Source organism: Hydra vulgaris, chromosome 04 (genome assembly GCF_038396675.1).
Source record: "Hydra vulgaris chromosome 04, alternate assembly HydraT2T_AEP".
NCBI classification, from domain to species: Eukaryota; Metazoa; Cnidaria; class Hydrozoa; order Anthoathecata; family Hydridae; genus Hydra; species Hydra vulgaris.
Window position 1 is genome coordinate 41,405,715 of NC_088923.1, and position 72,089 is coordinate 41,477,803.

The following is a 72,089-nucleotide window of genomic DNA, read 5'->3' on the forward strand; positions in this document are numbered from 1 at the left end:
AATCTTTAAGTTAATTGAATAAAACACATCTGGAATTGATATTTGATTTTTTTTTTAGTTTTTAAATAAATGTCTTATAATTAAATAATTTTACATAATCATAAGTATATGAGTTATAAATACTTTTACATCATATATATATATATATATATATATATATATATACATATATATATATATATATGTGTGTGTGTGTGTTACTAATAATTTCACATCATATATATATATATATATATATATATATATATATATATATATATATATATATATATATATATATATATATATATATATATATATATGTATACATATATTAGGGTGGTCCTTATTTATAAGGAAAAAAAAATTTTTCGAATTGTTCTGAAATTATTTGCCAGAATGTACCTTTATATAAGACATGAAAATATACCAAATTTCAGCTCAATCGGTTAATATTAACACGTGCCCCATCGACGCTGAAGTTGTGAGATTCAATGTAAGGCAGTTACCTATAAGAACGACAATGTACGCTCGACTGTAAACATAAAATTATGCATTTTTTTTTAAATTTTAGTATAAAAACATACTAATTAAAATGAAAACGTAAAATAAAGATATAGTTTATCCTAATACTATATTTTTTATTTGGTGAAATGATACATCCACTTCAGATACATATTTTGGATTAAAGTAAGCCTCCTTTTGTGGCGACTGGGAACTCTCTCCGGTACTCCTGAACAACCTGAATAAAATAAAAATAATATTGAATGTGTTTTCTAAACCTAGCCTATAGAATGTGTTCAAGAAAAAAATAACAAAAAAATAAATTTGTTTATACATACCTGTATCAAAAATTGTTTTTGATGCTCATTTTTCGTCATTTTTTCATTGTAATCCTCAATCAACTTCACTCCTCTTTCTGCAATATCATTTGTAAATTTTAAGGTTGAAATGATATTTTGTCCTGTGCAATTTCAGGGCCAGATGCTACAATTGCTTTTATCCTCGTGAATACACCAGCCAAAACGACCTCAAATATATGGTGTCGGCATGGAAGCCACAAAATATCCCTTTGTTGAAGCAGAACTGCAGCTCCTTTTATACGTCCAGTGTTTGATGCTGTAGTATCAAAACAAAAGGCTTGAATTTTTTTGGTTAAATTCCATTCATCAGTGATATGGAACACAGCAGAGCAAACTTCCGATTCTCCTGATGGTTCAATTCTAGGTACTCCTAATAATTGTTCAAAATCTAAACCAACCGCGATCACAAGAAGCCGATCAATTTTCTCATTTTTTGTGATATCAGGCAATAATTTGGAATCCCAATGCACTTCAATAAAATTTGCATCATTTCCTACCGATTTTATTGATGAATATTTTATTTTCCGCAAAATCTCTATTTCTTTTGATAGACGATCTATTGAGAACAAACTCGGTGATATCTATATTAGGAGCTTCTAGGACGGCAGAAATAATATGCATTGCATCCCTGTCACTCACTTTACATTTGTCCATGGCAGCGGCCAGGCGAGGTGTCATTAACGTCTTTCATCCTCACTTGTTTGAAGATGGACCCTGTTCAGATTCCGATATTAAATATGTGTCATCTTCACTGTTGTCTTGATTTATCACTTTTTTCTGTGAATCTTCGTTTTCTTTATCTTCCATTTCAAAATATGCAATCGAACAACTAGAATTTTCCAACAAATCTTCTTTTCTTTTCAACTCTGCAGCTGTGCGTTCTTCTTTTTGCTTTTCCTTACGTAATAATTTGATATCTACTCCCAACATACAACCTACTCTACCTTTCTCCCTTTGCTTAATTAAAAATTCTCCATCTTTGGCGATTTTAATCTCATTTAACGCATTTAAGGTGGCAATATCAAAAAGGTTGTCTAAATCTTCTTTAAAATCATTTTCTTTTTCTCTCTGCCGTTCAGTATCTCTATTTTTAGATTTTTCTAAATTTCTGACATTATTGTACAAAGATTTTAATTTCGAAATACAGTTTGAACGGTTTTGAACTGGGATTCTTGCTTTTTTCCAAAAAACGACCACTTCATCAATAACTAAAGCACTGCTGTCATTAAGATTTAAATTTACCACTCTTATGTTATAAAAAAGTACACTCAAACCATCTCGTTTACATGGTAATTTACTACCGCAGATTTGATTTTTCATCACTCCAACTAGATAAATATTTTTCCAAAAAGTGGACATTTTAGCACTTTTATCAATTACTTATGTAGCACGTCTTTTGTTATGCACTTCATGTACGAAACTAAAACGAATGTAGCATTGAACAAATAATATGTAAAAACAAAATTGACTTGTAGAGACTTGTAGTTGCGCTTGTAGCGAATTCAGAATGCACTTGGTGGTTAGTTGCGCATAGCATCGTCATAGCATGTTAGACAGTCAGATGCATAAAACTTTAAGGCCAATGCGGCACATGTTAATATTATCGGATTGAGCTGAAATTTTGTATTTTTAATGTTTTGGTGTAACTGAACAAAATTACAAATAATTTTGAAAAAATATGAACTTTCGAAAATAAGGACCACCCTAATATATATATATATATATATATATATATATATATATATATATATATATATATATATATATATATATATATATATATATATATATATATATATATATATATATATATATATATATATTTATGCAATGCAAAATTAATTAAAATAGTTGCATATAAATGTTTTATATATACATTATATATAATACATAAACTGTAACAATTCTAAAAATTCAACAAGTATTACTAAATATTTCTATTTCTTATATATTTTTTCAGGTCTTGGTTACAATGAAGAACAGTATTCTCTTCCACGTTGGGTAGATTTAAGTATCAGTCGCCAAAGTTTGTTTGACAGAATATACAATTATATTCCAACTGCAGGGTGGATGTTTCTCCCACTTGTTGATTACCATGGCGGAGGAGCTGAAGCTGCTTTTGAGCCTTTGAACCAGAATATAGTAGCTTATCAGTTTGGATTAGCTCAGTATCTAGGCGCTGGTGTAGCGGCATGCTATCGTGGTTACAGAATATATGATACAGATGAAACAAAAGCTATGGTTACAAAATGGGTTTCGTTTTACAAGAAATATCGTGATATTATTACAAGCGACATCGTCCGCGTTAGGCGACCTGATATGCAATCAATTGACTCCTATATGCATGTGAATTATCGACTTAAAGACAAAGGTTTAGTGATGGTTTTTAATCCAACTACAGAGACTCAGTCAATGCTTCTTACTTTACCATTATATTATACTGGGATAAACGAGGTAATTCAAAATTATTTACTAAATTTTTGTTACTTTTTTTGTTCAAAATTTTTCAAATCCACCTCTTTACCGTTATCAATGTTTCAAGTTGAAAGGTGAAATCCCACTTGTCCTTCTTTTTTTTTAGAGGAAAGGGAAAGATAAGGAAAAATAATCACGTGAGCTTTCGTAGTTTTGCTTTAGAAAATTTAAAATTTAAACTGCGCATATTCACGTGATTGTTTTATTCTTCTTTCTACCTTTCCTGTAGAAAAACTTTCTCGAACGGATTCAACTTTTTTTTTAATGTAATAAAAAATAAAACTTTTCTACAGAACGTTTTCCGTTCTGTAGAAAACTACTTTTAACTAAACATATTCATATTGTTTAAAGTACATTGTCTAAAATGTGATTTATAGATGGCCATTATTTCGGAGAAAGATGAAAATCCTCAATCATATATACTGGATAAAGGGTGGGAAGTTGAAATCATGGTTGAAATTCCACCTTTAGAAATTACGTGGTACGTTATTCGAGACTCTACAGACAATAATTAATTTTCGCAACAAAACGTTTTTTTCTCTGTTAGTAATAATTAATTAAAAGTAATAAAAAACGTTTTATAGAAAGCAGTAAAAACATAATTTTTTAAAGTATATGCAGTTTTGTATAATATGCATAATTTTTTATAATATATTCATAATTTTGTATAATATATGCATAGCTTTTTTTTTATAATGTATACATAATTTTGTATAATATATGCAGTTTTGCAATTGATTTAAAATGTTTGATCCATTTTTTACTAAGATAATAAACTCTGAGTTTTGTGCCCGTCTAAAATTAAAAGAATCTTATTTCAGTAGCTCTTGTGTGCAAAATGTTTTATAAACTCTTCGAAAAGATCAGGATATGTACATTATTATTATACAATAAATTTTTGTTTATAGTTTACTTCAATAACCTATAATTTGATATTATAACTTAAAATGAAAAAAAAAACAACATTTTACAGGAATAAACACAACAAATTCCTTTTTTCATAGATAGATATTCAATGCCTATAGATATTTCAATGCCTATATAGATATATACAAATCTACTAATTGTATATAATATTTCCGTTACTAGACTGTTTAAAAAATTTGTCTCATTATGCCCCGCGTTACCCTAAACTGCTATAAACATTTTTTCTTCACACCTACATCTGCTGTGGAGAATAGATCTAATTGTTTTAGATCCAGTCTTATTTAACGGAGATATTTAGTTTGAGTACATGAGAAGCCACAAAGTTTAAAATTAATTGAAATTTATCAGGTTTAAGGATAAATCCTTTCTTTTTAATTCCAGAAAGACTTTTTTGACCGGTGACTACAAATTAAAAGGCGTTTTTCTAAAGGGGCTATGTCCATTCTTCCAAAATTTAGTTTTTTTTCATCATTTAGATTCTTTATTTAGAGTTACAAATCTAACTATTTTAGATTTATACCATTTATAAAACATGTGTAATGTTCTTACAAAAGTTTAAACAAGGTGATTAATTTAGATACAAAATGGTATAAATAAAATTTCCTAAAAAACAAATATCAAAGATGAGAGGTTCTTTGTGAAAGTTAAAAAAAACAAAAACTTTTAGACATCAAAACAAAACTTTTTAGAAGTAATACCTTTAAAGATGCTCGTTAATGGCGAGACAACATCCGTCACGTTAATGGTGAGAGACCACATCTGGAGTATGGCGCTTCCATATTGAATCCAAATAGAATAAAAACATCAAAGCGATTGAGGCAGTACAGAGAAGAGCAGTTATACTAGTACAAGAAGTTAGCGGTAAAACATAAGAGGTAAGGATCCGCTGCCTTGGTCTGACAACACTGAAAGAAAGATGAATAAGAGGAGACCAAATACTACAATTAAAAATCGACTAAATAAACTTTTGTTCAAATTTAACCCAAGAAAAACACAACAATGGTTTAAGACAACGAAACTTTCTAACTAGAGAACAAAACAAGTCTGATGTATAGTACAGTACAACTTCTTCTTAAACATCGTGCGGCCGTGGCGCAGTAGTTAGAGCGCTTGCTTAATAAGCAGGAGATCCAGGTTCGAAACGAGCTCTGGACAAATTTTCGCGTCACGGTAAGGAAGGAGGCGTGAACTTCCTGGTTAAATGCACTTCCGCGGTGTTCTGTGACAAGACCGTAAGGACTTCTTGGGGCACCTAAAAATAAAAAAATAAACAGGATCGTAAAACATTAGAATCAACTGTCAGTAAACTGTCAAAGCTCAAAAACATTAAACAAAAGAATTAAAAATTTAAAGACTGAAAACTAGCGTTTTTACGACTTTGAAATTATTCGACTGTCGACTAAATCGATTTTTGTATTTTTTAAAGTCGACCAAAATCGACTAATACATTTTTAAAATCGACTAAGTCGATTTAGTCGAAATATTTGAATAAAAAATTTTATTATAATCAAATACTTTAATGTTGCTTGACAATTTACTTTTTAGATGGTATGAAACAAATAGAACTTTAAGAGAGTAAACAAAAAAACTAGGTAATATGTAATACTGTTATAATAACACATGGTGTTATAACAAGAGCATTTTTTTGTTCGATTTTAATTCTTTTTATCTTCTAGATGAATTGAAATCGAGTTAACAAACAAAATAAAACAGAAATTACAATTATAAAATAAAGAAAAAAGAAAAAAAAAAGTTGGCATTTTATATGTCTTGGCTCAACAAGACATGTTTTTCAGCTAAACCTGGTTTAAGACTATTTCGCCGTTCTGTGATGATTTCGGCAGCGCTTGAAATTATTTCTCCTAAAGACGTTGATTAAGCAGTTATGCAAAAAAGCATCTTCGCTACCTTTGACAAAACGTAAATTATTTTTATAAAATGCAACGGAACATGAATTTTCTGATTTTTATATTCATATTTAGATAATTGATGATTTCGTCATCCACTGAAAACAAATCTTTTGACGACACTGTTTCATCGCATAACAGTATTTTTCTTTTTTTTTGATGGAACTCTTTGACTAGATGACGACACTTGGATAGATAACTGAAGATTTGCCGGTGTGAACTGCAATTCATGGCTCAATTGAACAACTAAAGAATGAGCTTTTTTAATACAAGCGATTTTTGCTGTTTTGTTCGATATAAATTTAAAAGTACGAAATCGAGGATTTAAATATATAGCTACGTATAACTTTGCAATTTTGAGAAAATCTTCACATCTTCGATTAAAACTGTCTTTGAGTTTAATGTCAAGATTCATAATTGCACGATTATTTGATTCACTTTTAAAGTTAACAAAATAATCAGTTAATTTATAAACGGCTGGTAATATAATTTAACAAGTGGTATATTGTGATCCGCTCAAAATTTTTGTAAAATGTATTGGTTCTAATAAATCAATTAGCTCGCCAATGATTACCAGTTCCCAGCTTTTTAACAACAATTCTTTATTATGTTTGTTCTCTGGTTTGATTAAAAAGTCTTTAATTGAGTCACTTAGTTTAAAAACTGATTGAAGCATTAAAAAGGTCGAATTCCACCGAGTAGGTACGTCTTGTTTTAATTTGTTAATTGAACATTTATCTTCCGGATTGTCAATTTTCATATTATTTAATACAACACAACTAACTGGCTAAGTAGAAAGTTAATTACTATGTTTAAATAAGCCAACCAGTTTCCTACATTTCTTTAAAATTATGAAAACGCAATCATTTTCTTCAGTTGATTGCTCATTCTCTTTTACGAGAACATCTTTAACAATTAAATTTGATATGTGTTAAAAACAAGGTATGTACAATTTATTCATTAGATCTTCTAGACAATGTTTGATATTCGCAGCAGTGTCACTAAATTTTGAAAGTATTTTATCGTTTATTTTCCATTTATTTAGAATTAATTCAATTTGCTCCTTTAAATAAAGACTAGTATGAGCATTTGGGCTTTGCTTTAATGAAATGCGAATCGATTTCAAACAAAAATTTTGATCAACAAAATGTATAGTGGCGCCGATGTATGAAAGCGAGGCTTGTGACGTCCACCCATCTGTTGTTAGATGGCGAAATTCAGTTTCGTTTAAAAGATGCATAACCTTTATTTTAAATGATTCAAATTTAAGCGGCACTATTTCACACGAAAATCTTTGTCTAGTCGACAATTTGTACTTGCTATCAAACAAACCTAGCATTTTGAAAAAATGCTTGTTGTCAACAATTGACAGGAGTTGGCCTGTTTGAAGAATAAAGTTACACATAGGGTCTTCTAAATCTCTATATTTCTGCGAGCTTGGACAATATGAGTAAGAGTTTGCAAATGCAGCTTTGATAGATAGATGGCCAGTTGTTATACTTGGAAGTTTAGACTCTTTAATATTACTACGATGGTTACTATACAAATGATTTGCCATTAAGCTGGTATTTTTATTGTACTTTAGGTCATTGTTGCAAGTTTCGTTTGTTAATGCATCTTTATATTTACACGTGGTTATTGTAGAGTCATTGTTTTTTACAAAATAATTCCAGACTTTACTTTCAGGAAAATTATTAATCAACATTTTGTTTCTACTATAAAAAGAGAATAAAAGTAAATAAAATTTATATTAAAATTAAGTCAAAGGAATAGCATAAAATCTCTTCATCGTTCTCTGTCGTTTCGTTTGACCCAATCATTACATTAATTTGAATTTAAACAAAGAGACTTTTAAAAATGTTAATTTTTTAAATTCTCTCTGTTTAAATTCAAATGAAATTATGTAAGCAGTATTCTTACATTGTTTTATCTTATATATTATCTTATATAAAAATGATACAGAGATAAGAAATGTTAATTTTTTTAAATTCTCTCTGTACCATCTTTCACAACAGTTAAAAAAAATTAATAAACAGTTTAATTAAAAAAAAAAAACAGTGGCGTAGCGAGGTGGAGACAGATTGGGCTGGCTAAACTTTTTTTGGGGTGACAAATTTATTCAACTTCTTATTGTTTTTCTCATCCCTAATTGAGTACTATAACACATTACTTAACATTTTGTTTTAAAACGCATCAACTCGTTTCTATAATGAGAAAAAGGAAATATATTAATGAAGTTGTGCTACATACAGTAAGCATAGAGTTAAGTTTATGTGGTACAGCAAATTAGGTTCAATGTTCAGATATCTTGGCTGACTTAAAAAAGCGGTTCTAAATATTAAACATTCTTTCGCATGGCTCTATTTTTATAAATAATTTATCTTTTTAAGTTAAACTACTAATAAAGATATCTCTTTACTAATTGGTCAGCATCATAACAAAATTAAAGATTAATAAAGTTATATCAAGTGAAAAATAGAAATAAGGATGTTAGGATGATTACCCGACTAAATCGACCTTTAGTCGATTAGTCGGAAATCCATAGTCGATTAAATCGACTATTCAATTTTTCAAAGTCGACTAATTTCGACTTTTGACTAGTCGACTTAGTCGATTTAGTCGATTTAGTCGAAGTCTACTGAAAACAAATGTTAAAAACGAAAATTCTAAGTTAAAAATTTTCATAGAAGAATTTCTTTATAAACTATATTAATAGCACCAAGCCTTTCTTTAGAAGCGACATGTTAGGCGCATTTAAGTTATTTATTAACTGAATTACTTAACTATTTATTAATAGCCGTGTCTTTTATCCATCCAGTCGGCGTGACGTCACTCCGTATTAAAAAGTATTGTTTTAAAATTAATCATCTTGAATTAATAAAATTAACTATCTTGGGGGAATTGGGGAAAACAAACTAAAAAAATCAGTTGCGGTTTGCTGAGTTATTTTTTTAAAAAAAACCTAAAAAGTTGTTGTGCAGTAGGTTGCACTAAAAAAATAAAAAAATTCAAGAACTTAAGTTTTCCTAAAGATGAATTACTTAAAAGAAAATGGTTGAATACGATAATTATAACGATATACACGTGCTGTAGATAGTGGTGCATGTAGCAAGCAATGGTTTCCTAAAATCTTGTAATGTTTATGTTTGTTCGGCATACTTTATAAACGGTGGGTTACTTTTAATTTGCATCTTAATTTAGTATTGGTAAATAAATATTGAAATATCAGTACTTTTTATACCCTATAATAACCAAAATAATATGTAGACAGCAATGTAAGACATCATTTTGTTTAAACAGAGATCTAAAAGTATGTAAAACTAAAGCAAAATTATCTATAAGACTAATATTTTGCCGATTTCTTTCCGCTGTTTCTTTTGATTGCACTTGCGGTCATGTGCAACGTAAAGAAACAGCGCACATATGGTCATGGATAATTCTCTGTGCAACAAGAGTATCAGTTAGGATATTATTATCCAGAAGTTGGTCGTTTATACTAAATTTACGCTCTATTTGTGCTTGGCCATGGGACAATATTAGTAACAATTGGTAAATTTTTATCAAATCCTTGAATCTTGAAGCATCTGTATATTGAACCAAATAAAAGTCAAATCTATCACTTTCTTTTTTGAACCCATGAAATTTCTCCACAACAGTGGTTAAAAATTGTGAATACTGCAATTTGGCTTGATCAGCAGCTGAAGGTGAAACCTTTTTATAAGCAACTAATTTCAGCAACAACTTGTCAAAATAATGTTTAGACATCTCACAAGGTTCCATCATGTACAAAGGTGATAAACATTATAAGTATCTAGCAAAATATGAGTTTAGCGCACTTTTTTCGACCATATGTTTGCACATTGTAACTAAAAACTGTTGAACTTCTGTTTTAAAATTATATATTTGTGCATCAGTAATTTTTTTTTCTAGATTTTAGTTACTGCAACTCATATTTTATTCCAAACCCAAGATCAATATTTGTGACCAACACTTGATTTTTGACATCACTGATATCAACGTTTAATAATTTAAAAGTTGTGGATGCTTCAGACAAAACTTCTTTTCTGATAAACTTTGATAAAAATAGCCTCCATAAATTATCAAGTGTTTCCACAAAAAATGGTGACATAGGATTGTTGGTTTGTAAAACTAACAGGAAAGAATTTAACAACCATGCAGTTTCCTAAAAAAAAGCAAATTTATAGGGACTAACATATCTCTATAACGCGAAGAAAGGTATTGATAACAGATATTTTGCTCGCACTTACATTGACCAGGATGCTTGCTTTTTGTTAAATACTTCCAAAATTCAATAATCACAGTAATCTTGGGCTATATTTCCATATCTCTCTTTGATACTTTCTCATTTTCAATGCAACGATGGCTACAGAACTGTAAAACATAGTCTGATGACTGAGCTTGAGTAAGATTTTTGAAATCAGCACGACGAGAAGGGTTCTCATAGAATATCTTATACAACAAAGACAGTAATTTGTTCAATTTCCATCCTGAAGCATTTGTACTATTCTTGAATGAAGAGTGCATTGTGTGAAGACCGCATGCTCCAATTAATACTAACTGATTAAGTTCACATTTACTTCTCTAATTATTTAAATTAGAGAGGAAAGACATATTAACATTTGGACCATCCATGGAATCCTGGAGCATTTTATCTTCTTATAAACCACTCATACATTTACGGAAATTTATTATAATATCGACACCAGCAGCTTTTCCCAAGAATTCAGAGTTGTAATATCTTGTTTTTACCATCTCTAATGACGAGCCCCAACATCTAAAATGCAAATCCATCTGACTCTTCTTGAAAACTTGGTTGTAAGATTCATCATATTGGTAAACAAACTGATCAAGCCCTAATAATGTCTCACACAAAATTTCCTTAAAATATGGTGCAACTCCGAAGCACACAAGATAAGTAAACTTTGTTTTCCCACAAGAAAATTGTTTAGCTATTTGACTATCACTAAACATTGCTGTAAATAATTTAGATTTGTTTGCGCTTTATCGAAAAGAATGTTTTGAAAGCACAACACCAACTTTTCACATTATCTCTGCTTTCTTTGCTAACTGCAACTCTGCAACAAACACGATAGAAGTTTGCTGTGGACATATGTGCCGCTTTTGGACTAGCTGGTGGTTCTACAACAGTTTTCAATGCATATTTGCCACAGAAAGGCATACGTTGTTTATGTTTGTTACCATTAGCGTGTTTTTCCAATGCCTTTGTGCCCAGACCTGCAACAGATATAACTTCAAACATACCTTAGATTTTACAGAATACAAATCGTTGGGACATTTTTGTACCCATTGTTTATAACTATTGTCATTTAACCAATGATCTTGAAATTTAGTTTTATATTTAACTGACATTTTCTATTCTAAAAATAAAAATATTTAGGTTAACTTAAAATAAAAATGTGAATAAAAAATTTTAATTCCCAGATAATTCCCACTAACAGAAATAAGAAAAAAGTAGAACTAGAATAACAAATTATTATTTGAAAATATAAAAACTTATGTACCTAGTAAACGTACATTTTTTGCACATTATGACAGTGTAAAGTTAGAAAAAATAATAGAACACAAAATTTTTTATAATAAGCAGATTTTGTCATAATATATTTAATATATTGCTATAATTTTTATAATAAGCAGATTTTGTCATAATATATTTAATATATTGCTATAATTTTTATAATAAGCAGATTTTGTCATAATATATTTAATATATTGCTATAATTTTTATAATAAGCAGATTTTGTCATAATATATTTAATATATTGCTATATAGATAAATAAATAAAATTAATGTGTGAAAAAACTAAATTTTGTGAATATGCAAAAGTATGTTATAAAAAATTTTCAAAAAATATGCTGTTAAATATTTATCTATAGATAAGAATCTCGTGTTTGAAGTGTATATAGTGTACACCTTTGGCGCAACTGGTGGCTCAATGACTGTTTGTATGCCGTTCATCACTGACAAGCATATATTGTTTATATTTTCATTCATTAACATGTATTTTCAATGTGTTTGTATCCAGATCTGCAACAGACATAACCTTCAAACATGCATTACATACAACATTTAAAAATACATGTTTCTTTCATTAATATGTACTTTTAATGTGTTTGTATCCAGATCTGCAACAGATATAACCTTTAAACATACAGCAATCATCTAGGTCATATTTAAAAAATTCAAAATATATTTTGCAATAAATATTGTTAAACAACGCAGATTAATTTTTTTTATAAATTTAGCATTTAGCTGGTGGCTTTCATACCTGTCTATCAAACTATCAAACATACCTAACATATTGTTTTTTCGTTATCCCAATCTTCTAGGATTAACCTAATAACATATTACTTAACCAAATAAAATATATTATAATTGTCTTTAAACCGCTCTTAAAATTTAGCTTTATATTTGACTGTCATTTTCTATTCTGAAAATACAAAATTATTTTAGGTCAACTTAATGAAAATAAAATTTTAATAAAAATAATTTTATGTTCAGAACTTAGACCAAAATAAGAAAAAAAAGCTTAAATTTTATTAGAATAAAATTTTTAAATTATTAAAATATTACAAAAATATGAAATTAAAAAAATATTAAACAATGAAGTTAATGATTTGGAGTTAGTACTGTTGTAACCTGAGAGAAAACAAGTTACTTATATTCTCTCAGTATACAACAGTACTAACTCCTGAACCATATCATTAACTTCATTGTTTATTGGCTGATAATAGTTTATGCATTATACTAAGGACAAATAAATTAGGAGAATTTACGAGTCCTTGAGAAAATCACCTATACTTTAGGAGAAATTAGGTCTTTTTAGGATGTTTTTCAAATATTAGGATATTTTAGGAGGCGTGGCCACCCTGTATTAATATTTATTATTATCAATATACAAGCAACAATTAGTTTATTAATAAAAAATATTTAAAAAAAAAAGATGAAAAAGGACCCCTAAGGTTTGGATTAACCATTGCAACGCACAATATCGTAACTCAATAAGTTAACAAATATTTTATAAAATGAATTTGTTTTGACGCATATTTTATAAAGTAATAAACGCATTTTAAAATAACTTCCGCAGGATTATTACGTAAGCGTTACACTATCAGGGACTGTGGCCTAGGTAAATATATATTTGATAATCTTACATAATTGTTGATTTTCAACTAACATATTTGACCAACATAGTAAGAAATTGAGAAAATTGCATATAAATATTTGCTTAAAACAGAAAAAAATGAAATCATCATTGCTTGAAAAAAAATGAATTAAACAACCAAATACTGCATTTCTTAAGGTTTATTTTGAAACAGATAAGCATTAAAATTGCACTTGATAAAAATTGAGTGTTTTTTGTTATTTGCCACAGCACTATAGCTTAAAATTTGCGAAAATTGTTATTGTTTTCTGTTACGGTTAAACTTGAATTTTTTGTGTTTTTAGTTATTTTGAAAAAAATTTAATTGAAGAAATCAAAGTTTTGAAATGCCAAACAAAGCAAAATCTCACACTGAGTGCCGAAACTATGTTAGCATTTTTTGCATGTCAAAAAGTGACCGATCACTGACACCCTTTCTGATAAGCAGACTGACAAAACATTCACCAGAACCTTTGGACTTAAATGATGATAGACTTCCACATGGGATGTGCACAAACTGCCGTTTCCATCTTCAGAAAATTGATGAAGGAAAGGCTACAAAGCCTTTTCTTAACCTATATGACTTTTCTTCCATCCTTGTGAAACAACCCACACGAAATTTACCTGATTGCAACTGCATCATTTGCAAAGTTGCTAAAACCAATGGAGAAACACCATTCCCAATGACCAGCAATGTTGTCCCAGAGAGAAGCCCTCCCACAGTTCATAAGATATGTTCACATGATCTGACAATAGTTGGACCAGGATTACCACATCATTGTACCCCTGCAACAAAACGGGTCAACCTACTAAAGCTAGCAAAAGAAGACACCAAAGGTGCAGAGATTGTGGCTTCTTCTGTGTTAAAAACACATGATTCATCACCCAATGGTACTGTGTGACTTAGCCAAGCAAGTGGAGGTCCTAATTTACCACTCAAACTTGGTATGTCCATTTGATTAATTTAGAAACTATTATTTTCTATAATAATTTCTAAATTAATCAAATGGACATACCAATATTTGGTATGTCCATTTGATTAATTTAGAAATTATTATTTTCTTGTTCATGCCTTAGAAAACCAATATTCATAAATCCATCATTCAATTTTTAAAAAATATTTAATTTTGTTTTAGAAAAAGCAGCACCAACTCAACTTTTCAAGGAAACACTTCCTGCTGAAAGCTTGGTGAAAGTTCAGCTTAATACAGGGTTATCCAACAATCGCAGCCCTTAAAGAATTGTTGAGCCTTACTTTGCTAAAAAATTTTCAGAACAAGGAAAGTTGCTCAATGACTACTTCACTGTTTCAAAAGTGAAATTTTCCAATTGTGATACAATCAGAGAAGTTGTACATTGCAAGGATGTTGCTAGCCTACTGCAGTTTGTGTTATCTGCACGAAATGTTTCTGATCAGTCTCTTGTTAAGATTGGAATTGATGGGGTTGGAGGTTTTATTAAGGTGAGTCTGGGTGTTCTAGAGACAACTTTAGAACTAACAAGTCTAGTCTTAAAATCACCAAAGCTTTGTAGCTCTTCCTTCAAAGACTCTGGAGTAAAAAAAGAGCTTTTAATTGCCATCTCTGAAGGAATGCCAAAAACATATGAAAACATACAAAACCTTTTGAAACTGACACAGTAAAACTCAATTCACTTTGTTTTTTCTTGTGACATGAAAGTTGCAATTATCATCTGTGGAATTCAATCCCATGCCAGTAAACATCCATGTTGTTGGTGTGATGCTGATTCTTTAAAACTTGGACTATGTGGTTCTTTGAGAACATTTGGAGGCATTAAAAAAGCACACCAAGAATTCATTGCTCATGGAAATGATGTAAAAAAAGCTGAACAATTTGGAAATGTCATCCACTCACCTTTGTTGAACTTCCCAGATGAGTCCCTTATTCTGGATGCAATCCCACCCATGGAACTTCACTTGCTTCTTGGTGTTGTCAACCATCTCTACAAAAACTTGGCCAACATTTGGCCAGAATGCGAGACTTGGCCTAAGGCATTAAACATCTCTCTGCAGCCGTTCCATGGTGGATATTTCCAAGGAAACCACTGCCAAAAGCTGTTGAAAAATGTAGACATTCTTCATGAAAAGGCTGAAGCTGCAGCTGCATTTGCAGCATTTCCATTCATTGATACATTCAGAAAGTTTGAAAAAGTGGTCGTGTCTTGTTTTGGAATGCAGCTTGATAAAAATTACGAAGAACACATTGAAAACTTCAGAAGTTCATACCATGATCTTCCTGCAACCATCACACCAAAGGTATATGCTGTATTCTTCCATGTGTCTCAGAATCATAAAGATCTTGGCCATTATAGTGAGCAAGCCATATTATAGTGAGCAAGCCATTCAAATTTTAAGCCTCACTGGCAACGGTTCAAGAGGCAGAAAACTCACCCAGAATATGGAAAGCATTTGCTTAACTGTGTTGTTGACTTTAACAGTAAGCATATTTAGTTAGTGTAATGGCATTCCAAACAGAAGAAAAAATTTGGTAGATTAGAATAGAAGCTTATTTTTAATTTATTTTCTGAAACTAGTCTTTAGAAGCCTCTTTTATTCATGTGTTGCTTTGCTATTTTTGCAAAAATGTATAATTTTTGAACGAAATACAGAAAAAAACAATGTTCTATAAAGGTTTTCAATCAAGAATACGGGTTTTAATTGTGACTATTATAGGAAAACATTGAAATGCAAATTTCACTCACGGACGCCAATCCTGGATTTTAAAAATACTTGGAATGATATCACATTGGTACGTACTATCACCCCTAAAAAGGATTTTTTCGGGTGTTTTCATCAATGTTACACCCTAAAATTTTCTAACAGTGGCTAATACAACAACAGAAAAATGTTGCTAAGGTCTGTCGCCTCTATAAAGTTAATATTGACAAAAGTAAAAACAAAATCAAAAAATTATATTACGTGATATTTAAGTTTTACATAAGAATATCTCATTTTCAAAAACTCATTTTTTGAAAAATTTAGCTTTCCCTTATACGTAACACATTTAGGAAATTATTTCTCTCGGGTCAACTTAAAATGAAAAAACAAATTTAGTTTGCAAAATAAATTTACTTAATAAACAGTTTACAATACATAAAATCTCTATTTTTATTCGTAGCTATATATAAATAGGAAATAATTCGTTGTAAAAGGAGAAACATAGCGTCTAAAGTAAAACTTAAAAGTAAAAATTAATGAAAATAATGAAAAAAAAAATTATTTTTTATACACCAAGATAAATTTGTTTCTCCTTTTCAAGTAAATACAGTTTTTTTTTTATAAAAAAGACACGATAAATTACAAAAATAAACATATTAACATTCATTTTACAAATTCACATTTACATATCACATAGAATGGAATTATTACTTAAAAGCTTAACTAAATAATGACTAGGTCGTAATTGAAAAAAAAAAAAAAAATTATTAAAATGACATTAAAAAAATAAAAAAAAAAAAAAAAAAAAAAAAAAAAAAAGAATTGGCGAATTAAATGTTAAAATGTCTCATACAATAATTTTTATGATCAAAAAAATATACTATTATGCAAAACAAATTACGTTGGCTTTAAAACCTACAGATTAAAATAATAAAAAAATAACTTAAAATCTTAGGCAAATAAAAAAAGTCGCGCAATTATTGATTCTATAATCCTTCAGCTAAATTCTGTTGCCAGCAAACAAGAAAATTTTTTAAAACGGCTGATAGTTTTATGTGTTTTTTAATGTCTTCGAAATTTATAAAATATTTGCAATAAACAACAATATCAACATTATGTTCTAACGCCAGGTTAATTTAGTTTCAAAGTAAATATCAACTCTGCTTCGATGGCGTTTCGACTGACCGAGTGGTTAAACAAGCGTTTATGCAAGACGTTTGTTTGGCTTTCTGTTGTTGTTCATGTTGATACGATAATACTTCGCTGTATATTAGAGCTAAAAGAAATTGCAGTCAAAACAAATAAAACCTATAACTTACATTTAAATTATCATTATTAATAATATTATCCAAAAACATACCTTTCCACTCTTCAACAGTATGATCTATTTCGTCTATTTTATGATCGTACTGCATTGGGGCTGGCTAATGTAGAGAATAAGATATACATAATAAATTAATGAGTATATATCATAAATAGTATCTATATATTACACATAGTAAAGCTAATGATAAACACATTTAAAAATTTACTGCTTCTACTTCTTCAGCATCATACCAAACATGTACATAGGGATGATTCAGTGCCTGGGTAATAGTTATACGCTTCATAGGATCAACAACTAACATTTTTAGAAGTAGATCACGTGCTTGGTTTACTAAATGAAATTTATTAAACATGATCAGAAATTATTATTAAATATTAATTTATTAATCAAAAAATTTGCAACAAAATTGCAAAAAAAAAATCAAAAAAAATTAAGCATTATTAAAAGTACTTAGTTTACAAATGACGATTATTTGTTTCACAAAGTTAAAGTTTTTTTCAATTAATTACATGGCTTCTCAAAAATAATCAGGATTTGACCTCTTTATGTTTAACAATCTATATAGTAATTAGCAAAAAAATATTAGTAAAATATTAAAGAGTAGTCTTAGATAGGTATGAATTTAAGAAACATTTTAAAGTTGCATTCTGTATTAAAAAAATTTTCTTCTGCCCTTCCAGGGCCTAAAAAAGTTCGCCAACTTACCCCACCCCAGGAGTAAGTTAGCGCGAAATATAAAAATGATTATTTATTATTTAGTGCAAAATTTATCAAAAAATTTTTACTATTGATTTTGGCAACAATTTCAAGCTAAAGATTTAATATTACTTTGAACTGGTAGCAAATAATACTTCGTATAATAAGCTAAAACAGTTTTTTTTGAATATAAAAAAATATCCTAAAAGGTTTTTACGTTTTATTTTTTTGTAAAAAATAATTTTGTTAAGAACTTTCTCAACATTGCTACAAATTTAGAAAAAAATAAAAAATTTCCATAGTATACTGTGAGCCAATATGGTTCGTGAAAAATTTGCCAACTTACACCACACAACTTTTTTTCAATTTACAGCCTGAATACCTAAACTATAAGAGAAAAACTGACCAAAAATAATAAATCAATTGTGACTAAAATCTTTAGAATAATTTTTTTTAATACAACCAACTATTTTCTTCATAAAGTAAAATGGTAGCGATGTTCTAAAAGTTGCTTTTTTAATCTAAAAACACCTAAATCCCAATATCTCCTATGTTGAAGACTAACCAAAAGTCTCTAGAACCAAACATCTGATATAAGATACAAGATTTAGTAAATTGAGAATAACAGAGCTTAGACGGGACCTTTTAACATTAACTTCTTGGAATAACAAAAGGACATTTGTTCTTAAGAGATATGTTCTTGTAAAAAAGATGAAATAAATGATTGATAAAGCAACTGCTCAAGATGGTGAAAAATATGGAGTAGAATGAGATTTGACTTAAAACTGAAAAGTAGGAATAAAAGCTTCCAAACTTTCAGTCCAGAAGGAATAAAAACTTCTGAGATGCACTTTATGCATATATATTATGGACATAAACATATATGTTTGCTATTTATTTAGATGCTGGCATACAATATCCTTTCATATTTATATAAACTTTACTATTTATATGGTGTAGTATTTGCTGAAAGAGAAGTGATGATTATGGTAATGATGATTATGATGATCATGTTGATCATGATGTTTATATATACATATATATATATATATATATATATATATATATATATATATATATATATATATATATATATATATATATATATATATATATATATATATATATATATATATATATATACAAAATATAACATGACTTTTGAATAAAAAAAATATACTTTTGGATGTATAAATGTTTATGCAGCCACGGCCCTGGCTTTATTTTATAAAACCCAGCATAAGTCAAATATCAACACCGGTCATTTACTAGGTGAAGCAGCCTTCTGTTAATGCTTAAGCAATTTTACAAACTATAAACTGTATACAAAACTCATTAATTGATATTTACCCAGTCCAAGATAATTATATAACTCTGTCACATGATGAAGTGACAATATTATCAGAGATTACAAATTTAGTTCACATTAAAGCAACAGTTAAAGCTCTTTGTTGCTGAGATTCTAACTTATTTACAGCTGATATTGCTATTAATTTTATGCTTACAAAAATAAAAGATGCTGAAAATAACACAAGCAAAGAAATGCGTACTGCTTTATGGTTCACATGCATTAACGTCAAAGTGATATGAGTGAAATTCTGCAATACCTACCTCACGGTTGAAGCTCTATTGAAGTTGATGAAGAAATAATTATAAATGAAAAAGGCACTTTATCATTTGAATGATAGTGCCTTCTTCATTTAAATCCTGAAAACTTTTGATAGAAATGCTGGAAAGATCAAATGCTTCCAACCCTACTCTAGTAAGAGCATCTGTTGAGTCTGGTATGCTGGATTTGATTGAGAAACCTGAAATAATACTTGAAAGAGCAACTTGATCATGTTATTAAAGTAGGACAATCACCAATGCAACAAGTTAGACATAAGACATTATCAAAAATTTTAAAAGAAATGAACCTAATTTAAAATGGTGGTCAATGTGGCAATTATTTAGAAAGAGTTTATTCATATCTAATGACTGTGAAACCAACAAGTGTCAAGGCTGAGCGAACATTTTCTTCTGCTGGACTGTTTAATACAAAAATTTGTAACTGTTTGGGCGATTAAACTTTAGACGTATTGTGCTTCTTTCAGTCACATTTCAGAACACATAAAACGTAATATATTTCCTAATTTTAAATTTCTTTTTAACATTAGTTAACATGTTTTTCTCTCATTCATGTAACAATGTAATGTAAACTGCCTTCATTTAATAAATATATTTTGGGCTAAAAGTATACTATTTTTATTCTATTAAATATTATGTAGATGTTATATCTTTTTTTCAATACTGTGATCAATCCCAGGATCCCTGGAGTGATGTTTTTCTATCCCAGAATCCTGGGAAAAACCTCCGCAATTGCAATCCCTAAATGTTATTTAAATTTTTATTGGTAACATGTTAATGTAGTGTCATAGACATCACTATCATTTTTATCACAACTTCATAACATCTAATAAAACTTTAAACGCAACAGAGTCTATATTAATCTGCTAAAATTTGAGTCAATTTAAAAAGTCAATTTTGATTAAAAGTCATATTGGGATAGCCAAAGTCGAGTGTACATACATCAACTGAGGGTTTATTTTTGGCTAGGTACTCTATTAATCAAAAGAAGGGTTTTTCCAAATTAAAAACTAAAAAAAAAAAGATTTGCACCACAAAATTGATGTAATTTGGGAACAAACCCTATATGTAAGTCAAAGTTATGGATAGAGCACCTCAGTAAGTATTTTTAAAAATTAATTATTAAAAGATTTTGGAAGCATGTCAAATTGATATTTAAACATGAATAACAAGTTTTGGAACAGATTTAACTCATAGACATTAAGAGCTTCAATTTCTTGGAGTAGCGGCTTAGAGTCGATGTATTTATGCTCATTACATATAGCCCTACTGGCTTGTTTTTGTTATATATATATGAAGAGCTTATTGTGAAACAACGACAAGCCACCCTTTTTTTAAAAATGAGTTATTATCATTTTTATAATCATAAATAGTATACACAATAGCCAAAAAGATATTAAGGCATAATTCTTAAAATTGGAGCTATAACTATAAAATCATCTTACTGTAAGCACTGATTTTATAGATTTAAATAAAACTTAAAAGTCATTTTTGTCAAATATTTGTTTTTGCTGAAGGGCAAGTACTTCCCCAAGCAATATTACAATAGCTTATGTAGCTATGGATAAAAGAGTAATGTAAATCTTATAAACATTTTTTACTTAGTAGTTTTTTTGTTTTATGCACAAATTTTTAGAAATTTTGTTTTCAATCAGTGTAGAATGATTTTTCAGATCAAGATATTTATCATATAATATTCTTAGGATTTTAAATGATGAAACTTTGTTTACTATGTTATTTATAGCTTTTTATTTATAACTTCACTTAAAACATTAGTGAAAACTATTAAAAAATTAACTTATAAAAAAGAAGCTATTTTTTATCAAGTAAAAGAATTAAATAATGCTTATTGTGATATTAAACAAAACTCATAGGTGATAAGTTTTCTTACTCAATAACGTATATGATTTAAAATGTAGCAAAGTGCAATACTTTTAAAAAAAAAATAAGTAAAAGTACACATTAAAAAAAAAAAATACTTAAAAAGTACAAAATTTACAAAAAACTACTTTACAGTAATGTTAGTAAATATAATTTATTACTTTCCACCTTTGTGAAAAAGATTTATAATTAAGAAACTGCCTTTTGATAGCACAACTTTGCTTCCAAAAAGGCTGCAAGCAACCAATAATTAGAGTTGGAAGTTACTGGAAGAGAAAAGATGAAGACTGTAGAGCAAGATAACAATTAACAGACAACTTAAAGGATTGCAAATTATATGAATCAGGAAAGCAAGATAAAGGAAGCGAATTCCAAAGAATTGATGTTCGAGGAAAAAAACTAGACGAATAAGAGTTTTTGGAGCACTTAGGAACAGTCAAAGAAAAAGGATGATACTTAATTGAATGATAAGTAACACGAGAATGAATTTTAGTTGATGGCACAAGAGATGCTAGCTATTTAGAGCAGTGCTCATTATAGTATTTGTAGAAAAGAGAAAGAGAAGCAACATTATGACGATGTGATAATGGTTGGAGGTTGGCTGCATCAGCAGGTTCAACTATGTTTACAATGCGTTTATGCACCTTGTCTAAAAAAGAAACGGCATCACTAGATGATCCGCCACAGATATGGCAACAGTAGAGATAGAGAATAAAATCTGAAGTAAGAAAGTGTCAAGCTAATTTTGCAACAGATTTGATATATGGTTTCCAAGAAAGATCGGAAGTAAGAGTTAATCCTAGAAGATGAAAAGTGGATGACTTATAGAGTACATTACAGTTCATAAATATAGGAAGATCTAAATTATTGCGAAAACGATTGGCAGAAAAAAATTGAGTTTTATCTGAGTTAAAGTATACCAGCCACTGTGAGCCCCATACTGTAGCAGAAGTGAGATCCTTTTTAAGCTCAAATGCCTCCTCCAAGCAATTAGAGAGTGTTGGCTTCTCATCACAACAAGAATAAATGGTAGTATCACAAGAATAAATGGTCGTAGTTTTCTCATTTATTTGATGCTTGATAATGCTATGAAAAGTTTAAAGTGTCAGGAGAAACAAAAACAGGAGAAACAAAGAAAGCCAAAGAACTGATCATTGCTATTATTAATTAACTTACAATTTAAATTTTGATTAACTAATACATTTAACAATTTAAAAAACGCCATACCACAATTAATATGTTTTTGCTAACAAAAAAGGTAAAAGGCATAATAATAAAAGTTAACAAAGGTATAATAATAAAGGTAAAATAGTTATCAAAAAGAATAGTGTTTATCAAACACTTTGTTCTGTTATTGACACAACATTAAATAATATTATTTATTATTAAATAATATATAAAACTTAATATTATTTATAACAGGATTAGCCAATATTATTTTTGCTTTCTAAGATACCTTAACTAATAAAATTTATTTGCATTTACAAAAACAAATAAAATTAAAAAAAATTATTTATAAAACAAAAGTAAATGAAACTTAGAACTATAATTTAAAAAAAAGTAATAGTTAAAAATTAAAACCAAAATTATAGTTTTGTTTTTGCTTTTTAACTATTACTGAACTTGTTTGATAAATTATCATTTATTATTTTTTTATTAATTGATCATTAAATTTTAAATTGAAATTGTTTGATAAACAAGGAAAGATCCTATAAAGCAATACTGATAAAATGGTATGCTAAATAAAAAACTGAAATCAAATCTTTTAATACTAAGTATTATCTAAAAATTAATTTTAAAATTATTTACTTATTTTATGAAGAAATAATAAATAAGTAAAGTCCTTGGTTTTATTCACAAAAAACAAGAACCTAAAAAACAACTTATCTCAAGAAGTGGAAGAAAAAATATTTCACACATGTTATAATGTAGATAAAATCTACCAGAAAAGTTACAAGAATAGAAGAACTATATTTTAACTCAAATTGTATCCAATGTTTTAGCATTATGAAGTGGCAACCAAACAAACAACCCCCTTAATTAAGTGTGTGTGTGTGTGTTTACGCCAACACATACGTCACTTTTAACTACTTTTGACTTTCGTCCAACAGTTGCGTGTTGGACGAAAGTAAAAACCATTAATTTAATTACAAATAAATTGTTTTTTAAAAAAACCACAAAAACGCAAATTTAATTGACCAGAATGTTTTTAAAAACATTCTGAATGTTTTTAACAATATAAACAATGTTTTTTTTATTATTTTTTTTTAAAAAAAATATGTTTAAAACATTTTTTTTTTTTTAAAAAATGTTTTTATTTTTAATTTTTTTAATAAAATGTTTTTATTTTTATTTTTTTTACTGTAAATCATGCGCGGAGTGTTGCTACATCGACTATCTTATAGCCTGACTCGCAAGGGAGTGCTGCTACATCGACTGACAAATAGCCTAACTCTCAAGGGAGTGCTGCTACATCAACTGACAAATAGCCTGACCTGCAAGGGAGTGCTGCTACATCTACTATCTTTTAGCCTGACCCGCAAGGGAGTGCTGCTACATCGTTGAGGGTTTGGTTGGGGCAGGCAGTCAATCAATTATTAAAAAAAAAAAATTCTGGTCTTGCATTTTAATTTTTACTTTTTGTCAACAAACTATGGAAAAAACTTTCGGACAACATATAAGGGTTCTCTCTCTCTCTCTCTCTCTCTCTCTCTCTCTCTCTCTCTCTCTCTCTCTCTCTCTCTCTCTCTCTCTCTCTCTCTCTCTCTCTCTCTCTATATATATATATATATATATAGAATTTGATTTGTAATTAAATTAATGGTTTTGACTTTCGTCCAACACGAAAATGTTGGACAAAAGTCAAAAGTAATTAAAAGTGACGTATGTGTTGGCGTAAGAATCACTTTTTTCCTTCCGCTCTTCCCAAAGACAACAAACTATAGATATATATATATATATATATATATATATATATATATATATATATATATATATATATATATATGTATATATATATATATATATCAAAGCACTTTTTACAACAATACCTTTCTGTTTATTTCCAACTGGAAACAAATCTTCTGGAAATAGTTCGTCTATAGTGTAACCTTTTTGCTTTGGCCGATTTGCGCAATACATACGTACCTATTAATGATATAAAATGAGCCAAAACAAAATATTATTATTTTAAAATATTCATATAATAATAATGAATAATTCAATATTTATTATTCATAATTATTATTTTTTATATTTGCGATTTATAAAGAATTGTGTTTTACTAAAGCAATCTTTTTACATTTTTGATTTTAAATTTCACTTTTATTATGATAATTCTAATTAAAGAATAAATCATTAGAAGATTAAAATCATAATCCATCATAAAAATAAATAAACCATACTGATGGTTGAAGACGATCAAAAAAAGACTGTGGTGGAGTCGAGAGAAGTTCTGTTACTTTGTTCCATTGATCAATGTCTATTTAGAGTTACAAGTTAAAGAAAATTTCATCTCTAAAATTATTGCTTTAATTACTGGCAGCTAAAACCACTAAACCGATTTTAATGCAATATTAATTAAAAAAGTAACACCTAGAAGCAGATACATGTGTGTATATACATACATACATATACATATATATATATATATATATATATATATATATATATATATATATATATATATATATATATATATATATATATATATATATATATATATATATATATAAACATATATCCCCCAAGACCCTTGAACATATTAAATTAACATATAACTTGAACATATATAAGTTCTATAAAGTGTATCATGTTGGGTCTCAAATGAAACGAAATCATGTGAAAATTTCAAAAATGATAATTAAATTATTAAAAATTTATTTAGAAAAAAAAAATAGTCAAAAAAATTAGTAAAAATACACTTTTCTTTTGTAGTTAATAAATTTCATTTTATATGTGGTTTAATTTACCATATTTATTCTTAATTAAAATAGTTATTATTTGTAAAATTTTTTTATAATTTTGCTTCATTGGAGACCCAACATGATACACTTTTGAAGAACTTGTTTTTGATAATATTAGAAACTTGTTATATGTTTAAGGTTCTTGGGGGAACCCTAAAAATATTTTCTATTCAAATATTGTTCAAAACCAATATTTTTTGATTATGGAGGACACATTGTATCTACATTTTTTATTGTATTTTTCTAAAACATTGTTTTTTGGGACACCCTAATATATATATATATATATATATATATATATATATATATATATATATATATATATATATATATATATATATATATATATATATAAATACATATATATATATATATATATATATATATATATATATAAATACACATATATATATATATATATATATATATATATATATATATATATATATATATATATATATATATATATATATATAAAATATATATATATATATACGTACATACACATATATCTGTGAGCATACATACATCTTTTGGCATATATAGAATAGTTTAAGGTTGGCTATAATTTTATTTTATTTTTTGCTGATGGTAAACTATTTTTTTTGGCATATGGTTGCCACAAAATTTTTAACTCAAAGGTTTCACCATAACAACATAGCAACAAGCTTAACAAAAAATCCATGACACTTAAGTATTTAGGTAAGATTGCTGAATGCTGAACCTAATCCTTAGGGCTCTATATAGATACATATAGAGGAAATATATAAAAGTATAACTTATATCGCATGCTTAGATAAGCAGTCTGACATAGCAAGCTGCCAAGTGCTTTAGTACATACATTGACTGACTAAATAAGGATCACATGCAAAAAGTGGCACTACATGGCAGTTTTTTTTTTAGCAAAGATTCCTTTTTGATTGTCAAACCATAACATTTAATTCTCAAGCCACTCTACTGGAACTCTCATCTAATGATGCATTTAGATCACATGGTGTAAACAATGTCAGTCCTCTTCTGCTCTTGTTTTACTTCAATGACTATTCCACTCACTTATCTTTCAAAAGTCATTTGCTATGGTGAAATTCTGAACTTATGTTGTAAAGAAAATGTAACACAATTATTTAAAAAGGTTCCAAGATTGACCCAGAAAACTACAGACCTCAATCCCATGTAAAATAATGAAGGAACCTATCAATTTTAAAGCATTTTTTAAACCTATTTTTTTATAAAGCATTGTGAACCTGCTCAAAACGATAGATTTTTGACTGCAAACATGGTTATAAAATTACCATTGAAGTTTTTTTTCCTAGATTTTATCAAAATACTTAGGAAAATCCCACAGCAGCAAACGCTTTACAAACTTAGAATATAGAAAATCAAAGGTAATTTTCTCAATAAGATAAAAGCTATCCTATTCAATAGACCTCAATAAGTTCTTCTTGATGACACTTAGTTGAAATGGCTATGTGACAAGTAGAAAAATCAGTCTTGAGTCCACCCTTATTGATTATCTTCAAAACCCTGCCAGATGTGATAAGCCAAGAAAACATTTGTGAGATTATTCACACTAAAATCTTTAGCATTTTTTGCACACAGTTTGTTGGTCAATCAATGCCTGAAAAATTAATTAGATTTCAGAATAAGGTTTACATTTAAACAAACATACAGGTTTAAACAACATAAATAGTTTTTGTTTTTTTTAATATTTTAATGAAAATGTAAAAATGTTAAAAGTTTTTATGTTTATTTATATTAATTTTCATTATAAGAACTGACAATATTCTTTCAACTTTGTTAACCAAATTTAAACTAATATCGAATATTGGGTAAACTGTAATTACGAAGTTGACTGAATATTTGGTCTGTATAAAAATTTACGGGTAATTCCACGTCAAATGACCCAGGTCATGTCACCATACATCTCAGATTTTGCTGATTTTTATACAGTTGAGAGTGCTTAGTAAAAAAAAAATTCTTTGAAATGTTTAGCCTCTGGCTCCTAGAAAATCTTGAAATATGACCATTTTACTTTTAACAGATCTGGCCAGGCCCCTCTTGTCCCCTTAGAATTGCAACATTGATTTAGAGGTTTTAAGTCACAACTTTAATATTTGATTTTTTTTTACTTAAAAACTTGTAACTGTCTATTTTTGGGGATGACAAATCCAATTGATCCAAATTATCAGAAGTGTAAAAAATTATTATTAAGTACCTGTACTTATCAATTTCAATAAGTTGAGGCAATTTTTTATATACATGTTTTTAATGCTCAAGAAATCCATTTGGCCTTGATGATATATATTTAAAAAATTATTACACATTATTCTATATTCATTGAACTTTCAAAAAATATAAAGATTTTAATCTGCAAATATATGGATTTCCATATATGGATAACGGAGCACGGTTCCCATTTTTTGGTAGCAGAATATTGCAATTGGCTTTTCACTAACTTCCAGACTAGCTGGAGCTCTGAAAATTCTGGAATTTCTGTAGTGCCCATGAATATACATGTTAAGATTGTTTTCATGGCTCTAAGGCATTAGGGGTGGGGGAGGGGGTACTGGGGCAAGTGCTACACTTTTTTGTAGCGGGATTTTGTGATATGTTTTTTACAACCTTTCAGACAAACTGTAGCTCTGAAACTTTCAGCATTTGTGTAGTCCTGATGAACGCATGTTAAAAATGTTTCCAGGGCAGACGACCAGAGGGTGCATGGGCTGGGGCACTGGGGCCATGCCCCACTTATTTTCTCAAAAGAAAAAAATTTTTCTTCCACTTTTAATAAAGTAAAGATATAATTGTTTTCAAAAACTTTTTGGTTTGTACTCGCTCTGTTTTGATTAATTATTTATAAAATAAAATACAAAAATATAAAGTCTCAAGATTGTGTTAAGCTTTGCTTAGATGCGTCAACGGTCAAAGTTGTTGTTACAGGTGCATCAATGGTACAAACTATGTTGGTAATTGGAACTCAATACTCATCTGCTATAGATGGTCAGAAAAGTTTGTTAAAAGGACTGTGATAGATTCTAAGTTAAATTGATGATCCTAATTTCAGGAATTGTTGCACTTAGCTAAAAACGATTTTTCAAAGTGTCGCACAATTCTGTCAGTCTTTCTTTTCAATTTTGAAAAAGTAAACCCTTAAATATTTTTTGCCCAGCAGTCAAGCATTTTGTTACATTAAGTATCTGGTCATTTATGGGGCTTTGTAAACTTGCATTTGCAGTTAATCGTTTTAAAGTGCCACCAATACCATCACATAGTGACTTACCATGACTTGTAGCAAAAATGTCCACTATGCATCATTACCGAAATCATCTTTATGGAGACAGATATTGTAAAAGTTTTTGTAGTTTTTATACTATGCAGCACAACCATAAATAAAGAATCTATGAAATATTAGAATGATTTTCTTTTAAATAATTATTTATTTGTCTTACACAAAACCAATGTCATGCTCATTATCTTCTGACACAAAACAATTTTCCTTTAAGCTGGTCAATTTCGTTTAATAAATAGAGGGCAACGGGGTTTAACATGAATGACTTTAGCACCAATGGTAACTTTAGATTTCATCTTGAAGCACAAATGTGTAGTTTTCTGCAAAATCGTCTAAGACAATAAGCAGTCTTGCCAAATTTTCCTTTTGTTGCCTTAGGTATCTTGCTTGACTGTCTCTGATAACATCAATTTGTATTCTTCAATTGTTGTTGTCTGACAGATCAATGCTGTTATATCTGTTTTCTTTTTAATTCAAAAAGTTTTAAATTATACAATATAATATTCTGTTAAAATCATTATTTTAGATGGATGACTGTTTTTAATCCATATACTTGCAAATCAATAATCTTATAAACATATGTACTTTCTTAAAACATTTTAAGAAAGATCATTGAATACAGAAAAATTGGAACCATGAGTCCCTGATGTCTTGGGCTCTGAAAACAACTTTAACATGCATGTTCATCGGCACTACAGAAATGCGAAAAGTTTCAGAGCTCTAGCTAGTCTGGAAGTTAGTGAAAAGTCAATTGCAATATTCTGCTACAAAAAACTGGGAACCGTGCCCCGTTATCCATATATGGTAATCCATATACTTGCAGATCAAAAGTCTTTATATTTTTTAAAAGATCAAAGAATATAGAATGTGAAATATATATATTTTTGATATCATTGAGGCCACATGGATTTCTTGAACATCAAAATCTGGTATATAAAAAATTGCCTAAATTTATTTAAATTGATAAATACAGGTACTTAAAAATAATTTTTTACATTTCTGATCATTTCATTGTATTCGCCACCCCTGAAAATGGCCTGGTACAAACTTTTAAGTAAAAATATCAAATATTTTTAAAATTATGTGACTTGAAATCTCTAAATAAATGTTACAACTCTAAGGGGACAAGAGGGGCCTGGTCATTATCTGCTAAATGTAAAATTTCAGGATCTTCTTGGAGCCAGAGGCTAAAATTTTCAAGGAATTCTTATTTTAATAAGTACTCTTCAACTGTATAAAAATCAGTAAAATCTGAGATATAGGGTGACATTTTTAAAAAATTCTGGGTCATTTGACATGGAATTACCCTTGAGTCATTAAATATATTATTTGCTATTTTTTTTAAAAATTTAGGTCTTTATTATATATCAATTACCATTTATTATATATTATTTGTCATACCATATAAATTAATTCAAACTTGTTTGGAATTTATTATTTTCAGATTTAATTGAATTTAATTGACAAAGTTCATTTAAATTCAATAATTTTATTAAATTTAAATGAAAAGAATATAATGTATAAATCTAGGGAGATATTTTGTTAAACTTAGGGAGAAGACAAATATTAGGTTAGGGAGAATAAAAATATTTGTTCAACTTTAATATTGAATTTTATATATAGTTTTTCTTTGAGACCCAGGTTGCTAAAACATTAAAAAATAAAAACATTTTACTGATATGTAGAATTTAACAAAGAATTAAAAAAATTGAAAAGTAACATTTTGCAATTAAAAAAAAATCCTTACAAATTTTTTTTTAACATTTAAAAACTCAGTTTAAATAGAAAAAAGATACGATCTGTTCCAGGGAACATTACTGATCCACGAATCATTTCACCGAATATACAACCAATAGACCAGACATCTACGTTTTCAGAGTATCCCATTCCTAATATAATTTCTGGTGCTCTATAATATCTTGTAACTACATAAGGGGTCATTGTAAATGCGGAACCAGCCGTTCTAGCAAGACCAAAATCTAAAATCTAAAAGGAACAATACCAAAAGGTTCTGAAATAAATCTTTTTTCTCTTTCTGTCAGTAAATCCATTATTTAGTAATACAAAAATATTTTTTTATTTAAACAAACATAAAAATTTCTTTCTGTCAGTAAATTCATTATTTAGTAATACAAAAATATTTTTTTATTTAAACAAACATAAAAATAAAGGTTTTACATACAATTTTCTGAAATAATAGGTCATTCCATGCCAAATGGACCAAAATTTTAGGATTTCAACATGGACCACCTCAGATTTTAATGCAGCTTGGTGGGTTGGTTTATATTAATGAAAAAAGCAATTCCTAAAAATTTCAGCATAAAATCTTTTGTGGTTCATGATATGGTCATTTGAAATTTCTAATTTTTCCAAAAATAAAAACTTTTGTAGCAAAAACATGTTTTGTTCATACTTTGAAACTCTAAAACAATTATTTTAAAAACAAAATTTCAGAAAACCTTTTAGTTTTTTTTTATTGTATAAAACTCTAGGCTTATTTTACTAAAACTTTGAAATTGAATTTTCGAATGTCACATTTTATCCATTATGAAAATCTAAAAATCCTAAAAAATTATTTGCAAATATAGAAAGTTGATTTTTGATGGGTCAATATACAAAATCTACAATTTAAGAAGTGAAAAGACATATTTTTATAGTTTCTTTTAATGACAGGCTCCCAAACTTTTTTAAATTTACTGAGAAGAGACGATTCAGTAAAAAACTATGGACTCCTAAAATGGATCTGGCTAAAACTTAAGAAAATTGTGCCTTCACTTCATACCATTGGTAACCTAGGATCAACACTGATTTTAACAAGATTTTTTTTTTCTATTGATTTAATAGACTTTATTGCAGTGATTTCAGAAAAAAAAAAGTTGGTACTCATGGGGAAGTTACAAAATCAGAACTATGAAATTTGCACAAATTAAGCCATGTGCTAGTACCCTCTCCCCCTCTGTCCATTAACTTTTTGCCATGCACATTTTTGCCCAGAACTTAAAAGAAATGTAATAAGCATTTCTTCTTACAGTCCGGTGCATGAAATGCCTTTATGCACAAACACACTACTAAACATACACATTTAAATGCTGTGGCATAAAAGACAAGCAAGTCATTGTTCTTTTTACATCTATATTTTACATATAAAATTTATCATTTCTTATTTATTTGTTGTGCCAAAACTCACGGAAAACTTGTATTTAAATATATCTGTTTAGATAATAATAATAAAAAAATGGCAATTGCATCATTATATATAACTCAATGTTGATTTAGATCTAATGATGTACTTTACACACTTTGTACTTTGTTTTATTAATACAGCATAAAATAGATCAGCTTTAATCAGTGGCAAAAAGGCAACAATAAACATGATATAGTTCCAGAAATTTTATAGTGAACGATTTTATTACAAAAGCTTGTCAACAAATAGACCAATTAAAAGACCATCACTACATAGTCAAAAATCAAGCAGCATACTTGCAGCATTTGAAAATAACTATACCAAGTAATTGTATTTTAGTATTACTAGACTTTACTTAAAATTACAGTTTTTTAATTCAAGATAGAGTGCAAGGTCTCCTTTGGAATAACAGTCAAGCAAGATTGCATCCTATTGTTATTTGCTATATGGAAGAAAATATGGAAATTTGCTTTATGGAAGAAAATTTGCTATATGGAAGAAAATTTGCTATATGGAAGATAAAATGTAAAAGTGTTTGTATCATCTCAGACAGTTTGCTGCACAATACAAACTCAGTTCATTGTTTTATTTATGAAGTAATAAAAAATATAAAAGAGTTGATGCCTTACTTTAACCATTTCATTTATTATAGTGAAGGTTTAGGTTCACAATACAAAAATTATAAAAACATATCTAACTTATGTCACCATGAACAAGATCATGAGGTATCTGCAGAATGACATTTTTTTGCTACATCACAGGAAAAGAGTGCTTGTGATGGCGTTGGGGGCTCTTTCAAAAGACTTGTAGCACGGGCCAATTTATAATTATTAACAGATCTTATCAATTTACTTGAGAAATTTACTTGATAAAGACAAAATATCAAAGAATAACACATCGCTCAATAAGTCCGTAGGATGACATATAGATGGCAACACAAATACCGAATCCGTATTGTTTTTAGAAAGTACCAACCTTCAAACGATATCTGTCAAAGTTTCATGACAATCGGACCATTATTTACCAAGTTAGTGTGTGAACGATTGAATCAACTTTTGTGAATTGAAAAAAATGGAAAAATCAGAATTTCGTGTGCTCATTAAGCATTGCTTTTTGATGGGAAAAAACACGGTGCAGACCAAACAATGGCTTGATAAGTGTTATTCGGACTCCTCTCCATCGAGGCAAATGGTTGAAAAGTGGTTTGCTGACTTTAAACGTGGTCGTACAAACACCGATGATGCTGAACGCTCCGGTCACCCAAATTCAGCAGTTACTGAGGAAAACATCAAAAAAATCCATAAAATCGTCTTATCCGACCGCAAATTGAAATTGAAGGAGATTGCCGAGGCCATAAAGATATCAGAAGGCAGTGTGTTTACAATATTACACGAACATTTGGGCATGAGAAAGCTTTGTTCGAAATGGGTGCCGCGTTTGCTAACACCGGACCAAAAACAACAACGAATCGATGATTCTGAAGCATGTCTGGCACTATTTCACCGAGATAAAAAGGATTTTTTGCGTCGCTACGTCACAATGGATGAAACATGGATCCACCATTTCACTCCTGAGTCAAATCGACAGCCAGCTGAGTGGACACCAGCGGGTGAAAGCCGCCCAAAGCGCCCAAAGGCTCAAACTTCTGCTGGCAAGGTTATGGCCTCCATATTTTGGGATAGCCATGGTATATTGTTCATTGATTATCTTGAGAAAGGTAAAACGATTAACAGCGAATATTACATGGCATTATTGGAACGATTGAAGGCTGTAATTGACGAAAAGCGACCTCACATGAAGAAGAAAGAAATTCTCTTTCATCAAGACAATGCACCGTGTCACAAGTCAATGAAAACAATGGTAAAAATGAATGAATTACACTTTGAATTGTTGCCCCATCCACCATACTCGCCTGATTTGGCCCCCAGCGATTATTGGCTGTTCTCAGATCTCAAAAGGATGCTCCAGGGAAAGAGATTTGGATCGAATGAGGAGGTCATCGCCGAAACTGAAGCATATTTTGAAGAAAAAGATAAATCGTTCTACAAACATGGTATCGAAAAGTTAGAGAAGCGCTGGAATGACTGTATCGCCTTAAAAGGAGACTATGTTGATGAATAAAATCAAATTATGTCAAAATGTTGTTGTTTTATTAGCTATCCTACGGACTTATTGAGCGATGTGTTACATTTTCAATAGATTTCAAATAATACAATTGTATTACGTTGGATAAAGTTTAAATTAGAAAAACATTATGCTGCTTGTGCACTTATTTCAGAAACAAGGAACCACCATTGTTTTATACTACAATCATTGACTACTTTACAGATGAATGTCAATTGACAATATGTATACTCGTGTAAATGTTTCTATAATGCAGCTTATGCTTCTTATTCACCAGGAATTAATATAGCATGTGTTAACGATGCAAAATATATTCTTATATAGTTCATGAAGCAGTCTATTTCCTTAAACACTTTTCTTTGGCCACTTAAAGAAGATATTTGCTGGGTTCCAAAAGCACATTTTATGCAAAATTTCATTTAAAAAAGTTTAATCAGCAACTGGTAGATGCTATGAACTAGCAGCTCAAAAAAAAAAACTGAAATATTACATTTGTACATTAGAATAAATAACATAATTGAATAACAACAGCAAAATTATTTAAAAATTGCTTTATTTGTTTTAAACTTTTATAGTAATTTTGCAAAAATTGATTTTAATACATATTTATTTAAAAGATACAATGTTTATATTGATTGTTAATTACATAATAATATTTTTTTATTACATAATCAACTTGTACATTGTGTTAACTTGTCAAATAACTCTTATAAATTAGTATGAGTTGTAATCTAAATTTAATAGATAATAGCTAGAGCTATTTAAAAACTGGGTTTAATTCAGGCTTAACTTAAGATTTATTTCTAGTACTGAATATGAAATACTTTTACATATATACATACTTTGTATTACAATATATATCACAAACTAAAGCACATGGCTTAATTTGTGCAAATTTCAAAGTTCTGATTTTGTAACTTCCTCATGAGTACCAACTTTTTTTTTTTTGAAATCACTGCAATAAAGTCTATTAAATCAATAGAAAAAAAAAATCTTATTAAAATCAGTGTTGATCCTAGGTTACCAATGGTATGAAGTGAAGGCACAATTTTCTTAAGTTTTAGCCAGATCCATTTTAGGAGTCCATAGTTTTTTACTGAATCGTCTCTTATCAGTAAATTTAAAAAAATTTGTAAGCCTGCCATTAAAAGAAACTATAAAAATATGTCTTTTCACTTCTTAAATTGTAGATTTTGTATATTGACCCATCAAAAATCAACTTTCTATATTTGCAAATAATTTTTTAGGATTTTTAGATTTTCATAATGGATAAAATGTGACATTCGAAAATTCAATGTCAAAGTTTTAGTAAAATAAGTCTAGAGTTATATACAATAAAATAAACTGAAAGGTTTTCTGAAATTTTGTTTTTAAAATAATTGTTTTAGAGTTTCAAAGTATGAACAAAACATGTTTTTGCTACTAAAGTTTTTATTTTTGGAAAAATTAGAAATTTTAAATGACCATATCATGAACCACAAAAGATTTTATGCTGAAATTTTTAGGAACTGCTTTTTTCATTAACATAAACCAACCCACCAAGCTGCATTAAAATTTGAGGTGGTTCATGTTTGACCTTGGTCCACTTGGTATGGAATGACCCAATTAAAGTGTAAAAAAAAAAAGAAAGACAAGAGTTTCTAAGTTGTTAAGTAAAAAGTAAAAAATTTTGTTTTAAACAGTTTAGTTAAAGAAAATCTCTAATAAAAATCTTAATCAACTTCTAATAAAATGTCTATTCAATCTTCAAGCAATTCAAACAAGGAAAACAATACCAGCACATCTTAGAAAAATTGACTGTACCATAGTTTTAAAGATCTTTTATTAAAGATCAACAACAACAACAAAAAAAAAAACAATGTCATTTTCAAGAACTATTAAAAATGCAAACCATTCAAATTCATAACCAACTGCAAGAAAATTTGACAGCTTGAAAACAATAAATTACATTTTTTAATTAACAGCTTACCAGGTTTTATTCACAACTTGACAACTTGATTGCAATCTTTATTTGAGCAAAACAATAATTTAAAGATTGCAAAGTTGCAACTTAAACCAGGTAAGGTGTGGTTATTACTTTAAAAATTTACTTTCAATACGTCAAAATTTGTTTTCAATATGTCAAATTTTATTGTTTTTTAAAGTACAGTTTTAAATACAATCTTTAAAAATTAATACTTTGTAGCAATTTCACTCTAAATAAAAGCAAAAATTTTATTTAGAATGATGCAGCTGGTGCCACCCTTGGAATTTGAAAAAATAGGGTAGGCAATAAAGTGAAGACTATTTAAGATTGACACAAAATTTTCAACACAAAGGTTGCACAATAAAAATATAGAAACGAATGTGATAAAGATTGTGATTTTTTGGAATCATTGGAAGGTACTTGTAAAAGAAATATATGAAATACTAGATGTATTCTAGTATACAAGAAAATAAGATATATTTTATCAGTTTTTTTAAAAAAAGATTGTTTGGGTAGGGTGTTAATTCTTAGTTAAGCACACTTATCCGAAAATGAGAATAATTACTCCGAAAAGCACCGGTAAAACCTCTTGGTGGGAACAATATACACACCTTCCTGATAAGAAAAATCCAAAAATTGAAATCTTTTATGACCGTCCAAGAAAAAAAATTCAATTTGAAGTTTTCGGCATTGTTCAAAAAGTTTGCAAAATGGTACAATATCTATCTTTGAAATAAAATACATAAAAATATGTCAGAAATTGTATTAAAAACATTTTGTTATTATTACAAAGCCCTAGTGAGTAATATTTAATTCTAAACAAGTTTTTGTAATTCCAGGAAAAAGCAGTTCTTGTCAAGTGTTAAATTCTGCATGACAACTTTTTTTTAACTTTAAAGCAAAAATGCCAAATTCTGTTAAAAAACATGATGACCGTAGGAAAACAGTTTGTTTCCTATGTTTGAACAAATGTACTCGAGAATTGACAAGTTTTTTGATTGAACAAATCAAGAAATCAGTTTCATTCACACTTGACTTTTCTGACTTACAAGTTCCAAGTGGAATATGCAATACCTGCAGGGTTCTTTTAGGGAAAAAGTGCAAAGGTGAAAATGTGGCTCTCCCAAAACTTGATGATTTCACAGAAGTCCTGGTTAGACCAGAGACACGTGGTCAGCATTGTGATTGCATTATTTGTCGAATTGGTCATTTGAAAGCACTTCAAAAGCACGCTTTGAACAAATTAGAATCTTCACAAAATCAAAGAAGATGTTCAAACAACACTCACACTTGTTGCAAGAGGAGTGTCACATCAGTGCAATCAATACACCTTCAGAGAAAATCCTAGAGAACTTGCTTCAAAGGATCCAAAAGCCAGTGAACAGATTGCATCGACTGTTATCTCAGCAAAACAGTCCTCACCTCATGGAACTGTCAGAATTGCGCAAAGTGGTGGAGGCCGTCCCATGCCAATTACTCCAGGTAAAGGGAATCTTGCTTAATACTTTAACAGTAAAAGTACTACATAAAATGTTTTGCATTTTAATAAGGCCACTGCTTTTTAAGTGTCTCAAATTGGTGTTTTTAAAATTTCTTTCCTAAAGATCCTTCAAACCCCAAGAGACTGTTTGGTGATGTGCCACTTCTACGAGCTCAAGATCTTGTCTGCATACAAAACAACACTGGACTGTCAAACAACAACATCAAAAAACTTGCATCTACATTAAACCAAGTCACAAATACAAGTTGTCGAGCCAAGATTTAAAGAAAAGTTTCTCGACATTGGAAAGCAATTGGCAGACCACTTCACACACACATACATATCTATTTAAAATGATAAGCAGCAGTCCAGAAAACAACTTGTGGTTCACTGCAAAAATCTGTCTGAGCTACTGAATGATGTCTTGTTGCAACATCATGTTCAAGGTGACTACTTGGTGAAGTTAGGCATCGATGCTATAGGTGGTTTCCTTAAAGTCAGTATTGGCATTCAAGAAGAAGAAATAAGACTTCCATCCATTTCACCACCAGGCAAAAAGGCTGCGTTATTTTAAACACCCAGAGAGAGTGGAGTCAAGCGCCAACTTCTTGTTGCAGTTGCTGAGGATGTTCCTGAAAATTATGATAACCTCAAAAGCATCTTGTCTTTAATTTGTCCAAGTGGACTAGATTTTTCTTTGTCCTGTGACATGAAGTTAGCAAACTTTGTTTGCGGGCTTCAATCCCATGCTCTCATCCATGTACTTGGTGTGATGCGGATCACCGTAACTTGTCACAATGTGGAAAACTCCGCACATTTGGCTCAAAAAGAAAGTGCTTTGCTTCATTTCAAGATTCAGGTCTGGACCACAAGAAGGCCAAGCAGTTTCAAAATGTTGTTCATGATCCACTCTTAGATGTGCATGACTCTACTTTTGTTCTTGACAAGATCCCACCCATGGAACTTCATCTTTTACTTGGTATGGTGAGCCATTTGTTTAAAACACTGATGAATGGCCAAAAGAACTTCACATCAAGCGCCAGCCATTTCATGGAGGCCAGTTTGCTGGCAATGAGTGCCAAAAACTTTTGAAACATGTTGATCTTCTTCAAAGACTTGCTGAAGAAGACTAAGCATTCCAAGTTTTTCCATGGATTGATACACTCAGAAAGTTTGATGCAGTTGTGTCCTCTTGTTTTGGAAATGAGAATCAAAAATTCCTTTCTTTATTTGCCAAAGCCAAGTATGACCCCTAAAGTCCACGCCGCTTTCTTTCATGTCAAGGAATTCATTGATCACAGGAAGGAATCTCTTAGCAAGTACAGTGAGCAGGCTGCAGAGGCATTGCATCACAACTTCAGGACACATTGGGAAAGATAAAAGAGGCCAATAGACCATCCAGAATATTTGCAAAACCTACAAAATTGTCTTGTTGATTTCAACAGCAAGAACTTGTGAAACCATTGGCTCCTTTTGAAAACCTGTTGAAATTTTATAAGAAAATCATCATTTTGAATTTAAAATTCTGATTAAAATTAAAGGAATGCACTGTTTGTTTTTTAATTTAATATGAGTTTAATATGTGATTTATTAAGTGCTGTAAAGGAAAAAAATGTATTTATTGAGAATAAAATGTTCAGAAAAGCAAAAATTGTTTTATTAAGATTCTCAAAGCAGTCAACATACAATTTCTGACAATGCCGAAAACTTCAAAGTGAATTTTTTCTCTCGGACGGTCATAAAAGATTTCAATTTTTGGATTTTTCATATCAGGAAGGTGTGTATATTGTTCCCACCAAAGGGTTTTTTTGGTGCTTTTCGGAGTAATTATTATCATTTTCGGACAAGTGTGTAGGGGTTGTTGCTATGTTTGGAAAAGAAATCTTTGATTGGAGAAGTACTAATTGATTGAATTGGAGGAGATTTTGACCCAAAATTTCCCCTCTGTTATATATATATTGTTTAGGAAAAAATTTTCTAAATAACAATAGTAAAAACTCTCATCTTTAATTAATTTGATTCACAAAAAAAACAGCTAGGTGAGAATAATTGCAACTTAATATTATAATTTTATGAACTTTTGGGTATGAGACATTTTTTCCTAATAAATTGATTTTTGACCCAAATTTCATTATTGCACACCATTTTTTTAAAGTTCTTTACAAATGGATTAATATGTTTATATTACTTAAAAAACTCCTTTAAGGTTCTGAATAAATTTTATAGTCTTTTTATTTTTCAATTAAAATTTAATATATATATATATATATATATATATATATATATATATATATATATATATATATATATATATATATATATATATATATATATATATATATATATATTCATAAATATTATAGAATATATACTAAATTCCTTATCTCATTCTTTCAGCGTAATTGTTAACTAAAATCAAAGATTGAAATACAAAGTATTTATTCAAAATTTTATTTGCACATGGTTTTGTTTATATAAGGTTTAGAGATAAATAATATTTGTCAGCAAAACTAATACAATTTTGAAATGGCTTAGTCTGCATTAAATTTGGTGACACATGATATTTGTCAGCAAATCTAACCTCATTTCTCTTACACAAAACTAATTTTTGTGCATTAAAGATAATTGTTGAGTAATGAAGTCAAAAAAAAAGAGTTTAAACACATGATCTGACCAATGTAAGAGTGATAAAATATCAGAGTTGCTTTTGTTAGTAATATTATTAAAGATATTCCAAAAATAATTAAAAATTTTCCAAAATCTTAATAATTTTTTTCTACAAATAATCAGCTTTGGAAGCATCCATCTCTACATCTTATAGGTGTAGAGATGGAAGATATCAACCAAAGGAAAATCAAAAGTAAAATCATGAAAGAAATAGCAATTAACCAATCAACTTTAACCTTAAACAGTTGTAAGAAGCACAGTTATAAGAGGAGTCTGATTAAATAAAAAAATCAAACATCAGTGTCATCTCAATTAAAGCATGGTATAAACTATTATTGAAAAAAAAGAAGACCATAAACAAAAGCAAACAAACTGAACTAGCAGGCTAAAAATCTGCGTTAAAATCATTAGTCATTACGATTCCTGCTTTGATGTTTTGCGTACTTTAGCTAAAGTTTATTGTATTTTAAAGTTTCTTGTAAGAAAATTAGCTTGTGTATTGCAAATTTATTTATGTTTTATCATTGTGAATATAAAGCTCCCAGTTCAAGTGTTGTAAATTATGAATAAACATTAAATTGATACTTATTACTAAGTTTTGCTATCGCCTACTTTCATTAAGTCAAACTGAACCTGAATTGAACCTTCAAAACTATCAAACCGAAACTAAAATTATGAATTAACAGAACCAAATATGAACATTAGATCAAACCAAGCTGAAGTTGAACTTTAAAAGAAGAGTTACATTTCTATTTCTAGTATGAACTACCTAAAGAGGAACGGGAAGAACATTAATTTAATTAAAATTCATTTATTTAAACTGATTTCAAACTATAAACTGTAACAACATTTATGGATCTTTTTTTAAACTTAAATCAAACCTTGAAATACTTACTTTTAAACTGCAATCAGACTTTACTACAATATTGCTTGGTTTTAAATCCTAAAATATAAAACAAGCAAAAATTGACATTGACTTCAAAGTTAACGCCTTTTGCACAATTTTTTCTTAAATCATTTTGTATAATACTTATTTAATTTATAAATTTTAAGATTTAAATTTTAATTTGTAAAAAAAGAAGTAAAATATAAACTTACTCTATGTATAATACCTGCTGAATGAAGATGCTAAATTTGTAAAATACAAAAAAATATATTATAATAATTCAAAAATAATTAAAAGCTTACTTTAAATAAAAAATGTTTTAATTTCAATACTGCCATTAGATTAAAAATAAATAAAAAGAAATATACCTTGATTCCACATAACATCTGATACAGTAAGTATGATAATCGTTCATGATCAAGATCCATTTGTACAACTTGACATAAACTTGCATCCATTAGTTCCATGACTAAATATCTAAAAAAAAGAAAGAATATATATATATATAAATATATAGTAAATTATATATATATATATATATATATATATATATATATATATATATATATATATATATATATATATATATATATATATGTATATTATTCTTATATATGTATATGTATATTATTCTTAAACTTTTTCTGGTCAGGTTTATTAGCATTTGATTTACTACTACAAAGAGGATACAATAAAAAAACATTCAATTTTTAAATTTTTCCATCTCTATGCAATGCAACATAAAAGTTGTGGACTTGATGTAACACTTAATCTTAATGACCAATCATTTAGACCATTTTTTTAAACCAAATGATGAACTAAGTTACATACATGTTGATTCCAATCACCATCCTAGCATATTAAAGCGATTCCTTGTTCAATAGAATTAAGGCTGTCAGCTAATTCATTTATTGAAACATTCCCCAATTGCCCATTAAATACCACAAGATTTTTAATAGAAATACTCTAAAGGTGAGTTACAGTTGTATACCAAAAATATAAATAAATCATTAACTTGCATAACCCTCATGTAATGAAAAGCAACACTGAACAAATAAAATACTGTATCAAGAGTATATAGAGACTCACACACTCTGGATAGGAATGAAAAACCACATTTAAACTTAGATATGCTCTACACAAAATCTTTCAACCATACAAAAACCTTTATTATCAAAAAATAAAAAAACAATACGAAAAAAAAAAAAAAAAAATTGTCTAAGAAACTACGGAGGTTAAAAGAAAGTGAAATAAACACAATAATTAAATGGAAAATTGCAAAACATTCTTACAATTTAAACCATTACAAAGATCTTACAATTCCACAACCAAAACAAAGCAACACATGTCTATATAAAAAGTATGTAATAATATGTTGTTTTAATTTAATAATATTGCTTCTCTCCAAACTCACTCCACTGTAAATTTATATTTTAAACGGTTTTTTTGTTTCTTGTTTTATATTACATGGCTGATGATTGCTTGAAATTTACTTTATGAAACTATTAGTAACATAAAAAGTTGTATTTTCTTTGTTTATAAATTTGTATATATAATGCTCATAAATAATATAAATTAATCTAATTTATTTATTTTTGAGTCCTTTTATATGCTTTATACTTTATATATTATATATATTTTATATATATATATATATATATATATATATATATATATATATATATATATATATATATATATATATATATATATATATATATATATATATATATATATATATATATATATATATATATATATGTACACATTATTATATACACTATTTGATAATAAATATTCAAAATATTTAAAAACAAGCAATAGAAAAAAAAGCTAACTAAAAACCTACAAATCCATGAAATCTTCTAAGCTTTTGTCAGGAGTAAATACATTGAGCAGCCCAATAATCTACAAAATTAAATTAAAAAATATCTTAAATAATAAAAAAATACAAAACAAAAAAAACAAAAAAAAGAAAGAAAAAAAAAAGAAAATGACTCACATTTTTATGGTTTGTAATTTTCATCAATTTCAACTCTCGAAATGCTCTCTTTGCATGAGTTACATTTTGAAAAGGTCTACTTAACTTTTTTATAGCAACTTTTTGTTTTATTACTGTATCATACGCAGCACTAAAAAATGAAACTTTAATTGAAAATTTAGTATAACTACTATACATATGCCACTCTTCTCTGTTTAAAATTAAATGCCAGCACACACAAAACCGCTGACCAGACGGTCATTTTTAGGCAGGTGCGCACAATTTTATTTGCATTTAGTCTTTATTTTTATTTTCTATTTAAATTAAAATAAAAATAGCAGAATGCTATGAAGAAAATCTAAATTAAAGGAAAAAAAAAAAAAAAAAAAAAAAAAAAAAAATACAAAAATGTTTTATTCAAATTCTAGATAAAATAATATAAAAACTGCAAAAAACAAAAACTGTAAAAAATAAATAATAATTTATCTAAATTATAAATAAAAAAATTACATTATAAAGGCAAAACAAATGTTTTATTTAAACTCTAAATAAGATAACACATGGGCTGAAAAGTCCTGAGCCTAACACATAGATAGCGCGAGTTTTATTGCAGTCACCTTTTTTTCAGTTAATACTTAAGGCTGTTAAAATTTTATTATATTCTATTCATTAGTAAGTGAGTTATTTTGCTAATAGTAACTTTACTTTCTTTAATTTCAGAACAATGGATCAAAAACAATTTCGTATTTTAATTTTACACTGCTTCTTGATGGGAAAAAATACTAGAGACACCAATGATGCAAAATGCAGTGGACATCCAAATGAGGCGGTAACACCAGAAGACAAAATCCACAAAATCGTTTTGAATGATCGAAAAGTGAAGTTGCGTGAGTTAGCTGACATCGTAAATATATCAAAAGAACGTGTTGACTTTATATTACATGAGCATTTGACTATGAGAAAGCACTGTTCAAAGTGGGTGCCGCGTTGGCTCCTGTTGACCAAAAACAAGAACGCGTTGATGATTCTGAGCAGTGTTTGGCCATGTTCAAATGTAACAAACCGGAATTTTTGCGTTGATTTGTGACAATGGATGAAACATGGATCCATCACTTTACTCCGGAATCAAAACGATCGTCATCTGAGTGGACTGCAACTGGTGAACTCGTCCAAAGTGCCCAAAAGCACAACAATCGGCTGGAAAGGTTATGGCTTCGGTATTTTGGGATGTGCGTGGTGTAATATTCATCAATTATCTTGAAAAAGGAAATACCATCAACAGTGAATATTATATAGCATTATTGGAGCGTTTGAAGGCCGAAATTGCAAAAAAACGACCGCATATGGCAAAGAAAATTTTTTTGTTTTATCTAGACAACGCATCATGTCACAAGTCAATCAAAACAATGACAAAACTACATGAATTGACCTTTGAATTGCTCCCACATCCACCGAATTTGCCAGATTTGGCTCCCAGCGACTACTGGCAGTTCGCAGACCTGAAAAAAATGCTCGGCGGTAAGAAATTTTGCATAAATGAAGAGCTTATCGCTGAAACTGAGGCCTACTTTGAAGCAAAAGATAAATTGTTCTACAAAAGTGGTATTGAAATGTTAGATCGGCGCTGGAATGATTGCGTTGCTCTTGATTGAGATTACATTGATGAATAAAGCTAATTTTGAAAAAACCCGTGTTTTCTTTGTTTCAGCCCATGTGTTAATTAAAATAAAAACAGAAAAACAAAGATTTTATTTAAATTCTAAACAAAATAATTCATAAATAAAAGACTTGCAATGATAATAACGCTTTTTTTTTTTGGCAATCACTTTTTTATGTGCTCTCTAAAGTTTTAGAGGCGTAGGGGAAATAGCAAAAAGGTTTGAGCCCAAAAGTGCTGGCTAAACAGAGAAGACTGATATGTTTATTTTAATATATGTATTTTTCATATAGTTTTATATTTCATTAGCTATAATAGGCTTAGTTCAAAAACAGTATATAGAAAACTAAAAAAAAGAAAACCTAAGTCCGTATTCTATATAAATCATAAAAAAAACTCTGTTCTATGAACACACTATTCATTAAACAAATCAGATATTTTTATGGAGAAAAAAATTAGGCAGAATCATGAACTGAAAATTAGACTTTAAAATGGCAAAGTTACAAAAAAGCTGAAAACTCTTTTTGTTAATATCTTGATTGTTTTGGTAATTTAAATTAACTCTAAGATAACTCTTTGAGATATAAATATAGCTTTTCTCAGCACTTTGAGATCTTTATGAATATCATTTTTTTTTTTTAAACACCATTACTACACCTAAATTAAATAAAAAAGATATATAACATAATATTTGCCTCAATAGATCAATTACACATGGTAGCAGTACTAGTGGTAGAACAGTCAGCTCACAATTAATGTTCATATCCACCTTAAACATTAAGAGATATCAACATGTTTCTCTCAAAAGTGACCAAGTTTGGTTTATGTTTTGAAATTGAGGGTTGAGCGAGTTAGTTGAAAATAAAAAAAGAATTGAGGCGACTTTTTTGACCGCCAGAATACCCCAAACTATATACCTGTAATAACGAAGTTAAGGTGCTCAAACATCTCTAAACTCGGAAGACTATCAAAAATCAAAATCCTATAAATTAGCAAAATGAAAAACTTGAAATCTCAAAAACCATAGGAGGTAAGATACTCAAACAAGTTTTTTAAATACTCATAAGCCTTGTAACATATGTGAAAATTGAAAAAAATCAAAAAGATAGGGTTACCCTTGTCTACTGATTTGGCATAAAATGACCCATCTAACTATAAAAAAGCAATCGAAAACTAAAAACAAATATTTTTGCTTCTGTAGAGATGACATGTTCTGTTAGGTCAATGCTTTTAAATATCTTAAACTTGAAAAAGTTTATTTGAATGGGCTGTGTGGATAAAGCACAACTTTAAACTTCATTAAACTTTGTCATTAGGCTGTGCAAACTGCATACATATTAAAGGTCATAAATAACCACTGCTCAATATTAACCTATGCTGTTTTATAATTTTTCCAATCAACATTTTTATTTGTCAGACAAGTTATCAAAAATTATACTAAACAAGGACATCAAAAGTTGATTTAACTTTCCTTTTAAATTTTCTGCAGTTCTTTCCTTTAATATTTTTCAGTGCAGTTGTTTAATTATAATTTGTTTTCTCTAATCTTGTATTTTAAATCAGTTATCAAATTTTCAATTGTCACTTTTTTATTAAACCATATTAAACCAAACCTATTTACATTTTTAAATTTTACAAAGTTAAATAACATCTTACACTTATAACAAAGCCAGCAAATGAAATGTTAAAGATACACTTATAGTCCTTCGAGTTGTACAAACACAGAGGCTTATAAAGGGTTGTAATACCTCTCATCATTTGAGCAAACCCTTGCTCAAATGGTGATATCAAACCCATTATGCATTAGGTATTACTGTACTAATCTTTTTATCAGTGAACCAAAATTGCATATCAAGAACCATGTTTATGAAGGAGAAAATAATTACAAAAATGAAGATAAAAGTATATCTGTATTATAAGTGAAATGAACTGTTAATCAAGAACCAAAAAAAGTTTTGATATAAAACTTGTAGGATATGTTATTTCATTGATATATTTCAAACCATTTCATCAAAATTTTAAGTAAACCATGCAGATTTTAATCCACTTTTAAATCATTTAAAAAATTTAAATTTTATAACAACATAATTTAAAGATAAATTGTTAAATAAATCAACATAATTTTAAGATATAAATTTAGAAATGATTTTACCAATATTATTTCCAACATACTAAATAAAGTTTTTTTAAAATAATTTAATTGCAAACACCCCAAATTTTAATGTATAATATCGTTGTTTTATATACTATAGTTCCTGTTTTGTTTGATTAAAGAGATAATTGAACTAACAAGCTTAAACCCTAATGTGTCTATGTGCACTTAAAGATGATTTACTCAAGTTCAATAATAATAACCTGTAGTAAATTATAAGACTAAAATGTTAATCAATTTATAAATATTTTTATATTAAATAACTTGTAGTAAAATCAATCTAAGAAATCTTTCTAAAACCAAAACCTAAATCAAAATAGCCTTAATGTTTAAGGCTATTTTGATTTAGGTTTAACTCAATTTTTTAATTCTAAAAAATATATAATCAATCAGCTCTTTAAATGTTGGAATTAGCTTAAAAAGCATAAGTTTATCATACATTGTCAAATTATAGATCTTTAGGCTGTTAATGCTAGCCCGTATATACAGCTCAACCAAATTTGTTTGCAGGTATATTTTTGCTACATTAAAACAACAATTGATATCTTTGTGTTGCTGAAGAATACAAGCTATTACTGACATGCAAACTATAATTGGTAGTTAGGCAAACTTTATGGTGGCGTACTTTATGGTGGCGTATTTTAAGTGCTGACCTGAATTTAAAAGGCTGATTGACTTTGCTTTTTCTTTAAATTTCAAACTTATTTTTTACGCTATTTTAATTCAGCATAAATAATTAGAACTATATGTAAAAGCATAATGCATAACTGAAGGTACACATAACAAATTGCCTTAAAAAGGCAGTCAAAAATGCTTTATACTTACTTGAGAATGCACAGTTGATATTTTTAATTTTATAACCAAATCCTTCACTTCTCTCAATCATGTCATAAAAAATGCTACTGATTCAAAGTTTTAATTACGTAGACGTTTATTTAATTGGTAATATTATAATTGCCATTTTGCATAAATTTAACCAGCAATAGTAATTTGCTAATAACTTGTTATTAAATAATTTATAGTATTTTAATTTCAATTAACATTAGACTTTTTTTTAAAAACTTACCAAACCATTCCTTGAGCACCAGAACCTATGGGGTGAAGATTTTGATATCGATTTAAGATAGTAAAAATAGTATCCCCTATCTGAACTGAGTAAAACATTTCGTAGGCAGCAGGTTTTAATATATCCTTTAAAAACTTTGATGCTTTGGAACAAAATATTAAGTGAATTTTATTGTTTGATTTGTAAAATATAGTAGTGCAGTAAAAAATGAAATTTTTTTAAAGGACTGCATGTTTTCAATATCCAAAAATCATTACTCAGAATAGTTTTTAAAAATTCAGGTATACTCTTCGGCAATTTTATTGAGCAGCCATTTGGGTTTGCATAATTTCGTTTCAAACTTTTTAATAGCAGAATTCCATTATGGTTTTACTTACCAAACTAAATTACTTGAAGTCCAACATACTGTTGAAGCAAACAGCGTGAGTGTTTGGTTTGTTTTTACCTTTTAGCGCATGCGTGTGTTCTAAAAGTAGTGTGCAACTCCTCCGACAAGGCTCCACAACATGCTTCGTTCGGCATTATTCAACTTGTGCTCGGTCAAGTTCGATACGGTTGAAGCAAAGCAAAAGCATCAACTCAGCTAAAAATCATTCGCATTGTGCACTTTATTCAGTTTTTTTTCACACTCGTGTGTTCTGTAACAAATAATTGATTTGCAACTTCTTTTTTTTAAAAAAAAGCTAAACAATTAGTACTTTCCTACCTTAATTTTATTTTAAAATGTTTGAAATTTTAATGGCATATATTTAAAGCGAGGAAAATCAATTCAACTCAATCAACTCTATCAATTTTTTAAATATATTTTAGTCTAAATTAAATTTATAACAGTTATTTTTTTATTTCCAACTGAGGTAAAATAATAAATTTTTTAACATCCTAGTTTTAAATAATTGAAAAACTTTTTGACACTAAGACAGAGATTTTGACACTAAGTAAGAGCCATTCAAACAATAGAAGTTCACCATTCAAATAAATCTGGAGGAGAGAGTATTGCAAAGTTTCACTAAATACCACATAGGGAAGGGTTTTTACCGCGTCATGTGACAAAAAATATTTTTAATTTAAATTTTTAACACAGCGTAACAGCTTAAATAGCAAAGTCAAATAGTTTGTTTTGAAAAAAAAAAAAAACTAAATTTTTTATTTATGCAAGTTTCCCTAAGGATTTCACATCATTTAAACCTCAATACTGAAAATTTCAAAAATAAAAATGCTTTGCAGAAAAGAGCAGCTTCACAAATCTATTTATGAAAGATATATATGGGCTTTGTAACAAATTTAGCAACGGGTTTTGAACCCAAACTGTTTCTTTATTGCATAAAATTAATCTAATTGAAATATTAAAGTGTCTTTTAATACTTTTGAACAGAGCATCAGATATACTCACACTTTCCCGATATACTACTTTGCTATAATTGCTCCGTATATACTTTTAATGTTACGCCTCTCCGTTTTAAACCATCAAACACTATGAGCATTTTTTTTTACAAATACTTGTTTATAATAAGACAACACAAATTATGTTTTTGTAAAGAAGCGAAAAAAACGAAAAAGAAAAAAAAGTATAGAAAACAAGGTTCTAAAGTAAAAAAAATGTTCTACTTGTTCTTAGATATCATTAACGATCCTTTTTTTTTTGCCTTATTTTTTTAAATATTATTGTGACGAAATATTTTTATAAGGACTTTTTTATACTTTTTATATTTTAGAACTTTTTATATTCTTATATTTTTATATTTTAAGGACTTTTTGTATATTTTATATAGAGAATTTTTATATTTTTATATTAGGAGTATTATTAGACATTATAATTGAAGATAGGTATTATTAAAGTTTATATATGTTTTATATTATATTAATAACTTAAAAAATTATTATTAAATAATTGTTATTATATTTAAAAATTTTATATTATCAAAAAATTGTGAGATGTGTCTAAGAATCTCTTTTTATAAATCTTATATTTCAAATTTTGATAAACTTGTATAAGTTTATAAATTTTATATTATAAATTTATAAATTTTTATAAATTGTGGCGTGCTTTTAGAGGACAAGCGCCGATTGCACACATCTTCACAAAGGCAAACTTAGAAAATTGTTTTAAATTTGAGTTATTAAATGCAACAATTATGCTGAATGGTTTCAATTAACATAGTAAGTATTTTTTGAACTTGGTTCATGAAATGTACCAAGTTCAAAATATACTTACGTAATCACGAAATGGTGTTTTTAATGTTTTAAAATCAAACCAAGTTATTTTATACAACAACTTGCTTTGCTTTTAAAATATTAAAACACTTTTTTTGTGCTTTTATTTATTTAAGGTGGCATACCTCATCAAAAGTTTTGGAAAAGAAACACTTTGTTGTCAAAAATGAAATTGAAAATCTGGAGATCAAATATGAAAGATCTTATTGAAGGAAATTAAATTAAATTACAGAACCTACAGTTTAGTTACAGTTTAATTTACAATTTAATTTCTGTAAATTAATTTACATTAATTTAGAGAAATTAAATTAATTTACAAACCTGACAGAAAGTTATGTTGTCGCGACAACCATCTATAATGGCTGATATATAATCAGCCGTCTTAAAAATCTCAAGTTTTAATGTAATATTCAACATTTGATTGATGAAAATTAAAAAAAATAGTTTGAACTACGCAACTTGCTAAAAGTTTTTGAATCTGTGTATTCCCAGCAGGCATTCTATAGCGGAATGAAGCATGCCACTAACGGTCCACTAAGTAACCGATGAGCAATATTCTAAATGCAACATTGGACAAAAATATTTTTGGTAATTGTTCCCATCATTTCGAGACTCTCATTTTGGTTTTGTATGTTTTCATTTTTTTAAGTAACTCATAGGAGCAGAGTTCTTTAAAAATTAACTTCATTAGCTCAATAAAATCAGTAATCTAAGGTCAGATTTATAGAAGAGAAGGTTGATAGGAATGTATTTAATCAACTTATAGTCTGATCACCAAGTCCCGTTTACATTGTCGCCGTAAGTTTATATTATAAAAAAATATATATTTTTATTAAATACAGATAATAAAAATGTTAAAAATAATAATATATAAATAAGCAATAGTATAAAATTTTTTATTTTATCATTAAATAAATAAAACCAAAACAAAAATAAATGGTAATTTTTTTCCAGTGTGTAGAGTGTTCCCGTGGTCACGTGACTTTTTTAAAGTTGCCATTATGAGAGGAAAAAAAAACTAAACTAACTGCTTGCGGTATTAATTTTAATACCATTTGTAATAGGTTTTTATTATGTTTTTGTACCAATATTAATATATTAATATAATATTTAATATTAATGTGATATAATAATCAAGATTTTTTTTTGTTTTTAAAATCGATATCAAGTTTATTTGCTGTATTTACTATAAAGAAATAGTAAATTTAGCAAATAAAATAAAGTCGTACTACAAATCATTATATGGGTATTTTAAGTACGTAAACAAAAAAAGCGAAAACGCAACTAAGAACATCTAAAATTAAAAAGCGCTTTACAAAATATTGTTGCATAATTATGCAACATTATGATAAGCAAAAAAAAACATTGCTATGTCTATTAATAAAAATCAGTTTTTAAAGAATATTTAAAACTTTTATCTTTTCCTTTTAATATTATTCAAACCTGATAAGAAAAAATTACATTATTTTTGTGACTGAATTTCTCCCAACAAACTCATGTAATGTATGTAACAGGTTCGTAGGAACAAAAATTATATTGAGGGAACAGTGCCGGGGACCTTTTTTTTTTTTATAGTCATTTTTTTTCCAAAAAAATACCCATGGGCCCCGATCCGTCACTCTGTGTGTGTGGAGGGGGGAGGGAGGGGTGGCAATACTTCTTGGTCGGTCAAATAGTAGTAGATCACAAATTTTTGTCAAATGAACTTACGCCGAAAATACGGATAACAAATTAGGTCTTTTCTATCCTTTTTTTTCTTTTATATCATAGTTTGTAATCTTTGCTTTTTTCTAAATACTAACTTCAAAATTTTTTATTTGAAAATAATTGGGGGAGGGGGGGGGAATAGTCTTGCTGACCCACCGGTTGCTACGGCTCTGTGTAAATAGCTTGTAAATGATGCTTGTAAATAAAACCCCATAGCACTTTGTTTTCTTTTATTGTAACTCTTGTCTCAATAGAATGAAATGCTCGTGGTATTGGCATTTTTTAATTAAAAATGCGCGATAAAAATGAGGATATTATTTAAATAATACTATTTTGATAAACTCTTCTTAAATTTTAGGTTTCATGTCTTTAATGCAACGTTGGAAAAAATTTTATTAATTTTTTAATTTATGCAATTAATTAATTAATTTATTACTCTTTTGATAAATAATTAATTTATTAATCTTTTGTTCGAAAATACATTTAAAACAAAAGAACCCTTTATTTACTTTTTGATACGCAGTTTTTCACTTAATTAGTTTACGTAGATAAAATACAACTCAACCCACTATATGTACCTTCCAATAACAGATATGATAACAAATCTTATACAATGGCACATAGACACTTGCTCAATTCTCAATTAAAAAATAATGAATGAACCAACTCTAACTTACGCTGATTTATTAAATTATCTATTATTTTCACCAAGTTCTTATACATCTTATACAGTTCTTATATGAGCAGCCGTGGCGCAGTGGTTAGAGCTCTGGCTCAGAACTTAGAAGTCCCGGGTTCGATCCCGGCTCCAGCCCTATATGCGACATTGGTTAGGAAGGAGGCGTGAACCCCTAGTTAAATGCTCTCCCGCGGCGCTCCATGATAAGACCGTAAGGACTTTTGGGAGCACCTAAAATACAAAATAAAAAAATAAAAAAAAAAATTTGAGGATATGAAGACCTATAAATCATGGAAACGCTTAAATAAGAAATAACATATTTAGTAAACTTTTTAGGTGTTTCATTTTCAAAATCTAAATTATACCCAATTTATTCCATGGATTTTTGCAAAATTTAATATCCAAACTGTAATTGCAAGTCAGACCTCGCTGAAGCATCTTCACATATCGTTGCAGTTTTATTTTGGATTGATAAAACTGTTAAAATGAGAACCTAAAACAGTAACTGATTATAATTCTTAATGGATACCACCAAACCCACCAGTAAAGTTAACAATAAAATGTTTTTTTAATTATAAACAAAAACTAAAGGCAGCTATTCTATGAACAATCCTTGAATCAGGTCAAGAATACTCTCTGATCTTATAATTCTAAAGTACCAGATGGTGTTGTTAAGTGTTCTTTTTTTTAACAAATATGCTTAGAAATTAAATTTTTATACAGTTATAGAAAAATCATTACAAGATAAGATTGAAATTGAAAAAACTTGTTATTTTTAATTAGAAAAAAACAATCAATTATCACTTAAAAAAGACCAAGGATATTAATACCAAGTAAAAACTCAACTTCTTGTTACTGAATATTAATGCTGCAATTTTTTTATGGACAGTAAAAGACTGTTTAATTAATAGAATTTTTTGTAAAGAAATCTTAACATATTAAAGGAGTTTAAAAAAAGTATCCTTGTCCTTAAAAAATTTCGAAACTAGTGAACCTGAACACATTGAAAGTAATATTTTCTCATTTCGGTATCTAGTTTGTTATTGTCACATCAGTTCAAAAGATGGCGATATGATTGTAAGATGTAACAATATACGTTGTAAAATTAAAAATCGCTAAAGGTAAGTGGTTTTGGGACAAAAAACATTTACCTTAAGGATTATTATTATACATTTAAATAAACATTCTAAAAGTAAAAAAAAACATGTTTAGAAAAAAAATTTCATTAACTGTTGAACAAAAATGTTGAGAGAAAGAGAAGAAAAGTTAATTAATATACAAAAAAAAAGATAAAGTTATTTAAAAGATTAAGTTATTTAAAAGATTTTTAAAAAAAGATAAAGTTGTTTATATATAAAAATTTATTGATATATTTTATTATTTAAATATAAAAAATATTATTTATATATAAAATATTATTTATATATATAAAAAAAAATATTATTTATATATAAAAAAAGATAAAGTTATTTAAAAAGATAAAATTATTTAAAAGTTATTTAAAAAAAAGATAAAGTTATTTAATATATAAAAAAAAAAAGATAAAATGATATTTTGTTCAATTATTCTTTTAAACATCTGTAGTTTAATGACATATTATTTTTAAATTATTGTTCCAATTATTTGCTAATTTAATGCTACTAAAGTTAACCAAAGCACATACTGAATGAACAATTTCATCTAATGTTGTATGGATTCTCCAACTTTAGTAAATAAAAAATCAATCGGTATTAAGTCAAAGAGAACAAGACTCTTTGTCATATTTTACAATTTCAGGAAGTTTGAAAAATGTAATTTTCTGTTTGTTTGTTTTTTTAGTTATTTTCGATATATAATTTATAACACCTATTATATATTATAATTAATATTTTATAAAGTTTTATGTGCAATAAAACGCAACCCTAAAAATTTATTTAAAAATCCTAATGATATATTTTTTTATTTATCGGCTTTGTTTACATGGTTATCCCCTCATAATGGCAACATTTCTCGAGTCACAGGACCCACGGGAACACTCTATTAACTTTTGTGAAAAAATTTGATACTTATTTAAAGGAAATATTCAAAACCTAATTCTCTTTCTAATAAGAACAATTTAAATTCAATTTTTAAATTTTTCTGAAGAGTAATTTGAAACAGTTTTATTTTTTTAAGTATTTTATAAAAATTTTTTCCAAAGAAATAGTCCATTTGGTAAGAACTTATTTTTAAGTAACATCTTGGTACAAAAAAATTATCATTTGAAATTTTGTGAAGTATTTCTGAGAAATTTTGCTAAAGTAAGAATAAAACATATTAGGAGATACACCATGTTTTGCTTTAAACATAAACAACAAAACTTGGTGTCTATAAGTTTATAAGCATTAGGGACATTAAGCTTCCTTAAAGGAGATTCGCTATTAACCGTTCTGTTAATATTTTTTGTTATTCTTTGCTTACTAAAATTGGTGTTTCCTATATGCAATATTGCATTAGGTAAAATAACTATGAATAAATTAAAAGGCTTAGGGTTAGGGTTAGGGGTTAGTTTTAAAGATTCAGTATTTAGAAATGGTTTTACTCTTCGGTAAAACACCCAGTGTTGGCCACTTTTTTGAACTTAGTCCAATATAAATACTAATTTCTCGCTCTCGATCTATAGGCTAAGTCTTTTAGCCTTAGCCTATAGATCGAGAGTTGGCCTTTACGATGCTCATAGAATAAATGACCTTCGATAATAAATACGGGGACAATAGCCTCCGAAAGAGCCAAATGGCAACCACTAGCAAGAAACATATATTTGCCATCTGGGAATTTTTACTTTTGCTAGTGTTCGCTACAATTAAATTTTTTTTTTTAATATGTCTTTTTCTTTTTAATAAAGATTTTTTCAAGTCTAAATTATTGTTAAAGAATTAAAGTTTTATATACATTTTTTTTTCACTTTAGTTACAAATTAAGCTAGAAATCTCCTGTCATATTATTGCATAGAATCTAAAAAAAAAGAGAGAGAAAATGACATTAACAAATAAAATGTGGAAATGTTTTTATCTATTTTTTATTAATTAAATAAAACAACAGTTGGACCATAGAGTAGTCACTTTGAAATTGTTCTTACCTGAATAAGATACTGTTTTAGACTTTCTTCTTTTGTTTGCATTGGCTTAGTATGCACAACTTTTTTTTTACTGGGGGTTTTGACTTCTTCGCCAACTCAGTTGCCAAGCATTTGTTCATTCATTCAACTTTAGCTCGCTATCGGTTTTTCTTTTTCTCTTTTACATCCGCCAGAATAGGTACAACTTGATCTGACGTCACAACAGATGCTGATTGAAATTCTTGCGCAACAGTGCGAACTTTAGCTAAGAACAGTTTATAACTGTAAGAAAATATATTTTTATGACCATACATATCACTAAGTTCAAAATAACATAAGATCAATATTAAAATAAAATTTAAAAATGTTCATGACTGGACCTCTTTTGTTTGAAAGCTACCACAGGCAAAGAAGGTATCATTTTTGTTGTTGAATTATCAGAAGAAGAAGAATGGTAACTAATTCAACTAGTAGAGGGTTGGCTCTTGGGAGAACTTGGATTTGTAGATGTGCTGGTTTGTGTCTCCAATCGCCTGTTTCGTTCAAACGCAAAATCAAACCAGTTTTTTCGTTTGCTTGTTTTAAACACGTCAAATCTGGGACAATCCAATACAAAGTCATCACAACATTTAAAAATTCTGTATAAATATTTTAAATAATAGATTTAGCAGAGGCTTTAAATGTTACAAAATGTTACACCAATTAATTAAAGAATTTATGATTGTAAAAGATTGTTTATAATTTAACTAAGTATATAATTTGTCCCAATCCTATATTGTGTTTGGAAAAATTATTTATCACTTACAGGTTTATGTATGTCCCAGCTTCAGTGAAACCTATTTAAAGAAGTTTCTCACTTGGCTTAGTCTGAGTACTTACATTCAAATATAATATTGGTTCTACTTGGGTTGAAACTTTAACAAAGCTATCTTGATTGACACCCTAAAAAAGGCGCTCATTCCCAGCATGTTCCTCTTGTAAGATTATCTTTATGTAATCAATAGCATCAGAATTAAATGGCTGTAATCCACATTTCTTAAAAGCAGTTTTAATCATCACCTCAATCATTGATTTTGAATACATTGGAAGAAAAAGACTAGTGAACGTTTCTTTTGTAACATAGGAGTTGCATTTTGTTTTATGACCCTTTGCAACCTTTAAACATGCTTTATGTTTAAGTACTTTATGAGAGCTTCTCTCGTTACAAATTCTATTTATAAGTTATAATAAATTAAATCCTCAATAGATTTACAGCATACAAGCTTATCTCGTTATAAATTCTATTAATTATTTATATAGTAAAACCGTTTGACTCGGTATCTACTAAGTTACAATCCTCAAAATTGTTATTATAAATTGTACAATCTCATCGGCAATTACACATTAAACCGTATAAACACATTACCAATAATTATTGATTAAAAACTAATTACCCTAAACCACTTGACGTCATGGAACATTCAAGTATTTACCTTAATAGATTCACAGTATACGAAAAAAAGTGAAAAATAAATTCCTGGGTAGAAAACCTAATTACTGTTTCTATAAGCTGAAAACTTACGTCATACTTAATGATATAACTGGAAAAAGTATTTAAACTAAAATATAATTATTCATATTTGTTCTGAAAAAGACAAAAAGGTTTATAAACAGTTAAAATTATAAATTATCAAAAATAGCGACTACTAGAAATTGCGTATTGCACGGTTATTTTTAAATAAAATTAAACCATACCCATACTGACAAGTGTGCAAGTGTTCATTTCTTACAATAAAAAAAAAAAAATTCAATTTTTTTGAATTGTTTTTTGGTGGCGATAACTAGGAGGTTATTTTGCTTCCAGTGTTCACCACCGCCACCACACGCCAACCTTTTCATATTCAAAAAATGCAAAAAAAATTATAAACAATATGTTTCTTTAATTGATTATCCCAAAGCTTATCTAAAATTTTTTATTAAGTATTAAGGATTTCTTTTCATCAAGCATTACGTTTTTTTGCAATAGATCCTGTACCTTTATTTTTAAAGCTACGATCGTAAAATTTTCGTCAGTTATAAAGAGATGATCTGAGTTTTTTTAAAGATACATATTTCAACATTTTCCAGCAATTAATTTTAGCTCTGCATGTTTTTTAGTGACCAAGTGGCGAAGACTAGGTTGCATGGCGAACACTAAGTATTTTACCCTATATAGGAAAGAAGTATTTTTCGAGTTTTCATTATCTATAAATTTAATATAAAGTTTCCATGATAGATTTTTATCTAACATTGCTCCAAGAAAATTAAAATGAAGTTTCGATGATTGATTTTCATCTAAAATTATTCCAAGAAAGTTAATGACTTATTTCCTTTTAACAACTGACTTATCATAAAGTTAATGGGTAACATTAAAAGAACTTGATCACTCTTAGTATGTTTGTAAAACAAAATAATTTTAGTTTTTTTTTTAGTTTAATAAAAATTATTGAGCCACGAACATCTCGATTCCGAACAATGATTCTTTACACCTTAAAATATTTTTTTCTCTGTAAAATAGATATTCGTCAGCCAAGAACCAAACCGTATGTCCATTTTTTGTGTTTCTGAGAAAACCAAGTTTTGAAATGTAATTTCTAAAGACTTACTGCCAGAATGTCCGACTAATTTTTTAAATATTTTTAAAAGTTGTATCATTCTTAAGATTAGATTTATTGGATACATACTCTATTGATTGTTGAATATTTATTGATAATAAACAGAAAAAATACAAAATGTGGACATACGGCCTCGTGGTTCTCGGCTGACGTATTGTTAACATTGTTAAAACATGAATATTATTAAAGCATTGCTATTGAATAGCAATGCCTTTTTAAAAAAATTTGATAACCTATATTCATGCATTTGAAAATTAAAGTTTACAAAAAAAAAATTATTTCCAATTAATATTAAAATTTCATAATGTTGTTTGAAAATTAGGGAGGCTGTTTAAAAGTGGTATAAAACTTTAACAAAATTGTGTGCTGCAAATTTTAAACCAGACTATATATTTGTAAAAAATATATTTGTACAAAATTTAAACCGGACGAATATATTTGTATTTATATGTATATATTTGTATTTACATGTGTATATTTATATACAGAGATAAAGGTCTTGATACCTAAGTATTGGTCACGAGACTCATATTTAACTGTGTCGGTCTTGGTATCGGTCTTGAAGACTAAAGTCTGGTCTTAGTCTTGGTCCCAAAAGCCTCGAGTAGTGGTCTTAGTCTTAGACATTTACTGTCTTTTACTTTCTTGGTTCTTACAAAAAATATCAACACAATGAATAGATTAGTTAATAATAACAAATTGTCGCTGATCGCGGCAACTTTCCTCTCTCAAGGAGAGTTGTACCTAGAAAAGCATGTACTCTTTTTCTTTTCACGTACCATTGCTAAATTATCAAAATGGCTGATAAACTTCCCGCAACTGTCTAATTCGGTTATTGTAACTTTCGTGAAGCCAAAAAGTAATTAAAGGGAAAGATAAGTTTAAAACTCATGCCAAGTGTAATATTTGTAAAGAACCAATAACAGAATCTACAGGTACAACTTTTAGTTACACAAGGTTAGTATTTGGTGCATAGTATGCCATAATACAATAATGCGTTTATGTCTTTAAAGTGGTGCTATTCTATTTTGATAATTTTGATAATTGTTCTTTGTATGATAAACTTTTAAGTTTTTCTTAATTAATTGCATTTCATGGTATTTTTTTGCAGTGTTTAATAATAATTATGGCAAAAAAAAAAAAAAAAAAACACAAAACACTAAAATAGAAAGAGTTAAAAATAATCTTGAGGCAAAATTTAGTTTAAAAATCCCATTTTTCTTTTTGTTTAAAAGTTAAAACGAAAACTGCTTTCGCAGTTAAAACGAAAGTTAAAACAAAGTTAAAACGAAAACTGCTTGTTTGGAGCTGCTTCGCTACGTAAAAAAGTGCACAAGTTTCTCTATCATTTAAATGTGTAAAACAACTAAAAAAACTAGTTTATTTTTGAATTTAAAGAAAAGGAGAGTTTGTTTAAAAGTATTCGATATAAAGAATCTTTAATATTTCTATTCTTTAATAAAGGTTAACAATATATTGCTTATTTAAAAAAAAAATTACTTTGTTCTTCTGAGTTATGTGAAAAGTTAACAATGTGAAAGGTTAACAATGTTTAATAAAGGTTAAACAATATATTGCTTATTTAAAAAAAAATTACTTTGTTCTTTTGAGTAAAACAATTTTTTTTCTTTTGTTTTCGTATTTTTCTAAAATTTAAACTTTTTTTTAAATTGCGATCCTCTCATTTGTTAACCTCCCTCCCCTTTTCTCAGATTAACAAATAAAAATAAAAATATTACGGTTACTATCACTAAATAATCAAATATTTTGATGCGTTTAGAAAGCAAAAAGTATTTTGTCTATTTATAATATGCCTTTCAACTTTTTTATTTTATTTATTTTAGACATAATAGTAGCGTTCACCCTGAAAAACACGACATTTATTTATTTTAGACATAATAGTACCGTTCACCCTGAACCTTGTCTGTCTTATTTTAAATATTCCTCTATTAATCTTTATTTTTGTCTTGACAACTGTCAAAATATGCTTTGTTTGAAAAATAATTCTCCTTTATTCTAATGTACTTCATTTCTTCCCTCAGGCGTTCACTGCTCGTGTGTGACTATTCGGCGAATTTTATATATGTCAGAATTATATATATGCCAAAGTTTATAAATAATAGTAGCGTTCACCCTGAAAAACACGCAGAGTATGAAGCACAAAAACATAATAATTTCGATCGCAAACAAATATTGGTACATTCTTCACAAAACAAAATAATTTGTACGGATCGCAACATCCTGATCAAATTAAAATCACAAATTCCTTAATTGCAAACTTTATTATTGGTTGCTCACTACCACTAGCTCTTGTCAAGAATTCAAAGATTTGGAAACTTATCTGCGATATAAATAACAACTGCGTACTACCATCGCGAAGCTATCTAACATCTCAACGAATACTAGAGGTTGTTAAGGAAAAAATAGAACTTATTTCAAAACAAGTTCAGTCCATTGGACATATGAATAACTTAGCGCCAAATCAGCTTATACAACAATATGTCAAAATGAGATAATTTGACCCAAACTTTAAAAGTCTTTAACAAAATGCCAGTAAACCAAAAAAATTGAAAGTAATTGCAATTCAGTGCTCTTAAAAATTTTAATTATAGTACTTTGGTGTTTGCAAAGAAACACAACATAAATCATTTTTTAATAAAAATTAATTTTTTTAAACTTTGTTGTATAGGCTGGTTTGGCGCTTAACCATCCATATAACCATGAATCATATACTGTTGATGTATAATCTGATATAAGGATGCATTTATATCTTGCTTGTGCGGGACACTACTTTTCAGATGACAAGCTCCAAAATTTTCTTTTTGCTTTTCCTCCAGTCAAAGGAAGACATAATGGCCAGTTAATTGCAGATAAATTAAATAACGTCATTGAGCAAAGTTAAATCAGAGCAAAGCTAGGATGTGTTGTAACTGATAACGTCTCGAATATGAAAAAAGTTTTTGATGTGCTCAGTGAGTTACAGGCAAATGAGAGTTAAGGAACAAATTGTTTTAGTTGATGATGAAGATACGTGGAACAATCTGTATGAAGAAGACCAAGTCATTGTGAACGAAGCTATTAAGCAACACTCAACTGAGAGATTGGCCTGCTTTGCGTATTTATTGTAACTGTGTGTTAAAGATTGACTCATCTGAAAATAGCCAACAGCTTATTAGCTAAATTCTCAAAGCTGGCAAATTGAACACATCAAAGCACCCTTTTCTATGGAAATTTTGAATTGAAAATTTGGAAAATTTTTAACAAAAATCAAGGCTACAAGATGGAACATCATGTATGTTCAGCTGTCCAGTATAATTAGATTGGATTCTGTGAAACTTTCGGATTTGCTTTTGGCAGACCATCACTCACCTTGTTCATGATATATTTAAAGGGTTTGATGAAGACAAGTATACCCTAGGTGTATTTATCGATTTAAGTAAAGCTTTTGACACTGTCAATCATCAAATCCTTCTATCCAAACTGAAAAGTTATTGTATAATAAATACTAATTTGTCCTGGTTTGATAGCTACTTGTCTAATAGAAAGCAGTTTATTTCATATGATAGCGGAAAAACGGAATATAAGTCAATCACCTGTGGTGTTCCTCAAGAATCAATTTTAGGACCACTTTTATTTCTCGTTTATATTAACGACTTATATAAATTTTCTAACATTTTAAACTTAATTTTGTTTGCAGATGATACAAACTTTTTTTATTCTAGTAAAGATATCAGTAAATTATTTCAAACAGTAAACAAAGAACTTGAAAAATTAACCCAATGGTTCAAATCAAACAAACTATCTTTGAACATCAATAAATCCAAATACACTTTGTTCCATCGTCTTCATAAAAAACAAGATATTCCATTAAAACTTCCTGATCTTTTTATTGATAACGCATTATTAAAAAGAGAGCAATCAATAAAATTTTTAGGTGTGGTTCTGGATGAAAATTTAACCTGGAGGGACCACATAGGTCTAATTGAAAATAAAATATCAAAAAATATAGGTGTTTTGTATAAAGCCAAGCAGTTTTTAAATCTATCTTGTTTAAAAAACTTATATTTTTCTTTAATTCATTGCTACTTAAATTATGCAAACGTTGCTTGGTGCAGCACAAACGCAACAAAAGTAAAAAAACTGTTTAGTAAACAAAAACAGGCTATAAGGATAATTACAAACGTAGACCGTTTCTCTCACACTCAAACATTATTTAATAAACTTAATATTCTAAATGTATATAAGCTAAACCTTTACCATATTCTTATCTTCATGTTTAAACTTGATAAAAAAATATCACCAATGTTATTTAATTCACTTTTTTAAAAAATAAACCACATATACCCTACCAGATTTTCAAAAAACAATTACATTCAATCCAAAACACATTATTCAGCAACCAAATTCTCAATTGCTAACCGAGGTCCTAAGCTGTGGAATACAATATTAAATAATGAGCTGAAATCTAATTATTCTTTAAACCAGTTTAAAACAAAACTTAAGCAATTACTGATGATACATGAAAATGAATTAAAGTTCTTCTTTAATTCATTTTCATGTATCATCAGTTAATTTTTGTTTTTGTTTGCTAGTTTAAAAGCTTTTTAAACTAGCAAACAAAAACAAAAATTAACCTACTAATTACTCTTTAATATTATATTTAATATTCTAAACAATAGTCTGCTATTGTAAATGTATTTCTTATCTTATAAGTTTTGAATTTACAAACGATTTTTTTAAGTTTTATTATTTGAAATACTTATTACTAAAAATATTGTAAAATTTTATAATTTCAATTTTTATTAAAAAAAGTTATTGTAAATTCTTTTTGTAATATTAATACTTATATATCATCTTATTTTACTAATCAGTTCTTAAATATAAATACTCTTTGAATTACTAAATATTTTAAACGTTATATGTTTTATTTTTTGCATTTTGTTAAAACATTTTATTTGATGAATATGCATTTTTTTTTTGGGGGGGGGCTTAATGATAAGATGAATTTTGTCTTCTTCAAGCCCCAGTCATGTAAATATTTGTTTTTATAAATTACGAGTGTAAATTATTTTCAATCGGCAAATACAATACTAAAAAAAAAAAAAAAAAAAAAAAAGACCATAGTAATCTTATCTTGACACAACGTGAGATAACAATGCTGATAAACAAGTAGAAATCTTTTAGCCTTTTTCAGAGGCTACAGATTTGTTTCTGGGTGATAGTTATGCAACAATAGGATGTGTTGTGTCGTCAATTGTTGGCATGGACAAGTGTCTTAACTCACTCAGTTAAACTGTTAAGTATAACACTTCACTGGTTAACGGTTTGTTAAGTATTTTGAGTGACAGGTTTGGTTTATTGCAGAATGTTTTGTTTAAACTATTAAGTTGTTGTTGAATGAGTAAAAAGATAACGGAAAGATAACGGAAGATAACGGTGAATTGAGAATTAGTATAACTATATACTAATAGTTCCGTTATAATTTGTCAATTTTAGATAGATTTCACTTTTTGCTTTTATACTTTACATTGACAAAATTGATTTTTCAGCACTCATAACAACATAGGTTTTAGCCTTCATAGCCAAGTCGCAAACCTCAATTTCCACCCAAGATTTACTGGTACCTACAACACAAGAGGAGGATATGCAAGAACAGCTGAACCGAAATGTTGATGGTGCTTGTGGTGACTTGACTTTTCCAAGCAAGCATAAGCCAACACTTTTTGCTTCATATGCAAGACGATGTCTGAGAACTGAACAGCAATAGCAGAGTTTTGTTCCAGGTTTCAATTGTATTGAGCAAATATGGAGAAGAGACATTGTTGGAAGCACAATCTGCCAAATATTAAAATATTATAAATTTTCTACTTCTTACAAAAAGTACTTAAATAAAATATAAACACGTTATCGTTTTTTTATAACTATAGTGTGTAAATACTGGCCTACCGTGTCTGCTATATGTTCTTAGACATTTTTTATTGGTACTTTTTTTCTTTAGCAATACAATAAAAGTTAGTTTGTTATCATCACTGTTAATGTTCTGTTATCATTAAATATATCTTTTTTTAGAATGCTATTCTATCATACATGCTTAACTAAGTTTTATTATGAGGCAGTGTTTGTAATGATAAATTGTTACACCGGCTAAGTGCCTTAGGGGCGGATTAAGTGTACATGGAGCCAGATGAAAAAATAGTTTGGGAGCCATTTCGACTAAAAAAAAAGTGATAGTCATATAGCATTTAATATTTCAGTCATGTATTTAAAAATTAAATGACATTTTTTGGATTTTTGTCTAGCAAATTCTTCGACAATGTCATCAAAAGAGAGTTGTCACCTTACTTTTAATACTCATCAAAGAGAGCATGTCGAGTCGCTCTTGAATAATTCTAGTACAGCATTCATTTTTTATACGCTTTAATTGCAAGAAACGTCTTTCTCCTATACAATTTGCCACTATTTGGCATCATTGAGCAAAATGCGATACATTAGAAACTCCTTGCTTGTTTTTGTATCATCAGAATTCATTTGTGTGATTGTGCAAGACCGAAGATGAATCATTTCATATCCCAAGCTGACTTCTATGTCATTGGATTAATGTGATGCTAAAGTATAACAATGTTTTATCACTTCGATACAAGTTAATGTTTGCAAATTTTTCATAAACCCAAATTTGCTGGCCACATCTGAATATGCGGCAGATCTGTGAACTAATGCTGCTTTTAATTGATCGATAATAATAATCAGCACATTAAATCGAAATTCATCTTTTGAAAGCAGGAGAACTTCTTCAGAAGTAGGGGAGACCGGGGCTAGTTGGCTCGGTTTTTACTCTATGAGCTCTGTAGCCCTAACAGTACATTTTTTTAAAAATATTAAAGTGTAGTCTTAAAGAGTATGGATTAGGGTATCTTATAAAATTTGCATTCATTTACAAAAAAAAATTCTTGGGGCCTTTCCGGACCCCCAAAAAAAAAAAATTTGCGCCAACTTACCCCGTGGTGGGGTAAGTTGGCGCAAACTATAAAAATGATTATTAATGCACTATTAAGTGCAAAATTAATAAAAAAAAATTTTAAATTAATTTTTGCAACAATTTTATCCCAAAATTTAATATTACTTTTAGCTGGTACCAAATATTAGTCCGTATAAAAGCCAAACAGTAGCCCACCTTTTATCTGTGGAAAAAAAAACTAAAAAAAATTTATTTTTAATTTTTTTGTAAGAATAAATATTTTCAATATTGTTAAAAATTAAAAAAAAAAAATAATAATAATTTCATACGACTAAATATTTTCTTTGTAAAGTAAAAAGGAAGCGATGTTCTAAAAGTTACGTTTTTGTCCAAAAAATGCATAAATCTCAATATCTCCCATGCGCATGCGCGAATCCTGACAATACTACAGTGAATGATGAAATGGTCAATAAGGAGGTTTCTGAGTAATTTTTGTCGCTTTCTGATGAAAGGCTCTAAAGATAAACGCAGTTCGTCAACTTACCCCTGCGGCCAACTAGCCCCGGTCTCCCCTACCTTATTCGAACTGTTGCTTTCCTTTTTTTGACTCTTTTGACTTCTTTTTTATATAATTCACTTTTATATACTTTGGACAACTCTTTTTCATACTTCTCAAATTTGTGCAGTTCTGTCGAACATCTCAACGATTAAACATATTCAGACGATGAATGAAGTAAATCAACAACTTTATTCAAGTATAAAGTGGCACATTGTAAAGCTAGACTTATTTTATTGAACCTTTGCAGTATCGTGTTCCAAAACACAGTCAAAGTACCAGTTTCCAATTCACCAAGACGTTTTGCTATTTCAAGCATCTCTTGTCAAGATTCACCTTTAGTACGTTCATCTGTTGCAACGATATCCAGAGCATATTAATTATTCTTGTAACCCTTCCGAAAAGCACTTGTTGCATCAGCATGCGCTGACCAGCGTGTGTCTGTTTTTTAGATACTGATTTCTTGTCTTTGGCCAACGCTTTTTTCAGGATTATCCATCGACACTTAAAATGCGTAGATCCGTTGCACATTTTCAAAAAAAATCAACTGCTGCACTACAACAACCAACAGCATTTTTTCCAACTAAATTTAATCAATGAGCAAAGCAAGCAGTGTATATAGGATATTTACAAACAAATAAAATACAAGCTTTAACACCATTGTAACATTCAGACATATTTGAGGCATTATCATACGTCTGACCACGACAGTTGCCAATGTCAATAATATTTTTAGGAACTCCAGTAATGCATTTAATAATCTAATTCCAGTGCGACTAAAACTTAATGAATGTCAAAAAACGCTCAATTGGTTCATTTTTGAACAAGAAGAAAAAATAACCAATACTTAAATTCATTTAACTTTACTTTCTCCTGTTCCTTATCAACACTACAAATCACACCATGTTGCTGTGCAAATGCTAAAGCAAGCCGATATATAACTTTCACTAATTTCATGTAGCTCGAAATCACGTTGCTCATTTTTCCAATGATTAAACCCTTGTATAAAAGAAGAATTTTTAAAGAGAAAAACTTTAAAACTTATTTTGAAGAAATACACTATACGTATTCTACAAGATATGCCATAAACAACTTTGTTGTACCAAATTCTTTTTCAAAACTGAGTTCTTATTCAATTTAGAAAGACGGGTCATTTTTGTGGAAAAGTTTTCCAAACATTGTTGCCTACGAAGAGTATTTCCCTTAATCAGTTTAAAATTAAATCAAAGCGGTTTTGATTACACAGATTTTGATTTAAATTATTCTTTTAAAGTTGATCAATAAAATAAAATCGAATAAAACACTACATCAACTTAAAAAAAAATGTAATTAATTTAAGTTAATCTTAAATTTAATTACCCTGTAAGTTTAAAAACTAAATTAAATAATTATTGACATTAATCATTATCATTAATCGCATTTTTTTTAAACTTTTCTTTTTTGTTTTTTTTTAACTTTTTAGTTCTTTCTTTTTCTTTTTTATTTTGTTTGTTTGTTTTTTGTTATATTTATGGTATTACCTATTAGTTAAGACAATCTTATCTCAATGCTAATATTTTTGTAAACATCTATCTAATATCTTAGTTTATATTTTTGTTGTAAATGCAAAGCATTTTAGTGAAGCTGCACCAAGCAGTGAACGCCTTACGGATGAATAATAAGTTAAAAAGAGTTGAGCAGAGTGAGATAAAAGTACAAAAGGACAGATGTCCAGTGGAAAACAAAGAGCCTCAAAGTAGAAAATTACTAAAAAAATGATAAGTATAATGTTGTAAAAATAAAAAATAACAATAAACAATAGTCGAGATACATAAGAGTCATTTACTGTTGTTTTACTAGATTGTTGTTAGTGTCAAGCGTAAGTGTAATGTGTAGACAGTATCAGTGATGGAGCAGAATTATTCGTTTTATAAGTAGTTAACATGTGGTCTGTATTATTGGGGTGGTAAACATACATTATCGATTTAAGTGTGTCATGGACGTCTCGAGTACAGTATAGATTCGTACCCTATGGTACAGTATGAACACAAGTAGACCTCCAACTTTCGTCCGAGACAGGCATCCCAAAAGAAGTTCCACTCTGGGTATACACCAAGGAATCTCGTCAAGGTATCCCATTGTGTTATCCCAAAAGGACTATTCTCAGAGTATCCTGTCAGGACGATTGCCACAGACTCCTGAATTGACACTGGAACCAGAGGACACTTCGTGGGGCTCAGTACAACTTGCATACAATTGTAAGTCACTTTGTTGACATGAGTGTCCATAAGTGCAGTGTTTTGTTGCAGTGTCACGAGTGTCAGTAAGATTTGTGACTGTTTTGAGTCTTAAAGATGTGTATGTAATGTAGACAGTCAATGCAGTGTACTTTGTGTGTGTCTACTGTAATAGATTGTCTCGATGGTATGAGCTGTTAGTATGAAATTGGTTGAAAGTCATTAAAAATGGTGTAACGTTTTTTATATAACATGTATTTTACAACAACATGTATTTTAAAAAAAATAACTAACTATTGCAATTTGATAATCTGGAAAATTGAAATAAAAATACACCACTATAGTCACAATAACTTGTGTATATATTTAACAAACTAATAATCTGTATATATATTTTACAACTCATAATCTAGGATTGTATAGAATTTTGTTTTAGTTATAAGATTAACTGTGAATATGTCATTTTGACTGTAATGAAACCAGGAGTATCTGAAGTGGAGTAGAATTATTCGTTTTCTAAAACAGTTCGCAGGTAGCCTCTAGTCAGTTGAACAGACTGTATGTATAGCATGGTTAACTTTGTGTCGTATACAGTGAATATTTATTAATAAAAATATGTTATAAAGAGTAATAATAGAAGAAAATCAAAATAAATTAAAAAGAGAAAAGTAAAGTGTTAATTCAGGATGTGAGGTGTATGTGCATAAGCATGTGCTTGTTGATGTAGTAGGTTTTCTTCTTTGTAGGTTTTGTTAGGTAAATAAATTTACCTAGTGTGCATGTGGTAGTCAGGAAGATAGTCGTTGCTCCGCAGTCCACGCGGAAAATAAATTTTTGTTGTAAATGCAAAGCATTTTAGTAAGGCTGCACCAAGCAGTGAACGCCTTAGGGATGAATAATAAGTTAAAAAGAGTTGAGCAGAGTGAGATAAAAGTACAAAAGGACAGATGTCCAGTGGAAAACAAAGAGCCTCAAAGTAGAAAATTACTAAAAAAATGATAAGTATAATGTTGTAAAAATAAACAATAAACAATAGTCGAGATACATAAGAGTCATTTACTGTTGTTTTACTAGATTGTTGTTAGTGTCAAGCGTAAGTGTAATGTGTAGACAGTATCAGTGATGGAGCAGAATTATTCGTTTTATAAGTAGTTAACATGTGGTCTGTATTATTGGGGTGGTAAACATACATTATCGATTTAAGTGTGTCATGGACGTCTCGAGTACAGTATAGATTCGTACCCTATGGTACAGTATGAACACAAGTAGACCTCCAACTTTCGTCCGAGACAGGCATCCCAAAAGAAGTTCCACTCTGGGTATACACCAAGGAATCTCGTCAAGGTATCCCATTGTGTTATCCCAAAAGGACTATTCTCAGAGTATCCTGTCAGGACGATTGCCACAGACTCCTGAATTGACACTGGAACCAGAGGACACTTCGTGGGGCTCAGTACAACTTGCATACAATTGTAAGTCACTTTGTTGACATGAGTGTCCATAAGTGCAGTGTTTTGTTGCAGTGTCACGAGTGTCAGTAAGATTTGTGACTGTTTTGAGTCTTAAAGATGTGTATGTAATGTAGACAGTCAATGCAGTGTACTTTGTGTGTGTCTACTGTAATAGATTGTCTCGATGGTATGAGCTGTTAGTATGAAATTGGTTGAAAGTCATTAAAAATGGTGTAACGTTTTTTATATAACATGTATTTTACAACAACATGTATTTTAAAAAAAATAACTAACTATTGCAATTTGATAATCTGGAAAATTGAAATAAAAATACACCACTATAGTCACAATAACTTGTGTATATATTTAACAAACTAATAATCTGTATATATATTTTACAACTCATAATCTAGGATTGTATAGAATTTTGTTTTAGTTATAAGATTAACTGTGAATATGTCATTTTGACTGTAATGAAACCAGGAGTATCTGAAGTGGAGTAGAATTATTCGTTTTCTAAAACAGTTCGCAGGTAGCCTCTAGTCAGTTGAACAGACTGTATGTATAGCATGGTTAACTTTGTGTCGTATACAGTGAATATTTATTAATAAAAATATGTTATAAAGAGTAATAATAGAAGAAAATCAAAATAAATTAAAAAGAGAAAAGTAAAGTGTTAATTCAGGATGTGAGGTGTATGTGCATAAGCATGTGCTTGTTGATGTAGTAGGTTTTCTTCTTTGTAGGTTTTGTTAGGTAAATAAATTTACCTAGTGTGCATGTGGTAGTCAGGAAGATAGTCGTTGCTCCGCAGTCCACGCGGAAAATAAATTTTTGTTGTAAATGCAAAGCATTTTAGTAAGGCTGCACCAAGCAGTGAACGCCTTAGGGATGAATAATAAGTTAAAAAGAGTTGAGCAGAGTGAGATAAAAGTACAAAAGGACAGATGTCCAGTGGAAAACAAAGAGCCTCAAAGTAGAAAATTACTAAAAAAATGATAAGTATAATGTTGTAAAAATAAACAATAAACAATAGTCGAGATACATAAGAGTCATTTACTGTTGTTTTACTAGATTGTTGTTAGTGTCAAGCGTAAGTGTAATGTGTAGACAGTATCAGTGATGGAGCAGAATTATTCGTTTTATAAGTAGTTAACATGTGGTCTGTATTATTGGGGTGGTAAACATACATTATCGATTTAAGTGTGTCATGGACGTCTCGAGTACAGTATAGATTCGTACCCTATGGTACAGTATGAACACAAGTAGACCTCCAACTTTCGTCCGAGACAGGCATCCCAAAAGAAGTTCCACTCTGGGTATACACCAAGGAATCTCGTCAAGGTATCCCATTGTGTTATCCCAAAAGGACTATTCTCAGAGTATCCTGTCAGGACGATTGCCACAGACTCCTGAATTGACACTGGAACCAGAGGACACTTCGTGGGGCTCAGTACAACTTGCATACAATTGTAAGTCACTTTTTTGAAATGAGTGTCGATAAGTGAAGTGCTTTGTTGCAGTATAACGAGGGTCAGTAAGAGTTGTGAACTGTTTTGAGTCTAGTAGATGTGTATGTGATGTAGACAGTCAATGCTGTGTACTTGTGTGTCTCTACTGTAATTAAATGTCTTGATGGTATGAGTTGTAAGTAACAGGAGTATTTGAAGTGGAGAAGAATTATTCGTTTTATAAAATAGGTAGCAGGTAGCCTCATATCAATTAAACAAACTGTATGTATAGTATGGTTTTTTTTTTTTTTAAATTATGATAATACTATAATACAATAAAAATTAATTATATTATCATAACAGTAAATAATTATAACTACTATATTGAATACAAAAACTATACTATAAAAAAATAATTAATATAATAAAAAATATTATTTCACATTTCTTTTGCCAGGTTTTTATTGAGAATAAAAAAAGTTCCGAAAGATATTTTGGCACGTAACTTTCACGTAAAATAGTAACCTGGACGAAGTCACCTAAAATACACGTGATTGAAACGTGAATAAAACGTTGCGTGCCTACTGGGTTGAGACATTTTAGTTACGTCTCAAATCTAGATTTAGTTACGTGTCTTTAAGTCTCAATTGGTTACACTTTATAAAGTTAAAAAAAAAACACATTTGAGACGTAACGTTGCGTATTGAAACTTTATTTTTTTTTCGTGACAAAGTAACCAATTGAGACTATTTTACAATAAAAATAAATCTATTTTACAATAAAAATAAAATATAAGATAGTATTTAGCAATTCGGTAACGATAAACAAACATTTACTGCATTATCAAGTTTATTTACTTAATATTTAATTAAAAGTTAGAGAATGTAACCTTGTTACCCATCGTAACCGATTAAGACAACGTAACTTTAAAATATTATAGGGCAAGAAATCCAGTAAAGACTTAAATATCTTGTACAGAATTTATTCTATTGTATTAACTGCAAAAATAAAAAAATAAAAAAAAAAAATGAATAAATAAAAAATATAAATATTGCTCGCCCAACGAATAAAAAATGATTATTAAAAAAATGCCCTCTACTAAGGCATTGCTTCCTAACAAAATAAATCTGATAAACAATATATTGGTTTAACCGAAGGTGAATGGAAAAAACGTTATGCCAACGGCAAATAATGT

At 28.7% G+C, this 72,089-nt stretch overlaps 3 protein-coding genes across 3 annotated transcripts in view; 1 reads left to right on the forward strand and 2 right to left on the reverse strand.

Annotated features, from left to right (window-relative positions):
- LOC100200249 (uncharacterized) overlaps positions 1-4,062 on the forward strand; it is a 24,911-nt gene extending 20,849 nt beyond the window's left edge. Inside the window, exons 4-5 of the mRNA XM_065796371.1 lie at positions 2,803-3,296; positions 3,695-4,062. Coding sequence (XP_065652443.1) covers positions 2,803-3,296; positions 3,695-3,832 — 632 coding nt within the window. The 3' untranslated portion in view covers positions 3,833-4,062. The remainder of the gene's footprint in view (positions 1-2,802; positions 3,297-3,694) is intronic.
- A 3,020-nt stretch (positions 4,063-7,082) lies between these two features.
- LOC136079410 (E3 SUMO-protein ligase ZBED1-like) lies at positions 7,083-7,856 on the reverse strand. The gene has a single exon (XM_065795146.1). The coding sequence runs from the start codon at positions 7,854-7,856 to the stop codon at positions 7,083-7,085; it is 774 nt and encodes a 257-aa protein (XP_065651218.1).
- An 8,980-nt stretch (positions 7,857-16,836) lies between these two features.
- Positions 16,837-48,332, reverse strand: LOC100201400 (stress-activated protein kinase JNK-like). Its single transcript, NM_001365526.1, is given in 12 exon segments — positions 16,837-17,288; positions 17,373-17,436; positions 17,545-17,669; positions 24,593-24,689; positions 24,947-25,023; positions 30,593-30,782; positions 41,113-41,160; positions 41,316-41,345; positions 41,472-41,580; positions 42,953-43,011; positions 43,106-43,235; positions 47,960-48,332. Coding segments are annotated over 12 exon segments (1,149 nt in total). The 5' UTR covers positions 48,058-48,332; the 3' UTR covers positions 16,837-17,166.
- Positions 48,333-72,089: the final 23,757 nt, after the last annotated feature.

Coding starts and splice junctions, on each gene's coding strand:
- LOC136079410 (XM_065795146.1), bottom strand. CDS start 7,856: ATGTTGATTAATAATTTTCCTGAAAGTAAAGTCTGGAATTATTTTGTA.